General features: G+C 38.5%; 1 protein-coding gene across 2 annotated transcripts; it reads left to right on the top strand.

The window, feature by feature from the left end:
- The first annotated feature begins 26,203 nt into the window (after window positions 1-26,203).
- pudp (pseudouridine 5'-phosphatase) lies at window positions 26,204-54,004 on the top strand. Of its 2 annotated transcripts, none has more exons than XM_028011705.1 (4): window positions 26,204-26,307; window positions 29,857-30,075; window positions 30,444-30,673; window positions 53,485-54,004. In XM_028011705.1, exons 1-4 carry the CDS (start codon window positions 26,238-26,240, stop codon window positions 53,659-53,661), a joined length of 696 nt encoding a protein of 231 aa, XP_027867506.1. In that variant the 5' UTR covers window positions 26,204-26,237; the 3' UTR covers window positions 53,662-54,004. The 2 variants fall into 2 exon arrangements, with proteins under 2 accessions (XP_027867506.1, XP_027867507.1); XM_028011706.1 differs by having other exon boundaries at window positions 26,212-26,307; window positions 29,889-30,075.
- Window positions 54,005-72,089: the final 18,085 nt, after the last annotated feature.

The raw sequence follows: 72,089 nt of genomic DNA, 5'->3' as shown, positions 1-72,089 counted from the left end.
AAGCGCTAATTAATTCAACTAAGCAAAAGGCCTCCTTTATTTAAAGTTTTAGCAGTCAATAGACTTGTATTTGTCATGCTTTTTGAGATTTGATGTAAGGAAACGGATACAGTGCAGGTTTCTTGCAGGAGAAGACAGATGCAGTCTCGTATTCTCCTCTGTGAGGCTGCTATTCCCTCTGCATCACATACATATCAAATGTAAAGAAAAGCTGACAGCAGTATCACAGGATGGGAGGACAGAAAGCCTGTAGGACCTTCTACATATCAATAATGAGGGATGAGCTGCAGTTCTCACATATTTTGTTTGAGTCTCAGGAGGATTTATTTAGAGGTGCCCTCAGCAGGCATCGCATAAAGCCTTAGGTTTCATATAGAGTGCCAGGATTTATAATTCATCTCTTTTACACAGCACAGACTGGTAAAATTAAGAAAATGTAGGTCAAAGGGTTTGCAAGATGTGTATGTGGACGATTAATAAGGATGAAAGGATTCTTCTTGCATATTTTTAGTGTATTTTCCGCAAAATATGTATTCATCATAAGCTGTGTGTCTTTAAGATTTTGTTTTGATTGATGAGCATTTATAGTGTATCTGATGTGATTTTAATGTAGAAAATCCCATCAGAAGATCTTTAGACCACCCTTCATACTAAATTTATCTAGAACTTTTCAATTAAAGGTTTGCATTTCTGAATTTTCTAATACGCTGCAAAAGCAATCTACATTAGTTCATTTTTAAAAACTTCTATGATTGGGTCACCAGTGTAACAAGTACACAAGGGAAACCCTGCCATCCCTATCTCCAGCAACACAGTTCAACTGAATTGAATTGAATTGTATTGAATTCAATTCAGTTCAATTCAATTCAATAAAAAAACAACAACTCTTTTACCCCAAAGGAAAATTAAATGTTATAACTCACACTATCCAAATACCTTCAAGCAACCTGTGAAAAGACCCAGGAGGAACTTGGTTGTTCTTTATGTTTGGTTCTTTGGTTTCTCTTCTTTTTCTGTCTTAAGTAAATTAATTGAATCAATGACCCAACAAGAACTCAGATCCCTGAATATTCTGTGTTACTCACTAATTTCACTGAACCAAAGCCAAAAATACGTTCAGCTAATGTCATAAATATCAAAAACTGCTACTTTATCTACAGAAGCAATAATTTATTGTGGAAGGCCAATTCATTTCCAAGTGTTTTTTCAGAGCCACTTGAGGATTTTCAGAGATCAATCTAAAAGCCATTCAGGTCTCATATATCTGAAGCAGATCTCAACTTCAGCTTTGGCCAGTCGGTGAATCCACAGCTGACTACGATGTTTTGAAGATCAAATAGTTAAATTTCTGACAACACAGTTCAAATATCAACATTTTCTCAGCACATTAGGTGATGTAAGTTTATGTCTCAGACTTTCTGACAGATCAAGCCCGACTGACACACAGTTGCAACTTAAATCATTTAAAAAACTTTCAAATTAGGTTAATTGGTACAAGTAAGAAGTTTAGTTATACAGCAACATTCAAGGATAAAAAGGGTTTTATAAAGAGAATACAAAGATCAAAACTTGATAAGAACACGAATAAAAGACAAGAAGAAAGTAAAAAAAAAACAAATCCTTAAAAAGAAGATCTTAAGGAATAGCATGTTCTAATAATAATGTCTTCAGCAGTTTTTAAAATGTGTCTGAAGACAATGTAAGAAAAGATGAAGGTTGTTCCACAGTCAATGTCAAACAGTCTGCAAGATTTGTTCCTATCCAGTTTTTGGGGACTATGATTAGATCCTGGTTCCAGAACCCGAGGGTTTGAGTTGGAGTTTTTGACCTTAAGTGTTGAGTAGCATAGTTGAAGGTAATTAATGGCTTAAGAAGAAGGCATTAATTACTAATAGAAGTGTAAACAATCATCTCAAGCTTATGGTTTGACACCAACGTCCTTAGCTTGAAGATATTTTTCACATGATAACAGTTTTCTACAGGTTCTCCTGACTTACTTTCTAGAGACATTGATTGGTCTAGAAGAACACTTGTATATGTAAAATCTTGGCTTGATTGGCAAGTTGAAAATTTCAATCTTACAAGATGAAATTGGTTAATTTTCAACAAATGGTGGTTGACGAAAGGGATGGCATCCCAGACAGTAGTTCATTTCCATTACAAATGTCAGTATTCCACTAAAATAAAAAGAAAACAAAAAAACACAATTTCACAGTTTATGTGTTTCCAATAAATAAGAAACACAATTAAGATGAAATGTGAGAAAGTTTGTTCATGTGATAATCATCCTCCTGCTACTTCTTGTCGTTTTCACAGAAAGAGAGAATCATAAAACACAATACACAGTATTTAATGTGATAAACCAATTCTAACTAGTGCACAAATGTTACATGAAGGGAAAATTATATGTTGCTATCAATGGTTTTTACTAAAAATACTTGTACTTAGGCTTTTTATTCCTGAGCTCAGGTAGAAGAACCTGCTGATGGGATAACTACAGGTTGTGAACTCCACATCTTTGGTCTTTATGAGAAAGTAGAAAATAAAAATAAAAAGTTGTTTGCCATGTAGAACGAGGTGCTTTGATCAGATGGGACCAAAACGCAGCTGTCTGGTGTACGAACAAATCACTCCACATGAAAAATTATTAATACTGAGCAGCAATAACAAAACATGGTGGCAACTTCAGTTTGTTTGAAAAATGATCAAATCTAAACCTTGTTTTCCTTCCACTTCACAATTATATGTTATTTTGTGAGTTATGTTGTAGTTAGAATGTGGTAGTTTTTGAAAAGTATTCATTCAGATTATTTGCTTCTGCTGTTAAATTGATGACAGAAAAGAACCCGATTCAAAGAAAGGTGAATTTAATTCCTGCTGCCATAAAAAAAAGTAACACAGAATTTTTATAGTTTCCATATTTTTAGGGCTTCTTGGTTAAACAATAAAATGATCAACTTTGAGTCTAAAATCATAAATATTAGCTTACATTTTTAAAGTTTCTGATATTTTTTTCCACTCATTTCTCAAACAGTAAGCACATTTTGGATGACCTGTTTTCCAGTTTTAATGTTGAAAAGCAACAGAATGTCCCATTACCATGGAAACCAAAAGCTTCCCCACATTTCAAAGCCATTATCTTTTATGCACAAAATTGTTTTGGATGGAGCTCATTTGTCTCTCAGACCAGTCGGAATTTCACCCTCAATTAGAAACTCTGTCACTTTGCTGACACTGAAAGCAAGTCCTGACACTTGACATGATGTTCTGAAATATTAAAGAAAAAACAACAACACTATTGTTTGTTTAGATTTGGCAGCAGAACATAAATGGAATGCAGCCAGTGGACTAAACCTGTCATGGAGATTATATGCCTGAACAGACAGGAAAATGCCATATTGATAGGAAAACAATTAGAACATGCTGAGTTAGTGTTTATGACTGATGTTTAAGAGGCTTTAAATAAAAGTGACAAAAAAATTGTTTTTTTACTATGAGTCCTCATTTAATCCCAGGAGAAGGACAATGTAAAGATGACTTTCACAAAATTTGAAAATGTTTACTTCTCACAATAAGTTTATGAAAACATAACACATTCCAGTCAGAAGAGGCTTCCCCATTTTGTAAAACCACAATGCCAAGAATGAAGGTTATGAGAAGGCATTGTTGCTCATAATCATTTTATTTCCAGTCGGCAGCCGACATGTGGAAAAGTATTTAACTCAGTGTATTCTCTGCAAGATCAGAGATGCAATGTTCAAAAGACTGAAAAAAACAAACAACAAAAAAACAACAAGAGCTCCGTAAGGTTCAGCTGGAATGTTAAATGTTAAAGTTAATGACATGCCAGTTGGATCCAGACTAGACGTCTGGTTTAGATGAAACGGGTGTCAGGAGAAATAAAAATTGCATCCCTGGGAAATTCAAGACTCATAAATTATGTCTTGTGAAAGGATGAGACCAAAGAAAATATGTTTGGTCATAATTAACAAAACAAAAATCATACAGGCACCAACACATCAACACTATTTTTTAATACCTTTCCATCTTGACCCCATCAAACATTTTGGCTCCTAACAATGAAACAATAAAATTGTGTTTGAATTCTCACCTCTACATGAGAAGAGTACAAAGCTAATGCAAGTTATGTTTCTTAATGACTTATCATGTGAACAAACTTATTCACATGTGACTCTAGTTGTGTTTCTTATTCAATAGAAACATGGCAATTGTGAAATTGTGTTTTTTGACATTAGCAAAATATAAAGAAAGTTTTGCATGAATATGTAAGTTGACAGCTTGTGATATCTACGGCATGACAGTTCAGGAAATATACCTGCACAACCTTAAATAACCATTAAATAACCAATAACCTCATAGTCTCTCTAAAAAAAATGTTATTTTTCATAATGCCCCGTTTAAATTGTCTCTGAACATAACTGTCATGTGGACACAGTGTCCTCATGGACTCATTGGATAACATGCAAGAGTTTTGAAGTTAAAAAGTTCAACTGTAAAACAGTTTGAGGAGGTTATAAAATTCAGGGGACTTTTGACAATATTTTCCTGATCTAATAAGGAAATAAATGCAAGTTTCTCACTAATTTTATTGAGCTACTCCTCAAGAAAAGTTTTTTTTCTGGCTTTCATTAGCTTTATATTAGAGTATTTTTCTTGACACATTTAGAAACGTTAAGGGTTAGTTTTGTTATTTTTCACTGAACATAGCCCAAGGTACTGCAAAAATTTTAATGTATATATATATATATATATATATATATATATATATTCCCCCCAACTTTAAAAGATAAAACCCCCAGTGAGTCCAGTAATGAATGGTCTCTCAGCTCTTTTTGACTTTAGGTAATGGCAGTGGCTGTTTTTCCACGATGTCTTTAATGGCGGTGGCTGTCTAATTCCTCGTGAAACACACAGCAGACTATGGCTAAATGCTGAAAATGGATAATGAGGGCTGAATTGTCTTCTGGCTGCTTCTTTACAAACAAGCCAACTGGTCTTCTGCAGCACCGCAGCATCTCTGCAGGTATTTTCAACTTTCTGCTCTCTCTCTTGGGAAGATTTTTTGAAACTTTCATCAGACATACTGTACATTGTCTATCGTCAAGCAGAAACATGTTAAGTGTTGAAGTCTTGAAACGAATGTCACTTATGATTGCAAGTGAAGGAAAATGCTAATAGTAAAGTATTCTCAAAAAGTTATAGTTATTGTTTACAACGATTTTATAATAACTCCCTGTGATTTCAGGCATATTGTAATTCTGAATATGTCCTCTCAGTCTAACCTCTCTGAAACCTTTATGCTTGGAGAGATTCATTAGCTCATTTTTTAATTACAGCATGTAAAATAAATTCCTCTGATCTCTACCACATCAGTCCTGGACATTTCCAGAAACTAGAGTCCAAATAGATTTGTCCAACATTTACTAAATAAAACCCATCTTCAGTTTGCAAGATTCAGTAGAAAGACCTGGAAAATCTTGATTTACTATTCAGCACAAGTTTGACCAATAATGTTACCATTCATAGAAATATTAGTTAGTTGTTGTTGTCATTTCTCAGTTTGACTCGCTGGACTAAACACAAAGTTCTAGTTCCGTGTCTCTAACACAGGTATTTTTGTGGACCACATTTACATATTTCAGGCATTGAGCACTCCTTCATCTACTGAATCTCATCCAGTTTATACGCCAGTGGTTTTTGTTCCACTCATGTAACAGGAAAGTTTTATAAAACCTTCTTTCCCCTACCCTCCACTCTGAGTGATTCTCCTCTGTGGTTTTCCAGGCGTTCAATTTATCTTTCATTTAAGAGAAAGTGCTCCTTGCTTTGGAAGTGCTGAATGTCACAGCCCTTTATTACCTGGATAGGTCGATCTTCTGGGAGCTTCTCCTTCTGCCTACTGGTAAGTGACATCCCAGCATGTGCTGCCTGTGGAAGCAGTGTGCTGGATCTACCCTAAGCGTCCAGCAGGCAGCCGTAAAGCTGACATTTCATTTAGTCTGGCTTTTCTAAAGAGTCTCCAAGTCTGCTCCAGAACACTTCAGGTTTTTAAAGGAGTGAACATGGAATAAGCTGCTTCTGTTGCAGCAATTTATTCATCAAAAAAGTCAACCAGGAACATAAACCCAACATATCAAATTCTGTAAGACACAATACTTTGAAATTGCTTTTTTCTTCAAGTTTTTTTTTTTTTCCAAATTGGCCCAGAAGTGGTGAATGTACAGAAATGTGAAATGAAGATGGTGAAGTGGATATCTGAGGAGATATTGCACAACTGAACACTAAATAATCCATTTAAAAGGCATTTCTTAATTTATTTGTCTATCCTGACATTTTACATGCTTTCTATTTCATTTGGTACAAATTGTTGTGAATTTTGCTGCACACTGACAGGGTTGGTTAATTTAGTTACATTTACTTTACAAATATGAGCAAAACTTTGTCAATGCTCCACTAGTGTCTAAAAAGCACAATTTTGCTGTTGCGGTGTAACAACTTCGATGCGACCAAAAACCCCCACCTCATCCTAGCTCAAAACCTTTATCAAACAATTGACTCAATTTTCAAGATTTCAAATTGCACAATTAGAAGGTCATTGGAAATGCAGCTACTGTTGCCCTGCAGCAAAAAAGTCACAAATTCAAATCCCACCTGTGGGTGGGTACGCTTTGGGTACTGCAGCTTCCGCCTACAGGTCAATATATAAATGTGCAGCTCTAGATGGAAACTAGGATTTTTTTGTTTTAACTAAACCTCTTACCATTTCCATCATCATCCCACATTTGGACCTTGAACAGTTCTAATACCTGGAATTCACAACATGTGAGCTGAAGGGCAAAACCTTACTGGAAACCACTTTAACCTTGAAGCTCTTTCAAAGCTCAACACAACATATGGTAACAGTTAAATCCCCACAAACCACAACCTGTGGTATCCATGGCAATAAAAAGCAAATAATAAAAAGCATTACTTACTCTGGTGAACAGTTCAGTCTTGTATTAATACACAAAAGGTTCAAAAATGATAAAACCTTGAAAAGAAGTTATCTAAACAACAGATGTTTTTATCAAAGCTGTCCTGTGTTTTTATCATATGCTCCTGCATACGGCTCTGATACAAACTACCTGATATCCTTCACTAATTTACTAATTAAGACAGCCTTGTCCTGCTAAAATCCCTGATTATAGATGTACAACTACTGCAGGCATGACCAATTATAACCTCAAACTGATAAGTAATTTTTGTAACTGGTGATGTCGAGACAAATAGGTGTCCAGGAAATTCCACTGGTTCAAGCTCTTGTTCGCAAGCTCCTCAACCAAACCAGTGTTAGAAATATTAAGGTAAGTTGATCCTCTAACAGTTGGTGGTTAAAAAATGTCGGTGAGGAAAGGAAGATGAGAGTGTGTGTGCTGCAGTATTTGATTTAGAAATGTTAAGCTGACAATAGGTCTTTATTCAGCATCTCACAGTGAAACTTGCTGGTTGGATCAGAGGAGAATGGACAGCTAGCTGAGCATCGGATAAGCAGAGTGAGGTCATCAAGAGAAAAAAGGCTGTTAATGATGATGACCCTGTTAATGACCCTGAGATGATGAGTTGAGAGACACAAGATAAGAAAAAGTGTGGTTGAAATTTCACCATGGTTACCACTACAATCTGGCAATGAAGAGAGATCCAGAGTGGTAGAAGAAGGAACATAAGTATTGAATCTAGTGTGAAAGTTGGAATGAGAGAATACACAGGAGAGAACAGAAGAGGAAGGATATAAAGATGGATAAAGGGGATTGTAGGATAGAAACAAGGAAGGAAGAAAACAAAGTTAAATTAAAGTAATGACAGTAGAATGGGAATTATTTTATTTTTCCATAATTATTCAGACCTCACATACAAGGAATCCAAGGCTCAAGGATTTCTAAACTTTTCCAGGATGTTGGAATCCTGTTCTAAAAGTGTAGAACCACATAAACCAGGTAACATCAGCCAGAACATTCTCTGAGAATTACTCTCATTTCTGCAGGTTCTGGCACACAGTCTCAGTACTCTAAATGTTGATTGATTGTAGAGGAAAAAACTGTGACTTTTGGTAAATATGATTCATCAGAGCTAAAAACAGAACAGAGAGCTTCTATTGTGTTGAATTATTCGTGGGGGGAAAGGCATTACAATTAAAGTGCTTGTGGCTCCTGCTCTTGTCGGCATTTCATGCATTCTAATTCCTCTGGAATACATTAAAATTGTCCTCTAGTTCTCCCAAAGTGACAGCTGAAATGATACATTTTTATGAGGAGATCAGAGGAGAGGCAGAACGCAGAACACGCGGCACTCCGCCGCGACGACTTTCCACTCCACTCCAGATTAAAAGTTAATGGATTGAGCTGAAGATGGGATGTGACGAGGCCGTGTTTGCCTGCAGTTCCCCTTTGCCGCGGACGAACCTCAGACGTTGGCCCTGCAGCCTGTGATTCACAGATTATGACAGCTCCCACAAAAACTTCTTTGATCAGAGTGCAGCAAAATCAGACCCTGACAGGGATAATCAGAGGTATTTTCTCAGGAACAATCGGTTGAGAGCAGCTACATGAAGAACAACTGTACACGTCCGTCTCACACTGTATGTTTCATCAGCCAGCTCTGCTGCTTAAAGAGGCTAACTTGTTCCATGTTACTCTGACTCTTCTGATAACCTCCACTATTTTATACTTGAAGATGTTTTTTTTTGTTTAACCTTAAAGTGGTTTTTGAAATACACTTCTGAGGAAAATGTTTCCTTTTCTCAAGATGGCTTAGAAATTACAGTTGCCATGTGGTTTCCAACTTCAAATGGAGTTGTCATGGTGATGGCTCCTATATCAGCATGGTAACGTGGTATAATCAATCCATCACAAAGTGGAATACTTGAAATGATGTCATAGAGTTATAAATTTTAATTTTCATTGTCATGAGGTGCGGGTGTAAAGGTGGCGAGGCAGACGCTGTAGAGCCAGGTAAGAGGAATAGTGATGGTTTAATGAAGAATGATGGTACAAAAACAGATCCAAATAGTCCAAAATCCTGGCAGCACAGCAGAGCAGAGCAGAGCGGAATGCGACGGCTCAGCACTGGTAGCAACAGGGTAACGAAGGACAGAGTAGGCAGCACACGACAACAAATGACTGATGACTGAATCGACAGCAAGACAAGGACACAACAAGGAACAAGGAAGACAGGTGGAGTTAAATACACAGAAGGTAATCAAGGAAACGAGACACACCTGGGAACAATCAAGGGGAGACAGGACAGCAGAGAACTCAAAATAAACACAAAAAACTCAAATCCTGACATTCATATTGAATCTTGTTATGTTTGTAGTTGGTTTACTATTTTAATCACATTCAGCTGTTTCTACAAGATCTGTTATCATGTCTAACTTAAACTTATAAATATTTTACTACAAAAACACAACAAACTGTATCATCACTATCAGTGGGCTAAGGACTAACCCATCCCCCCGTTGCCCTTGGTGATATCTAAACATTGGACTAGTGTGTGTAAACCTGGACTTTCTACACAATGTAACATCCTTCCTGGTTTCAGTGTACAGTTATTTCCTCTGTGCGGTCCTGTGGTGAATCAATTCCCAGGAAAGGAACCCAAACTTTTCCTCCGTTTTTTCTAAGAAGATCCAATTTGTTTAAAAGGGCAGTATTATGTGTTTTCTAGTCACATAGTGACATTTTATGGTACAGTCAAGTAACTATGCTACCTTCAGTTGCTAGAAAAATGCAGTATGCTTAAAATAAATTTTACTTTGTAATTTAACGTTTTAAAATTGGACCTCTGTCTCTTTAAAAACTCCTGCTCTTTCTGAAACTCCGCCTTCAAGAAATCATCATAACATGGCTGATCTATTAACCCTTTAACAATATATTTTTATCAGAGTTGCACTGAGAAGTAGCTCATATAATAAGCTCAGCAGTTCCACCAAGTGTTTGCTAATTGCTGCTGGCTAGTCTGAAGGAGTTGAGTGGGAGAGACTCTGGGAGGGCTGCTCAGGGAAAAACCCCAAGTGTTTTACAAAGCTGAATGGTTAATGGATTTCTCAAATATGCATGGAAGAATAAAGGCAACATTGTAAGATATAAAACTAATTATTTTATTTTTATTTTTTGCAAAATACTGCCCCTTGAAGGTCTGGGTCTCCAAAGAGGATTTCGGGGGAAACCACCTCTCTTCCAGAAATTCTACATTTCCTGGTTTTGCCATGCTTCCTGTTTCTGCTGCCTCTCTCTCTCTCTTTCTATCTCCCTCTCAATGTCTGAGAAGAAAAAAAAAATGACGCGTCTTCCAACCAGTTTGTATGTTCTTTTGTTTCTAAATAAAAATAGTTTAAACTAGGTTGTGATTGTCATTCAAGATCCAAATCATATAAAACACATTGCCTACCTTGCAGTTTTGGATATTTCTTTTGTTTTTGTTGCACTTTTAGCTAAGTTTCAGTTAGGTAGATGGTTTTATATCCGACATGAGGATATTTGGTACAGCAGTAGCTCGTGGTCTAATCCATAACTGCAAGCTGCTCAGGTCCTTTGGCTACAAAACCCTTTCTTGGGAAGTGACAAATCCTGTTATTCAGGAGGAGGTCAGATAGCAAGTAAACTCAGTAATCCTTGAGGACTTGAAGGATGAAGGAGGCATGGTTCCTGCACAACTACTTTCAGTGACTGCTTTCTGTCTGTGGAAACTGTTGGTTTGACTTCTCTCAGAGATTCATGCGATGATTTACCTATTACCTCTCCGCCCCATCGGCAGCTTCGCTTGTTTGCTTTCCAGCCAATGGAAAGCAAACAAGCAAATTGCTAAAAATGGGAAAGTTGTTTCCATTTTAGGAGACAAGCTTTCCATGGTTCTGCCACCTGGAAGAACCTGGAGTCCTGGAGGACACTTCAGGTATGGTCTGCAGCGTGGAGCAAAGCAAACAAATATGAAGATGTATTCACACAGAGTGTACAAATTGCAATGCCAGTCTCTTCCCTCACATTCTATTTGTATTCATTTGTTCTCTATTGGGGATTTTATTGACAAATTGATTCAATTCCACCTTAAGGATGCTGAGCATATTGTATAAGCCAGAGGAACCAGACTGTTAAAAATGTCTCTTTGTGCAGCAGTTCAATCTTTATAATCTCTGTCAGGAAGTGATCAGCAGAAGCTTTTCTTAACCTGCTGGTTTTGGACAAGATTTGAACTTGTAAAATCATCTCTCAAGTTTGATTTCTTCTTGTTGCATTTACAAAGAACCTGAAGTGACCTGAGTGCCATTCAGAGACGTATAAGAATCACGAAGCTTTGAGTGTTTTCCTTTGATGGTTGACAGTTTTGTCAGGTTTCTGTTGTATTGATGTTAAATATATCTTTGCTTTGGGCTCACTCCATCTGTCAGACTATGTGTTTTTTTCTGTTGATGTCCCTATTTTAAGAGGTAACATTTGCCTTTCAAATGTTGCAGTTTAGCTGTGTTGTCTGTGATTTTCACCTCATCAAACCGATGTTAAATATTAAGTTATTTTGTAATATCTTGAATATCACTATTTTTTGAAGCTGTCATGTTGAGGAACATTATTCAGATCTATTCACACACAGCTCCTTAGCTCAAAGTCAATACATAGAAAATTTTAATATTTCTGATTTGGCAGAAAGATAAATATGCTTCTCTTATCTTGCTGCTGGTTTTCTTCTAAGAAAGAAAAACATTGTGGACCTTCACAACCATAACATTTTGAACGTTCCTACCATCACAATGCACACTTTTGTAATCAGTGGAAGATTTATTATTTATGTCATACTAACATAGACACGTTGCAACATGATGTCGTGCAGAAGATCCTGCCCCAGAGTTCCCTGACTGCCATTGGTTTTACCTGTCTGCTTGTCAACATATCACACTCAATCTTAAATGTATGCATAATATATAAAAGAAAAAGGGACAAAGTGCTTTGGTACTAATTGTAACACTACCACAACTGTAACAAAGTCCAAGGAAATCACATTTCACTGGCCAACAAGTTTTAAATAAAAAAATGGGAGGGAGAGACAGAGAAGTAGGTCAACTATGCTAAGAGACGAGGAATTAATGGAGAAGTGACGAGAGGAACCAGCGAGGAGTAACTTAAAGAGAGGTTCTAAAATACTGGGGGGGTTGAATGCTGAGACAAAAGACACCGGCTGGTGGCCAACAGGTTGCAGGTGTGAGTGGAGGGAGCAGGAGTCAGACTGAGGAGAGGGAGAGAGAAAGTGGCACAGGGGCAAGGGGGAGTACACAGGGGAACAGGAAATAAGAATAACTAGACTAAAGAAACACAAAAAGAGTAAACTAGAGAAAAAGAATAACTAGAACAAGAAATAATCATAATAAACTAGAATCACTAAGGAAAACCTGCAGTAAAAATGGAAACCAGGCAGCTCTAATAGAAAAAACTAAAGAACACAAAAAAATTACAAAGCCCAAAATCAAATTCAAACACGCCCAGATCAAAAACACGAGTGGTTTTGATTTGTTCTTCAGCAACTTTTCTGCGTTATTTTTCCCTTTGCTGTGGCGCTCTGCACTAAATTAATAATACCTACACCTCCAGGTTTCATTTTGTTAATGGATTGATTTCAGTCCCAGAAAACATTAGCTGTCAGAACTGAAAAGTGTGTATATGAGCTACACACTATTATACCAGTTGTATCAGGAAGAACAGGCCAAAATGGAATAGAGGGATGAGACACTTTTATACACTGATACCATCTAAGGTGGTAGATGACAGAAATGTTTAATTTCTGCTATTTTTCATAGACCTATGTGAATTTATCAGATGTATTTTTATTCTCAGATAGAGCTGCTGCATTAAGTCTGCTCTGCCTCTGAAACACTGTCCTGCTTGATCTTCCTCCTGATTTATGTCGCTGTCTCTGAAGACGCGCAGTGACCCTTGAGCAACCCTTTAAAATATTCATACTGTATGTGTGTGGGGCATGTTACAGCTCCTCACACTCTTCTTTCTATTTACAGCAAACACTTCTATTTTCCAAAGTGAACTTTGAGTCCCTTACCGATTGAATCTTTGAATGAACAATAAGCATTTGTGAAACTTGAACTGTGTTTCAATTGAGGGTAGTATAACTGGATCTGACAAGCCACCAAGAGCAATGCATAATGAATACAGCAAGAAAAATTAGAGACCTTTGTTAAGAAAAAATAAAAAAGATCTATAACTGAAACGCTTGTATGTTAAAGCTCATTGAGCAAACAAAACTCTTTTTGCATGACTGGTAAAAACAACTAATACAGGGCAAATTCAAAAGTAAAAATTGAACTTGACAGTTTGGCACAATTTGCCTAGCAGTTTATTGAATCTGAATTTGAGAACTACAAGAGAGAAAAATCAGCTGAAACCTCATGTTTATGAAGCACCAGGGTGGTAACAATGAAAAAAAAAAAAATTAAGCACCTTTAGTGCTGTGTGTTTCATTAAAATAGTATCACTCATACTAGTTAGAGAGTTAATGTTAAATTATACAGCATGTTGTATAAATTAATTATACTAAAGCGTTTCACAGACACATCTTTGAAGTACACAAAATAACTTATGTTTTCCTTCTGTCAGGTAATAGATGCTTATTTAAAGTAGAGGTTAGTAAGGCAACATTACATACAATCTTTGCTTAATAGTCCCAAATGATTTTTTTAATAAAGACCAGAGAGTTAGGCTTTCGTTTTTCAATTTATTGTATTGTTATATTATCATTTAGAGAAAAAAGTTAAACATTTGGTAACATAAGATAACATAAGGAAAATTGTTGTTGTCATTGTGCCAACTTACAAAGTGCAGCAGTACAAGGAAATTGGTCAACTGAGTCATGTAAGAAAAGCTATGACAAAGAACAAAAACCCATTGTAGAGAACACCTGTTCTATTATATTTCCTTAAATGCTATTCTAGATTTTTCATAAGGCTTGGAAGAAAGAGCCACTTTATGACCACTCAATCTTAATGAAAAAAATTAGTTTTGATAAATTATTTCTCCCAAGTATCTTCCATCATGTCAAACAATGAGCCTATAATAATATTCTTTGCTCAAAAATCGCCAAGGGAAAACTTACACCCATATCAGAGCCTACTTCCAGTCATAAACTATCCTGCTAAAATTAAACCATAGATACCCTTATTAAATGAGTTAAAATGGGATTATTGGTCCCAGGCAATATCATGATCTGGATCTGCTCCAACTGCAAACTTATTTCTCGCCTTGACTTATCACATTCAACTGAATGTTCTTTTCCTATAGTGACAGAAATCCCTCTGGATGCAGACATTGCCAGCTCAGTCCTCAGCAGTGAACATGCTCCAGAAACTTGTTGTTTGTGGCTGTGCTCAGTCTTGGCACTATTGATTTATTTCCTAAGAGGAGACCTGTTGATGTGCAAATTCTGTTTGAGTCATAGAGGAGTGTTATGTAAAGCCATCTAGCTGCTAGACAAAGACAACATTTAGGGCTGACTGCTCTCTCTGTACCAGTTAGAAAAGGATGGCGATTATTAGCAGCCAGTCAATGAGTTTGATTCCAATAGCTGACTGTCACACTGTAAGGCTGTTGACAGTCAACGTTTCCCTAATAAACTTCTCCTTCATTAAATTTGTAAAAGGGAAGAGTACGAGTCATATAGCATCATTTCACATTCTTACACTTCAGTAATTAGGAAATAAATCAAAACTGAATTGGGAAGCTTCTGAAGATCCTGTTTGAGTCTGTGGTGGGATCAGTCATCTTCTCAGCTGGATGAGCTGAGAAACTCCTTTACCTGGTAACAGAAGAAAGCTAGCAAAAATAACAGCACTGTTGGATAATGTCTCCCCTCATAAGGTGTTGCGGAACTGGAGATCTCCTTCAATAGCTGCGGTTAAATTGACCATATAAGTACATACTTTTACATTGCAAAAATAAAATTGCTTAATGGAAACACACCCAGTTTGCAAAAACTCTTGTTTTTCAAGAGAAGTTTTAGTGCTAAGATAAGGTGTTTTTTTTTGGCCATCATATGAGCCATGTAATCAACAACTGGATGTTGCCACTGGCGCAAACCACAAGCAAGAACAATACAGGAAGTATTTGGAGGATGATGGGGCGGCATGCTTTATAAGGACTTATCATTTGAACAAACATATTCACATATGATTTTAATTGCGTTTCTTATTTAATGGAAACAACCCAATTGTGAAATTGTATTTTTTCGACATTAACAGAATGCTTACAATGTTTTGAATACATCTGTAATGTAACAACTGCTGCATCCTAAGTGCACAAAGGAGCGTTATCACAGGTCCTTCATCCCTGCAGCTGTTAGACTTTATAACCATCACTGCTCCCAATAAACATAAGAGTTTTCATCCTGCTCTCATTCACAGTTTTATAATTTCCTGTAAATTGTTTTTTATTTAAATATACATGCACATTTTTAAACAGTTTTTTTAAAATTACAGATTACTGTGTAATTTGTTTTTGATAACTGTGCAGTATTATTTTCTTAAGTAATAAATTTGCCCTTACTGTGCAGTCTCTTGGTCTTAGGGGTTTATTATATTTCTACCTTTGTGTGAATCTGGAAGCTCCCATTTTCCTGTCACTTTGCTGCTTGTACACCTGAATTTCCCCACTGAGGGATAGTAGAAATCCTTGAGCTGGGAAGTGTCAAAAAAGCAAAAAATAGAAAGAATTTGCTTTGGAAGAAAAACTTTTTTTTTTTTTTTTACAAAACTCTACAAGACTGACAACAGTCCTACAGTTGGGTTGGTTTTCACTCTGGGTTTCTTATGATGGTTTATTAAGGAGTAAGTTTGAAAATTCTGTAATACATGCAAGTCTGTTACTGTTAGAATCACCACATACATCTCAGATGTTTTGAACTAGCTTTGCTCAATGTCATTCATTAGTTCATACAGAATAACATTTTCTCTACTGGATATGTCCAAATCACAAAGAGATAAATATGGCGGCAGCCTTGGTAATTTGAGAGATGTAAACAATGTCATTCTAACTAAACCAGAAACTAAACTAAACCAGATGGATGAAAATCATTTGAGAAAAACCTTAAAATGTCCCCGTTTCCACGGAGATGAACTAAAACAAAAAGCTGAAGAGCTTGCAGCCCTGGATTTTTAGAAAAGCTTGTTAACATTTAAATACTGTGATGTATTATGGCTATGTTAATGTATTCAGTCTAAAGGTATGCTGTACTTTTTAAATTCCTAAACTAGAAAAAAATCAACAGGACAAAAATGAGAAACATTTGCTTGATTTGTTTGAAAATACTTTTTTTCCTTATCTGGCTGACCAGTCTGCTCTCCTCTTGTCACGTTCTGGTGGCTATAATTCAGATTTTTCCTCTCTTACTGTATGCAGACAACGTATCGCACTAAATGATTATAATTGAGATATTGTACAGCAATAGGAGAAGTATTTCTCCTGCTTTAGCTTCGCATCAGTGTGAAGTTGCTGAAGGATGAAAGTGGTTCAAACATGAGTAAAACAATCAGTTCTACGATTATTTCTGCTCGTGATTTTGAATCATGATTTGAAAGATTAAGGTAGACAGTTTTACACGATGATTTTTAAGGATTAATGCAGGTCAGAAATGTGTTTTATGTAAGCTAAGTATTCAGAAAGGACAAGTCTGAGAGCTGACAGCTGAGAAAAAGAGAAGATCTCAGAGAGTGATATCCTGGGAAATACTTGAGAAAAAAAGAAAGGTGAAACAACCAACAAGCACATTTCCCTGCTGGAAAGAGTTTGATGCTCAGTTAAGGATAAAAAGGCCATGACAGAGAGTCAGTTTAAACATTGTGTCGACATTATTGTAAATGGATTAGCATAAGAAAACTAATTTTACAGAGTAGTAAACTTAAACAAAAACCCGATTCAAGGTTGAGGAAAAAACTCATTTTAGCCCTGCAAGTGTTGAGGATTATAAACTTATGGATTTACTGTTCTATCCATCTGAACACAGAATTCCCAACCAGGATGGATCGACATTTCTTCCTGCTGTTGAGCAAACATGAGTTATAGGAAAATATTTCAGCAGAATTAGTGACTTTTACATTTATTTGCTATTTTTCCTAAATTCTTCAGCACTGTATGCAGCCATTGCTTTGCACTAAAGTTCCACGATACCTAGAGAAGTTGTGGCTGTGAGATTGTGAGGATTTGAGTTTTCTTTGCGTTTATTTTAGGTTTCTGTGTCTATTGAGTCTCTGTGTTGTCCTGTCTACCCCTTGATTAGTTACACCTGTTTCTTGTTTCCCCTGATTGTCTCCCTGTGTATTTAAACCCACCTGTGTTCCTTGGTCCTTGTCTTAACTGTCTCCGTGTCAAGCTGTCTTGTCCAGTCTGTTGACAGATGTCTTTTGGTTGCTAGTTGCTACCAGTTTTGAGCTTTAGCCTTCTGCTGATTCTGTGCTGCCTGGATTTTTGGACTTTGTATTTCTGACATCCAGTGTTGTAGTCAAGACCACCTAACCCAGGGGTGGGCAAGTCCAGGCCTGGAGGGCTGGACTCCTGCAACTTTTAGATGTATCTCTACTTCAACACACCTGAGTCAAATAATGAGGTCATTAGCAGGACTCTGGAGAACTTGACTGCACTGAGGAGGTGATTCAGCTGTTGGATTCTAGCGTGTTGGAACAGGGAGGCATCTAAGAGTTTCAGGACATCGGCCCTCCAGGACCAGGATTGCCCACCCCTGACCTAGACCAAGACCAGAGGATATCGAGACTGAGACAAGACCAAGACCAGCACCCTGTGCTACATGACACAATAAAATGTGAAATATAATTAAAATTGCTAATCAAATTGATCTAAAAGATGCACATTCCCATAAAAACACCTAGATATTAAATACTTAAAGCTGAAATAAATTTAACCAATATTAAAAGCAGGACAAACTCTTTGTCCTGCTTATATAAAAAGATAATGCCCTGGACATTTGCCCATATCATTCATGTCAGAAATCAGCATCCGTCAGTGAGGCTCCAGTTCAGGGCCGGCCCAAGCCTCCATGGGGCCCTAAGCGAAATGTGGTTTTGGGGCCCTTTAGATCTTCTAACAATGTATACAATCAATTCCTGAAGAAGTTGCTGGATAATCTTCAGCTTCATTCAGTTTTGCATAAATGAACCAGTGGGAAAACAGGAGGTGATGGAACTTCAGTACTCAAACATGTTCCCATCATATGAATCACTGGCTCATGTAAGACAAATAAAAGTTACGGAGATCAAGTTTTATTGTTTCCCAGAGCAAAATGATCAGACATTTTGAAATAGTTGGGGATTTCCATCATGGTTTCTGTCTGACATTCCAGCAAGTTATCCTGTTAAACAAACTGAAATAAAGTTAGTTTGACCAACTTAATTCAATTACATATAACACAATTCAGATTTATACTAAATTCTCACTAATTCAAAATAGGCCCAAGCTGTGGTATAATGAAAGCCATTTTCAGTCACAAAGGAATTATATTTAAAAAGAAAATTTTCTTGAACAGGACATTGATGTTTGATTCAGGAGAATAATTAATGCAGGATTAACTTTAGGGCCTTTGGAATTAGCCAGTCAGAAAAGCTTTGTTTAGTCAGAAGCTGTGATCGTTCGTGCTTTGCACAGAAATGTTTTTCACTGAGTGCTCAAGGACAACAGTTTGTAGCAGGTACTGCTTTACTTTATTCCCCAGGGTGAATTGTATTGATCTTAGTTGCTGAATTAGCATTTCATATCACCTTTGCTCATTTAAAATGGTGATTGCTGATATCTCACCGAGGACAAATGGCTGGCTTGGGAATTACAGCTGAGGGCGATACGGATCAGCCGCAGAGAGTTAACGAGTTCTCATCCCAATGTAAATAGATGTGTGTGTGTGTGTGTGTGTGTGTGTGTGTGTGTGTGTGTGTTGATTGCTCTAGGGCACTCCCTTGAATGAAAGTGTCATTCTTAGTAATCAAAGAACAAACTGGGGGAGAATTACAAATGATGGTATTGTTGGAGCATCTGTCAGCGTTTGCTTTAAAGGAAGATTATTCTCTGCTTCTGTCGGTTCTTCTGAGACCATTTTTATTTTACATGAAGAACGGTTGAACAAGAAAAAGGTCAATATCAAGCATGACATGATTACTTGATTTGTTTAAATATTTCTAATGTACATTTTGTTAGTTGTACAGAAAATTGGATTTGTGAAATAGAAAAAGAATTTGCTTCTTGTGGTGCATGCTAGCTCTTCAATTTGACCTTTTCACCAAGAAGAGCTTATGTTGTTTTTTCAAATCACTTCAAAATGTCTTATCTGAACTTTAGATATAGTCAAACAAAGTTCTCACACATGCAGATGGTTTCCCACTTTTTCAAAATAACTCAACATGACTGGTTGGCATTCCTAGTAGAGAGGCAAATCTTTTAGTGTCTAGCAGTCTGATTCTGATTATTAAGGTCACGATTAGGTTCACAAACAAAATTTGATCCAGAAACTAATCTTTCTACTGAAACTGTCTAGAAATGAGAGATTCTGCTTAAGTTATGTGACTGACAAGAGGAAAACACAATGCAAATAAATAGAACATTTATTTAAAACTATTTTTTAAGGTTCTTTGCTGTATCAAATTCCAAGTTTTGTGTCTTGAATGGCCAGCATTAGGTTATCTTAGCCAAATGTTTTTTTCTTAAATACAAATTATCAAAGAATTATTCAAAAATAAATACAGAGGGAGAGTGGAGGCATAATGTTATATACTGTACAATATAATAGAAGCGGAATGAAGACGCACACTTTAAACATATTTCAACAAGCATTTTGAATCGATTCAGAATTCCCAGGACTAGGAATTTTGATTCTTTACAGAATAAATTTTTTCTGCACCTCTAACCTTCACATCATGTTTTCATTGTTTAATAGAGCAGAGCTGCTCTATTAATCTCATAGTACTGCTAGAAGTTCTGTGCAGTGACAATAAACCTAATCTAATCTAAATGATCAGAATTAGATGAATATTGTAGATTCTTTGTCAGATGATGCTCTAGTCTTTTTGTACTGTTAGACACTGTGGTCTTATTGTTGTCCTCACATTTACTAGGCCAAGACTGGAAAGGCAGCTTATCATCAGGTGTGGACTTTGACTGGGTCATCTGCACAGCATGGTGCCACCACCATGTTTCATAATGGGGAAAGTGTAGAGCTGTTTGTGTCCATGTCAAAAAATCTATTGTGATCCACTAATACTTGTTAGCGTAGCAGCTAATAAGAGGGATAAACTGAGGTAGAACTTTTCTTTTCCACAGTCAGGTTTAGGCTCACTGACTCCTATTCTCTGTTGGTTGCTCTGTTCCAGACATGCAGACGCTGACACAACAGAAGCAGTAGCAGGTTAATGTAGCTCATGTCATTTGGGATTGTTTTTATCTCTTCTTGAGATTTTCTGCAGAGATTTTTTCTGCCAAATCTCAGATTTTATGGGTTTTTCTTCTGTTTTCCATATTGAACAATGTGGATGTTATGTTCTACTTCTTGTGGAATTGGTGGATATGAATATCAGTGGGAAAGTTTTTCATAATAAGCTTCCTCAAGCTCAGTTAACTTCTCTATGACAGCTGAATCACAAATAAATTGAAAACGAAGCCATATGGATGTTCTGCAGCAGCAAAAGGAGAAGAAAGTAGGATGTAGATCGTCTTGGTGAATGCAGTAAATAAAATCAATCAGCCTGGAGCAATGGTGAGGAAGCAAAAGTGGTGAGGCATTTAGCTAATTGGGAGTTTTGTCAAGACTTGACAGCAGGAACATATTTTAGTCGTCAACAAGATCACTGTACCCTTTATAGACTGTACAGGCAGGCGAACCCAGCAGGAAATGGAAAACAGGAGAGAAAGTAGAGCTTGTTTGCTGTCAGGATTATCAAGCAATACAACATGTGGTATTCTAACATGGTGGCAGCATCTTGCAGTGTGTTTTATTCAGCTGGAACATGGAATCTGGTCAGAACCACACTTCAGATTTGTACTTCTGAATATTTTGAAGGACATATTTTTCTTTTGTTTCTCAAGAAACTGCGCTGCGCTGTCTCTTAAAGAGGCAGCATCATGCAAAATCAACATTTTGAGCTTTACATCTTGCTATAATGTAATTTCCTCATCAAAAACATGCCTGCAGTGTTGCTTTGATCGAAGACACATCCCGTGGTTGTGGAAAGCTGTGGTGATTTTAAGAAGGATCAAAGCAAAGAAATCATCCAAGGAGATTGCAGAACCTACTAAAAATGGTTTCAGAACTACCTGACACATTACCAAAAACTGGAAGAAAAATTGGGAACCATCATCTTTGAGGAAAAAATGTTGTATGAAATAAATCCCAAATGATTTCAAACATTTTGCAAAATCATGTGGAAAAAACTAGTTGTAGAACTCAGGTCTATTTCAATAAACATCAGTGCATGAGCATACCGAGAAATACAATTGACGTGATGATCCCATTTTTCTCTACTGTTCAAGCTGTGCTGGTATCTGAGGTTACTGCAGTTGGTCAAGTCAAAGTTCAGCAACATTATGGGCCCAAAGAATGAAGTCAGCTGAAGATACTGAATGACCAGGTTATCCCATCAACAGGTTTTCTCCTCCTGGAAGTCACAGGCATATTCCAGTATGATAATACCAGGATTCATTGGCTCTGATTGGGATTGGATGGACCACCTCAGACTCTGAACCTTATCCCCAATAAGGATCACATCATAGTATCTACTGTTCAAATCTTCTTCTATAAATTCAGAGAAGACTGAGCAGTGGTCTGATTCTCCCATCAGAGAAACAAGATCTTGGTGAAAAGTTAATGCAACTCTGGATGGAAGTGAATCATGTGACATTGCATGACAATGCCACAGCGAATGGAAGATGTAATCAAAGATAAAGGAGGACCAACAAGGCAGTGTACATGCAGGTTCAGGGTTATGCTTAGACAAAATGTGGCCATGAAAACATTTGCTTGCATGAAAAGAGTCACACAAGCAATAATTAGCATAATAACCCAACAAGACAAATTATGTTCCACCCAATAAATGTGAATTTATTTATTAAAGAGCAGGGTTTAAAAACAGGACAGCAGTCCTAATATAAACAGCAGCGTTTGTGCAGTAGTTCCACTCCACAGAAAGAAGTGGAAACTAACCGTATGTTTGGCTGCAGGTTTACCACTTCACTATTTATATCTACAGACGCCCTGTTTGACTCAGACAGCAACGTGTCGCTCCGGGCTAGCTTCATAGCGGGCTCCGGCTTCTTCTCCCAGGCTGTCATCTCTCTGTTGTGTTGATTTGTGCGACTGGAGGCACCATCAGGCTGATCCTCTTTTCCTCTGCAGGTTGTTCTGCGCTCCAGATCTAAGCAAGAAGCGAATTCAGTTCTCAGTAATGCCAGAGTCGGCTCACCGCAAATAATGTTCCATCATGATTTTCTTCAGCTCACCTGCATACAGCCACATTGCTCTTGCTCCTGCTTAGGAGTCTGAGCTGACAATGAACCTAATCAATCCCCTTAACTAAGCAATTTGGCTCAGATCACTTTAAATATCAGTCAAAGTCTCTATTCCACCCTCATCATAGCTCAAGCAGACCTCAAAATCCATAGCCTCATTAGATCGTCCAGCTGACAGCATTCTTTCATTACACTGACATTCCTTTCATCCTAAGAAGATAGTCTGCTAAAGTAGGACATTCATTTTTTCTGGAAGATGTGTCAGTGTTGGCACCAGGGTAAGGAGAATCTCAGGTGGATTATCACCCTAACAACTTCCTAGGTCTTTGGGGAAGTGAATAATATGACAAAAATATTATTCTAGCAGCAAGGTGCCACATGTTGAGGCGTCTATATGAGGCAATTCTTGCGGCTGGTGTCTGAAATTGGCTTTTTGTGATTTTTGTCATTTACAGAATGTCAGGTTCTTTCATGTTTTATGTCCCTCTGTTGTTACCATACCTTGCACATCTAACATTTATGAAAGAGTAATAAAGAAAACATTGTAGCTGCATGTTAACTAACCTTAAAATTGCAGAATTTAACTTTCCAAAAATAAATTTGCATAATGTTTCATTAAGGCAATTTTTTGAGGCTTTAGGAAAAAGTGAGGTTTATAATTTTTTTTTCTACTTCAAAAAAAAAAAAAAACAAACACTGAAAATAAATGTTCCTCTGGTCCTCACAGGTCAGAGACTCCTTTATGAGGATTTCATTTTTGCAACATTTTGCTCTTTCATTCAACCTTCCATAAATAAACTTGGATACTACAGCCGTCTGTGAACAACCAGCTTCTTCATCAGCTGGAGATTCATCCTGCCTGTCAAGTCTGCAGGCTTCCCCACGATCGCACAGCCAGTAGCAGAACAGTAAAGACAATCAACCGTAATAAAACTCTTTATCCGTCCATCTGTCCAACTAACCAGGTTGTAGGTTTAACAGACATATTTTCCTTTTCACATCGATCACATCGATTTCTAAGAAATTTGAAGCCAATAAAAAGATATTTTATCAATGAGATTGATAAACAAAATCAATACAAAACCATAACTGCTTCAAGTTCTACATTTAACTGTCAGTCATTTGAGTATTTATCATTCTGACTCAAAATATACAAAATAGAACAGCTTGCATGTTTGTTTTTTCACACTCACTTTTCTTTTTATTATAAAAGTTTCATTTATGTTATATCTACAGTTTGTAGAGGATACTTTCTTTTTACTATAACTATTTGGCACACATTTAGATTTGACTCTGTTAAAATTTCATATAATTCAGTTGCTATTAGTTTTTACTTAAGGGAAAATTAACAAAATTAATTTTACTATGATTGGATGTTGAAGTGATTTCAACCTGTATGTCCTTTAATAGCGGACGATCTAAGAGTTAATAGCACATCTTGAGCTAAAGGTCACTGATTCTCTCGGCTTTCCCATCAGAAGTACATGTCTCGTAGTTGAATACTTGTAATAACTGATTAATTTACATGATCAACACATTTCTGCCTGACTTCCTCTCTTGCCTCATTTGTTGCAACACTGACACTTTTTGTCATAATCAGTTTTTAAATTATTCACACCTCAGAATTGCACCAACCTTCTTCTCAGAATTAATTGTGTCGCCCCTAGCTAGCTAAGGGCCACTGATTCATTTAGCGAATGTGGCGTGTCAGGTAGCTGGAGGAGGAAAACCTGTAAACCAATCAAATTATTATCAACGTTCATTGTGCTTATTACTTTTGACAGGGACTTTACCTTCGGAGCAGCTAGTTAACTCAAACAGAGATAGGCTGTGAATGAAGGGTGAGTGAAAGGTGAATGTGGGTGAAGTGTTGCAGAGAAAACTCCTTCTACTGCAGCGTTACTGATGAAGCCACGGCCTCATTCAGAAGGTGCTGCTTCTCACTCTCATTCTGCTCAGCACTTCCATCTGACCTTGGAGGATAACTTGGTAAACATCAAGTGTTTTCAGATGTTGTTCTACTCTTATGAAAAAATGTTGATGATGCTTTCATTTCTAAGATGAACTGATGGTGGGGGCACAGGAACCTCATGGGTTTACAAAAAGATGTACATGTCCCAATCCTTCTCCATCATTTGTAACATATCAAAATTTAAAAAATGGATTTCATATAATAGACCAACACTAAACAGTACATTGCAGTGACATGGAAAGAAAAATTCAACAGTTTTGAAATAAAAGTCAGTCATTTGTGAAACTCTATTTTGGTGTCTTGCTGCAGAATCTCAGTCTGGACTTTGACTGAATCCATTTTGATCTGAACCGTTCCTCTGTATCTCTGGCTGTTTGTTTAGGTTTGTTGTCCTGCTGGAAAGTGAACCTTCAGCAAAATCTCAAGTCTTCTGCCGCTTCTAACTGGTTTCCTTTCGGGATTGTCCTGGATTTAGCTCCATCCATCTTTCCATCAACTCTGTCCAGCTCATCGGTCCCTGCTGTTATTCAGCTATCTGTTATTGTGTCGATCCAATGCAAATCTATAATACACTTCACTACTTCACATACTTTTAGAGATACAGCTACAGTAAATAAGACTTTATTTATATATCTATTTAGGTCAAAGTGGGAATTACCTCCCAAGGTGGTGGAGAACGACTGAGATAAGATCCTGTGGGACTTCCTGACACAAACAGACAAAATAATTATGGCCAACCATCCAGACATTGTGATCATTAATAAGCAGCAGAGGACAGGCATTATGATAATTAGTTCAGCTGATAATGATTTTACCACCTAGGGACACTTAAGGGTGATTGAAATTTAATTCATCATCATCAACCTTTATTAAACCAGGATAGAAACTCATTAAAATTAAAAATATCTTTTACAAAAATGTCCTGGCAAATGGCAGCAGCACTGACTTACAGATAGATTCACTTTCACTCAACAACAACAATATCATCATTCAAAATGTGAAAACATAGATGCTTCAGTTAAAAAAGAATGACAGGCTGCATTTCTGCTAGATGCTAATTTCCACATGGAAACAAAGAGACTGTCATGGTAAAGAATTATGTGTGTCGGCCATAATTTATGGATGTGATATGACTTTATGATCCACAATAACTCCTTCCTTTTCTCAACTTTCACTCATTGTACATGTTTTTTTTCAAACAGCTTTAGGGAATGTGTCTGAACTTCTGAATTTGAAGAAAACTAAAAAACAAACAAACAAAAAAAAACACCAATCATTATTCTGGCTTTTAGAAAATAGACGTTAACAGAGTCTAATTTACATTACTTAATTACATAATGTATGTCCATATTGTTACTTATTTTAATTATTATTATTTCTAATATAGTACATTTCTTTTTCATAAATATTTAAGTAAGCATTTGTTAAACGTTTTAGACTTAAATACTAAAACAGACTGCATTTCCCAGTGTTCATTGAGTTGGATCGACTAAAATTATCCCTGTAGTGCCCAAGCTGTATTTAAGCCAAACCGGTAAACTCTGGTTAGTTTAACACTGATACTAGTTTAACGTGCAAGTGTTTGTCAGTTTAACTGGTTAATATCAAGAGATTAACAATGTCACGCGCCATCCATGCGGTACATCGTGGGTCCGTGTAAAGTTTTTGCTTTCCTCTTTCCAGTGTGTAGTACGCATGCGCGAAGCTACGCCGGGTGAAACATGTCAACTTCCGTCAGCAGCTACAAACCTGTGAGCCATGTCATTTTCGACATGGATGGATTATTGCTCGGTAATTCATCTGTTCATCTGTTGTTTTACTTTAAGCAGCTTCATCTGAGCCGAACTTCAGCTCGTGCTCTCTGTCTGCAGCCGTGAAAACCATAACTAACGAACTCCATAGGAAAATATACCCAGTCGTGGCGTTTGCGCGCATAATTAACGTAACACATCATATTAAACACGAAGACAAGAATATTTTTGTCTTTTGAGAACGACAATTAATTCGGCTTATTTTTCATAAATCATTTGGCGCTATAAAGTATAAAAATCTCTGTTTGATGTTTAGGGAAGCTGGCCAACCTTTGAACAGCTCAACCTGAACTACACCTTAATAAATGAAAATCTAATTGAGCAATAATTTTAGTCCAGTCAATAAATTAATTCTTTGAAACTCGCTTATATTTAGTGATATGGTTAGTTTATTATGTCTTACAAACACTTGCGGAGGTGTACTGTACTAAGTTAGTGAGTGTTTGTCTACGACTCTATTGTAAGTATCTGGCATCAACACTTGGTCTGATTTCTTTTAGCATGAAAAATGCATCAGTGCAGCATGACATGGAGCTGATGATTGTTGGTTCCGGTGTCTATCATCTTACTCTTTACAACGAGCTCATAGATCCTCTTTGCGCGTGTTCTCACTAAAACCAGGAAGATAGAGCACATAACACCAGTTCTAAAGTCCTACACTGGCTCCCTGTAGCTCGAAGAATAGACTTTAAAATACTGTTGTTAGTTTATAAATCAGTGAACGACTCAGCACCACAAGGCATTCAGGATCTGTTGTTGTATCAACCTTTCAGACCTCTCAGGTCTTCTGGTTCTGGTTTTGCTTTGCATCCCCAGAACCAGAACCAAACAAGGAGAAACAGCATAAAGCTTCTATGCACCACAAATCTGGAACAAACCTTCCTCCACTCAACTTTCCATTGCATATTACATCACTTTGCAAGCAACCGGCTTCTCTATCAATGACCTTTTTTGGCTTATTTTGTTTGTGGAAGTAAACAATTTATTTTATTTTAGGAGAAATGCACTTTTGGGTTTTCATGAATTGCAAACTGAAATCATCAAAATGACCTGAACTGAAATGCTTAAAAGATATCACAGTGATCATAGTGAGTCTATATATAAAATCTGTTTTACTTTCTAAACCAAGTTACTGAAATTTAATGAGGTGCAGCTCTTTGAACTGCCTTGTTGCTGAAAAAGTGCTATAGAAATAAAACTTCTTCTTCTTCTCCTCCTATTTCTACGGTGGTCCAGAGGTCAAAAAATACACAAGTTTATCTATTACTATAAATGTTTGAAAAACCTCCTTCAGCTTGACTGGTCTGTTCCAATCAAACAACAGTAAGCCAAATTCTGGAGGCAAAATTCTCTGTTGAAATAGTTTTGTTTCATACTTTGCATCATGTGCCTTGTAGCTTTATCACAGCATGACAGCCTGATTCCTAAGGAGCACTACAACATGGACTAAATTAATGCAGCTAGTTTCTCCAAAAGAAAGAAAAGGGGTCAGAAGAAGCAGTAAACTTTTTATGACACACATTTATGACATAGGAACAATTATTTAAGGCTAGGTATGGACTTTAATGCCTCAAGTTGAGGTTATGAAAAAATTAGCCATTTTTACTGATAAGACTCTGTGTGGTGAAATCTCGTCAGACTCCTGTAATCTGTTGACCATTTCAGTCCAGGTTTGACCTGCTCTAAATCTTAAGGCGCCACAGATCTGATTTAGTCCTTGTACTACAAAAGCAGTGAAATAGCCCTTTACTGATGTACCAAATTGGAAGCTGACAGTCAGATGCTAATCTTCACCCTGTGTGAAGCTTTCCCCTGCTAGCTACCAACAAAGACTAACTGAGTGGTTTTAATCAGGTGCCAGATAAAGCTCTGAAGTGATCCGGTTTCAGTCTGGCCGTATGGAGCTGATACCGAATTAGATCCGTCTTTGAAGATGGAGCTCAGAGCTGGGATGACATCACTCCCCAGCTGTTAAAACGTAGTGGGGTGTTCATTTTGTTTCTCTGCAACTACAGGCTAGCACCAATTTTTCTATAACAAAAACTTGTTAAAAAAGACTTATTTTACAGCATAATATGCTTTGAATTTAATGAAACAAAATTTTAAGAAGAGCAAATAAAAAGCTGATACCTCCACTACATTCAAACTGGTCAGCAGCCAGTTTGGTTAAAAAACTTAGAATTCCTTAGCAAACTTTCCCAGTCTGAATTCAGACCTTAAAGGGCATTCTTGGTGTTTTTGCTATATAAAGATGACAATGCATGTTAATCAACATGAATACATAATAGTTAAGTCAGAGAGGCTGATTTTTATCTGTAGACTGCATAAAAACAGACATGACTTAAGCTTTAAGACAGATTTATAGATAAAAAAATAGTGTAATTTACAGTGAACATTTTAATAAAAATAAAACAAGTCACAACCATAAGAAAGAAAGAAAATATAAGAGCAGTTAATTTAAAAATTAATTGGTAAAGACCCCCCAAATATTAAGTAGTAGATATTGTGGATAAAATATTTAAAAATGTACATTTGTTGTGATCATCTGACTTCAGATTTTTTCTTAAAATTTAATTTTAAATGTTTAATTTAAACAGTTTTCTTACAATGTTTATATAGTAATATAAACATTACAAAATATAATATAAACAATATTTAAACATTAAAACTAGGATATAAGTAATATTCTAGTTTTAATGTAGTAAATGTATGCTAGTTTAAATCATGAAAAATAATTTTTTTCTATTCTATTTTTCAGATTTGCCCATGTTTTAATTTTTTTTTTTTTAGTTTATCTCAAAATTTCTGCAATTTTTAGAATGTTTATTTTATTTTATTTTTTTCGGCTAAAATTTACTCCCCCGCAGCAAATAATTTTTTTCTTTTACCTTCAATAGCACTAATATGCTGTTGCAGTGTTGGACAGTCATGGCGTGGAAACTAAAATAACTCCATTAAGCTAGCGCTTTTTGTCTTGAAGCGTTAGCATGTCTTCAGAGCAGCTGATTTTCAGACCACATGACAGAGATTTTTCACGATGAGCAGAACTATTACATTATTGGGCATAATGAACATTTTAAAAGTGCAGCTAAATATCACAGAATGTTCTTATTTATTTTTACTATCAAAATCCAGTTTACAGCTAAATGCTGCTTTTCAGTACCATGTTTTTTTTAACAATGTCATTGTTTTAGTTGCAGCAGAAATAATTGTTGCCTTAAATCATATTGTCAATGTTATTGTTGATTTTTATGTGAATATTATGTTACATAGGGTTATGAGAATCTCCCACTGTCTTCAAATCATATATAGGTCTAACTGTAAGAAAATATTTGGTTTAATATCCATTTTATTTCCCAAGTTAAAGTTTCTGGTTTGTTTCTTGTATATGACCACCTTTAGATCTGTTTGTATTATAGCCATTTCCCTGAAGCTAGTCTGTGGCATCAAACCAAATGTCTGTTTTATAGCAAACCCTAAGCAGCACTTTAGATGAGATCTTTTGTCTCTTTTTGTCTTCTTATTTTAGACACAGAACGACTTTACACAGTGTCTTTCCAGGAAATATGCGACCGCTTCGGGAAGCAGTACACCTGGGATGTGAAGTCGTCTGTGATGGGGAAAAAGGCTCTGAATGCTGCCCAGATTATCCGGGATTCCTTGGATCTTCCCATGACAGCTGAGGAGCTGCTGAAGGAAAGCAGGCAAATACAGGAGAGGATCTTTTCGTCGGCCAAACTTCTGCCAGGTTTGTCTTATTTACCACTCCCATTCTCCATGTTTTAAACATTTCAATAGATAATTGTAGGATCAACACACTTTTCCACCTATACGTCTACACAAAGCCTTTGCATGCTTACATTTTGGTACATTGGCATGTTTCCGTTAAACAAATTTATTTTCAAAATGTCAAATTGGGTAATTATATGGTCAATGGAAATGTATCTAAAGTTATTCTCTATTGGAAGCAAATTATGAAATGTATACTGCACTTACTCCCATGAAGAGTGGACAGAAACACCTGACCAGAACTGAAAACATTTAGAGAAGGTTTGTGTGGTTTTCTGTAACCAGCCCTGTTTGACCTGATCTGTCATTTTGCTGCTCATGAACCAGGCGTGGAGAAACTTGTAAACCATCTGAAGAAGCACCACATCCCCATCGCTGTGGCAACCAGCTCAGCTGATGTGACCTTCAAGCTGAAGACCAGTGCACACACAAACTTTTTTGCTCTGTTTGATCACATTGTTCTGGGCGACGATCCCGACGTAAAGAACGGCAAACCTGAGCCCGACTCCTTCCTGGTGTGTGCCAGCAGATTCAGCCCTCCAGCCTCCCCAGAGAAGGTAGGAACTCCAGATTACAGATACAATCGGTGTCAGAGTTTCTTTTCATGAGAAACAAACACAATTATTTCAGAGTGAAACAGATATCTGTGTGCCTTAAAAAGGTTGTTGAGAGCAGTGGGAAAAGTTTTAAAGCTACAGTCAGTCAGGGAATGTAAGCTGCTGATTCTGTGTGTTGAAGATAACTACTAATGTAGGCCAACCTTCTTCCTGTGTTGGTGTGGTGTGATATGCATTTCCATCAAATGCATTTTCTTTAGAAGACTTCAGGTGTTTTATGAGTTTGTTTTTAAGAAACGCCTCATGTAAAGCTTTCCACAAAAAGCTTTTTATTACTTTTGTGAACCGAGGTTACCAAATTCATAAGGGCTTTTTGCAAAGGGAGAATAACATTTTTTGTGTAGGTGATGAACTTTGAAATTGCTGTTGGGCTTTTGTTTCCTGTTCTGTTATTAAAAGCAACAACCTGAGGGACGTCTGGGGTTCTGGTGTCGACACATCAGTGACATTTCTCTATGAGCCTTTCACCAAATTCAAGACGGGATTTTTTTTTTTTTTACATCTATCTTTACTGCTTCAGTTCCAGACATTCTCTGATTCCTGACTCACAATTTTTAAAAAAATCCTAATATCTTCAGAATTTTTTCATTTTGTTAAAATTTTTTAGCCAATCTTTGCATTTGATGATGACTTAAAATTAGTGGTTCCTTAAAACAAGTGAGAAAATTGGAGGACAAAACAAATATCAGGGCTAAAAACCTGAAATCTTAAAAATGACTTTATTGGTGCAGGAATGTTATTTTATGCATGTCAAATAGTTCCCCCGCCCTCCAAAGATCACATTTAAATTCAGCAAACTACAAACTACAGTGGACCCTGTTTCTATTCATGGTTTAGTATTTGCAGATTTTTCTGTGGAACGCAAATCCAAATTATTTGACAATTTTTCTTACAGCATATCTAAAATATATAAAAAAACACCTTGTAAAGCTGGAGTACCTCAGCGCAATGCTACTTCATATGCTATCGACTGGCCAATCCAGTAGTGCCATGCATTTTTCTTGCTGTTGTTTCTTCCTTTAAACATGCCAGAAAACTGAACATGATGAAAAATGATTCGATAACCAGCAGTAGCGCTACATCTATTTTTAGTGCATAGAAGATTTCTGAGGTAAGTATCATCATTCTCTGCTTTGTGGACCTTCTGCGCACTCAGGTGGGAAACATAGATTAAAAATACATATAAACAGATATACCTTCACCTAACCTGACTATCAGTGAATCGAATAGATCTGGAACTACATGTCAGTATGTGTCCAAAAATATCTGGTCTGTTTTAATTGAGTTTAGCAGCCCGTGCGTCACCCTGCACCTTTTTAGATTTGCATCTAATTTGTTCCATTTGCAGCGTTGCAGGCAGGACGTTATGTCACTGACACACATCCACTTAACATCCAGCACTTTGATCAAAACTGTGAAGCTTTCTGGGTTCGGATGCTTTTTGAGACGCGTGTTCAGACTGTCGGCAACCTTTTGCTCTGTTGAGTCAGGCTAAAATAGCTGCCAAATATTTTCCTAGGAGAACCAAATAACTGTGAGGACGACCTAGTTTAGGGGGAAATGCTCACTGTAGACAGCAGGCAGAAATGACAATCTGATGTTAATTTGAACAAATCGCCTTATTAAAAACCCAGAATATTGATAAAATATTCAATAAAAAGGCTGCTGGATTAGTGGTGGTGTCACTGGCGTTCAGTTCTAAAAGAAGAGCAGCAATTGTTGAATAGATAACAATATGAGAGTTTGCATATATAAATCCATGAGATATTCATTAAACAGTCCTGTCTTTGAACTTTTTTCTTCATTTAAATATTTCACATTATCAAACAACTTTAATAATCAGACAAAGCCTAACCTAAGGAAACACAAATCATTGTTTTTAAAAGATTATTATATACATATATTGAGGAAAAATTTAGCTGACCCTAATTTCATTAAATCTTAATTACCAGTCATTAATCATAAAACAAGTGATCAACAAACCAGAAACACCTGGCCTGATTACTGCCAGACCATTAAAGTCAAGAAACTAAAATAGAACCAGCATCTTGAAGGATATTACCCGAGGTTCTTCATAGAGTTATTGTAGATGCTGATGGTTGTGGGCAGAAAGGATCTCCTATAGAGGTCTGAAGAAGCCTCTGACTGAAGATATTCTTATGTAGAGGATGCTCAGTCCATAATTTTCTTGTATTTTATAAAGAATCATTCTTTGTACTATAATCAAATGTTCCACAGTAGCTCCCAGAACAAGTTGATTGATCCCATCATCTGTCTAAGCGTCTCAGATACACCCGACCACTGCAGTCATCAGAGTGAGTCTGGAGTCACTCTGTGTGACTTGTGCTGTAAATCTCAGTGTTATAGAATGAAAAGGAATAGTGAGAGTACAGTTCCCTGTGGTGCTCCTGTGCTTCTGGTTAGTCTCACAAACTGTGGCATGTTTATCATTTAGTTATTAATCCAGGAGATTGTTGAGGCCTCCATCTGTGTGTTCTGGAGTTTTTGAGAAAGCAGATCAGGCTGAGTTGTGTTAAATGCACTGGAGCAATCAAAGAATATGACCCTCAGAGTCCAAATGGCAATGGGTTTGTTGAGCCATCAACTCCAACTCCATGTCAATAAGCAACAGTTCATAGTCGTTGATGATTGAAGGATGAGTTTTCTTTGGTACTGGACCAAAGCAGGATGTCTTCCACAACTGAGCCTTCTCTTGGGTCAAGCTAAGTTTGATGAGGTGCCAAAGAATTTCACTTAGCTGCTCTGCAGAGGGCTTCAGGACTCTAGGGATAACACCAGCCTGCTCCAGTTCAGCCTCTCTAACTTCTTTTGAGAAGAGCAGCAGCATTTTCTGATTTGGTTGGTGACAAACTTGTTGAACAGAGGAACCCAGAGCAATACATAAAGCTCTGCAGGTCTGTGCCTCGGTTAAGGTTAGAGTTCATGATTCAACACAGAGAAAGAGAGACCAGGCAAAAGTGACCTCCATGGGAGAGTTCTGAGGCCAGAACCACTGCTGACTCAAAGGAAAACAAAGACCCACTTCATATTTTATGGTGGTCAAGACCTCCATCACTTTTTGAACTTAACCTCAAGGTTTCCTGAGGTGAAGAAGAGTTTAAAGAGGCAAACCCCCCAAAACTTGTGAAAGCCTGGAAAGGCATCACAAAAAAAGCAAAAGTTTGGAAGTGTCATTGTTTCAGAGATTTGATGTAGTTGTTGCAGCTACATAATAATCAGTGTTCACTTGAATCTGTGAGTCTATATGTTCCAACTCTTTATCCAACCTAAAAGTTTGTCTGAGTTGCATTTTAGATTTACGTGTCTCTGGTCTGAGAACACCTTGGGTTTCTCTGAAGGAGCTGGTCCAGGTGGCTGACTATAATATTTACATTTTGGAAAAAAAACCCACAGTTTTCATTAGATCAGTCCAACTATGGAACCAAATATCTCGTATGAAATGAACATGTATAAACATTAGATGAGAAAACAATTAAACAAGTCAAGTTGAACTAAAGGTTTAGTAATGTAATGTAATGATGATCGCTGCAGAACACATCCATTTATCACCAAACACGGACAGTAAACCTGGGGGACCTACGGTATGCATCTGTTTTAGAAAAACAGATCAAAGCTGATAACAGCTTTCGATAACTGAGAATAAATACACATAGGAAGGCAGCAATGATTTAAACAGACTGGTTGTACTTTAAAACCTTGGGATGGTGTGTGAAGGGAGAAAAAGATGATTAGTTTATCCTTTTATCCTAAGCAGGAAAAGCTACAAGCTACAGGGTATATTAAAAATTTTCTTTACGGACTGCCGACATCATTAAGGCGTCTTTTAAGTTTTTCTCAGATCTACACTGACACTCTGATTTTGTTGTAATTTCTTACTTTTTTACACTGTATCGTCAATGGTTGAGTGAATATGTTAAGATTCCTTCAAATGTAGAGTTGAATGCAGGTATTTACTTGCTCTACATAAAAAGACTCAACCTTTGCTTCTTGTTTTATGATATTAAAGGCGTCTGACTTTTTACTGTTTTAGGACAGTTAGGATGATCAGCTCTGATTATATATGCTGAATATGAGAATAAGAAGAGATTTCTGCTAGAGGATTTCCAGATGTCTGAAGGTTTTTTCATCCATCTGTTCAGTTACAATCAAATATAACAAGCATAGGAACGTCTAACCATCCTGACATTAACAAAGAAGATTGATTCTGTGACCCGGAAGTGAATGGGTTTTGTTGTAAAATGTGAACATTTACATCAGAACAAAAGTTAAAGACTGTATTAAGCTACTGGTGAAACTGCGAGAGAGGAGAGAAATGTCATAAGTCCTGTAGCAACATGGACTCAGAGATGAAGAAGCCATTAATTACTCCAACAGAAATAGAAAAGGGAAATTTGCACTTGGACCTCACTTTTAGAGACGTTCTCTGGTTAGATGTAACTGAAATGAAGTGCTTGGTCATAATGACCATCAGTACATTATGATCAGCATTTGAACACCATCCTGAACACCATGCAAAGTAAGTCATGTTGTGGGGTTGTTTTACTGACAGAGTGACTAAAGAGATCACATGGAAAGAATGTGTAAATATTGAAGCAAGATTTCAGACATTAGACATTCAGTCATTTTTAATGTAGCTTTTCAACATATTTTTGTTATTTTTCATCTTATCTCAGTCCCAGAGAACATTAGAGGGAAGAAATGCAAAAGTGTGAGCAAAGAGGCCTACAAAGTTCTACCAGGTCTGTCTGGAAGAATTGACCAAATTACCAGCATTTAACTCTAAATCAAACCATTTAAATGTAACTCTACCAAACAGAAAAAAAAGATGCATGAAAATGTCTGACTTTAAAGAAAATGAAAAGTTCTGTCCCTCTTTATTTTGTCATGTAACAAATGCAAATGATGTTGATAATCCTGAGTTTTAACAAGATAACTTTAGTCTGATTTTATGTCAGTGAAATTTCCCTCGATGATGATATAAAGGCCTATATTTGTGACTTACAAACATAGTCATGTTGCAGTTATTTAATCTTTCAGGTTTTGAGCATTTATGCAAACAGACCCTTGGCTTCTGGCTGATATATTCATGCTAAGTCCTCTTGCATGAAGCGCTTTTGCTGCAAACGGGTCCAGCCTGTGGCATGATGCACCTGATTTTTTTTCTTCAATCTGCAGCCAACCATAGTAAGAACTGGCATTTTTCTTGATGAGATATGAAACTGCAGCTCAGAGGAGGGATTGACGCAGCGTTTAGTGGAATAACAGATGAAGCGTCACCCTCTGACTTCCACTTTGTGGCAAAGGAGAGAATAAAGCATGAGCGACAAGAGATGGGGAGGAGGTGGAGGGAAAGAAAAGGAGAGCAAGCAGTGGAAAAACTGCTAGCAGAAGAATGGATAGAAGGATATTAAAAGAAAAAGCAGTCATGAAGTGGTAACATACAGCATAAAGAATAATCAGGTTCTCTGATTCAACTCTGATGAAAAGTCAATTATCACTGGAAGCCACAGGAGATATGATGAGGTAGCGAAAACTGAACAACAGTCATGTTTACAAATGGAGACATTCTGGAAAATTCATTTCATTTTAGGTAAACACAAAATACTAACCTTGTTTTAGTGATTAAAATCGATGTTAGGAAACCCTACTACGTCCTTCCTTCTTTGGAAGATGTTTCTTGTCTCCATCTACCGGCTCTAATAGTTTGCCCCACTCCTCTCTTAACTTGGAGATGTTTGAAGGGTATCTTGTATGTTCAGATCATTTCAACTTCACACAGCATTTCAGTGAGAACATGTGGGCTTTGACTAGGACTACAGCTTTCCATTTCTTAATTCTTGGCCAGTGTTTAGTGAATTTACTGGTGTACTTTAGTTTGTTGCCATGTTGAAAGGTCCAGTTCGGATTTAGTTCAGCTGTTTTTACAATTGGCCTCATAATTTCCTGAACCACCTTATGATACACAGTAGAATTAATGTTGGATTCAGTAACAGTGAGCTGATCAGGTCTTGCTGCAGCAAAACATTCCCAAATCATAATACGTCCACTTCTATACTTCACAGATGGCATGGGCTACTTTTGCTGGAAAGCTTTACTTGGTCTAGGCCCTCTGGTGTCCTAATAATTTAGTTTTAGACTCATCTGTACAGTCACGTGTTGAAATGGTCCAGTCAAAGGACAGTCCTAAGTCCAATTCACAGTCTGTGGCAATAGGTGAAAGTTGCTTTTCTTCTGTATGCATTTATCTTGTCAGTTTCAACTAAAAGGAAAGGTGATGAATAATGATTGTAATTATACATCATAATGTAGTTATATTGCCAAGCATATTAATGAAAGTCCAGGTCCTTTAGCTTCTGATGTCTAGGTTGATTGAAAAGTAAATGTCTTTCAAATTGTTCCAAAGCCGTTAGTGAGACAAATTATTTTTCTATAGCTTTGCTCTGAGGCTGGACTAAGATTAATGAAAAATGAAAGCGAACTAGTTTGTGCTCAGACTGATGAAGAGAGCGAAAAGGAACCAGTTGGTTGTCTGTCATTAATCACACAGAGCATTGCACCTGGGGAAGTCTTGATGATCCAGATATTTAAATCAGGTGTAATTAGGAAATGGGTTTTACAGTTTCAACACTGAATTGACTATTTCTTGTTTTGATAAACCTTCTCAGTAGTCATCCCTAGCAGGCTGCGGACATTCGATGAATTCCTTTCACAATGCTCACAATAGTAATCACTCATTCTGACAACACATGATTACAAATTCTAGGCTCAATTATTAAATTACTGAGCAAAAAAAGAATGACTTAGTTGTTTAGGTAACATCTACCATGCATTAGTTGCTGTATTAGCTTTGACTCATCATTACCAGTGTAAGTTTAAATGTCTAAAGGAAGTTAGATGTTGCTGTCTATCAACTTCAGTTCTTTAGCACACATTTTACTAGCTAGCTAAAACAGCTGGCAGCACGTACATCTTTTTCTCTGATCCTTGCAGTTAAGGATCGATTCTGAGATGGTTGTTTCTGACTGCACTAGAAATGTTTCTAAACTTTTTCAATATTGTGTAGTATTTTTTATTAAATCCAGATTTGGGCATAGCTTTTTGCTGAACAACAACACGTCTCCACCACTGTTGGCTCATTTGCTAGCGTTATAAGATGTGGGGTCACAGGTCATTACTGCTCCAGGCCAAGTCAAGTCTAAAGTTCTGATTTGAGTCCAGAACTTTTAGTGGCTAATCCATTGTTGGGTTAAGTTCTAGTTTTTTGTTGAAATTCTTTTCCCTTTTTTTCCAAAAGCACTAGATAATATAAGCTAGTTTCAGGGAAGCTAATACATGGAGTCGTTTTACTGAGACACTTAACTGAGAACCAAAAAGTGTCAAACTAATGTTTTTTTGATGCTTTATTTTATGTGAATGTTCAGCATAAAAAAATTATTTGCCTGAAATGTATGGAATATATTTGTTGTGTTAGGCAACTTTTTGAATTTGTTGTTCAATCTTCATCGTATAAAGTCTGAAGCATCAACTGAATGCTCTTAATAGAGCAACTCTTTTTCACTATACTTTGAAATTCCACATCCTCTACTCTGCCATAACGTTTCTTAGGCCTAATTATGATTTATGATTTAATTATGATATGTTTTGTAGTTCTGGAATTTGCCTTGTTAACCCTTTCACAGGTGAGTTCTAAGGAGGTTGGTATTTCCTCCTATTGAGGAAGAATTGGCCTGCTAATTTAAAGCCTTTCAAGAGAATAGTGTTTTGTGGCTGCTCTAAGTTACAGCCCTGCCAGGAGAATGTTTATCTCTGCTTAACATTTGTCCAAATAGGAATGTTTATCTCTTAAACGCACATGGCATGAGATTAGCCATATTAAACACTCACCAATATCCATATTTCCTTAACACTCCCCAAATTTCTCTCTTGTGCTTTCAGACACTAGCTCTTCCAAGCACTCAGAACTTCAGATATTCATACTGATTTCTACTTAGATTTAAGTACAATTGACCTCTCTGAAACTAATTAAGTGTTCCTGGGGCTGTGTGTTATAATCATATTATGATTCTTTAACAGAGTGTCGTACAATTTTTCTGGTTATTCTTTTGACTCTACAACTTATTTAGTCAAAGTATCATAAGATACAATACAGTATGAAAAGTTATTCCACATGAGAGTAAAAATGTGACCAATATCTCCAAAAAGTGGTCCATGTGGTTTCAAGTTCACCTTAATAGAAAGAGTCACAGCTGTAGGTGATCAGACTCTTGTCATCAAGGAGTTTAAATTAATATTGATTATTATTTACTGTCTATAGTGATGGATGTATTTACATCTCAAACCTTATCTGTTCATATAGTTTCCAAATGTAAAAATATTTAATGAATTTCCAGGCAAGCAGTTCACCTCTGACTGTAAATGACAGGTAAGAAAGTCATAATTATCACACTGGCTCTTAATCACAACATAATGATTTTCAAATTAACCTACATCTTACCGGTCTGTGTGAAAGTAATGTCATACAACTTCCATTAAAAGGCAATTTCCCCAGGCGCGACCTCATGAAGGAGAAGTGATTTACAAATCGCTTACACTGAATGATAGTAAAGCAGGAGAAGGTTTTCACACAGAGTGGAAAGAGACGGAGAATTCCCATCTGGCCATAAGAGCTTGAGATGTGCAGATAGTGATGCTGCAACAATGCAGCAACTATTATTCTGGGCCCGCCCTAACCTTGTGCGTATGTATGCTTTCATCGTCCTTTAACCATCAGGGGCTGAGAAGGTTTCATGTAATAAAGGATTGACACTGTAATCTGCAGAGAAGGAAGAAACAGTTATGATTTTCAGGAGACTCTCTGGATCCCAGACACTCGCTTATGACTGCATTTGTTTTATTGAAATTCGTCAAAATAAAATGGGAAAGGTGTTGTCGTAAAGTTTTAATTGTATGGAATCACAGTTCCTAGATTAATGTTTGCTAATTTTCTCCATTCCAGGCAGCAGTCTGTACATTATCACCAGATGGAGGAGATATCTGTATATCAATTTTATTTAAAATCAATTAAAATACTACTACTAAATACTGACTTGAGGTTGGATTTACTAAAATAAAATGTATTAAGAATCAGTGATTTTCTATTCCCTACCAAGTAACTACACTAAAAGAAGCCGAACAAACATAAGCACTAATTCTAATCCATTCACTCTGTGAAGTAGAAATGTCACCTGGACAGAAACTAGAAACAGCTTATTGAATTCTCAGAGGCTACAAAGGATTTTTGTGGCATTTTGTAAATGCTAACAACAAAATGTAATTTAAAGGGGCATTATTATCTATTTTCCAGTTGGCATTATATAGCACAACCAGTTAACTATGAAACTTTTGTTTGTTATAAAAATGCTGTATCTATCAAATATGACTTAAAAGATATTTTGCTTTGTAATTTAATGCCTTGAAATTGGACCCCGCCTCTTTAAAATGTCCTGCTCTTTTTGAAAATCCACCTTCAGGAAGTCATCACAACATGGCTCCATTAACCCTTTAACAACGTTTTTGCCACTTTTTCACTGAGAAGTAGCTTGTGAAACGAGCTCAGCAGATCCACAGTACCACCAGGTGTTTGCTAATAGCCGCTGGCTAGTCTGAAGGAGCTGAGTGGGGGAGTCATCAGTTTTTTTTAAACTGCAAGAGGAGCTGCTTCTCAAAGGCGGCGTTAGGTCCACACAGATGTTTTGCAGAGCTGAATGGTTGCCATTCAGCTACCATGATTTCTCAAATATGCATGAAATAATCAAAGTACAGTAACACTCCGGCATGTTTTTGATGGAATAACATACAACATGATGTAAAGCTCAAAAACGTTGATTTCACATAATACTGCCCCTTTAAGAGATGTAAACCAGACAGCAGCGGAAAGAAAAAAGCACCTTACCTGAAGGTCCAGATCATGTTTGACCATCTCAGCTGATCACTGATTTATCACAAGCACTTTTCCATATGTTGGAAGGCAGTGCGGTTATTTCTGGCTTCAGTTGTTGTTGGACATGTTGATGGTCACAATTATAATGATGGAACCAGAGTCTTCAATGAACAAACATCAGATTAGTAATTCTAAACACATACGTTCTCCTTTAGTTGCATATTTCTTTCCTCATAAACAGTTTGACAATAGCAATTATTTTTGTCTGTGGTTGTACAAAGCTGACTGAATAATACTAACGAATGAATTACAGTACATACCAGACAGATAATAATTATTAAGAAGTTGTGAAACTCAAGGTCAGGCTCCCCATAACACTAAAACTGATTAGGATGGAAGTTTTCAGTAATGACATTTAGTGAGTCGTTAATAACTTCCATGCCTTTGACTTTACTTATTTTTACTTGAAAAAAACCGTCACCCTGTCCTTGCATTTTGTGTATCACTCAGACTTTAAATGAGTGGGTAAATCCGGCTGCAGGGTCAGACACGATCATGAGCCCAGCAGAGGAAGCTGGGTGGCGCTGAGATTTCCCAGACACTCATTTTAGCTCAATTATGATATTTGATGAATACCCAGGGCTGTCTGAGGGATTTACTCCCAACCATATGCTTTCTGTTTAAACTCAGCTCACTGGCACATTATCTTCTAATTAAAATATGTTTGCTGTTTATTGCAGTTACTTAGTGAATTCAGATGAAGCTCAAACTGGGGCTGAAATTTAAATATCCAGCAATTTTCCATAATGAATTCAATGTTGCTTTACTTTGCATGGAAACCTTAGAACCAAATCCCATTTCCTAGAGTTACAACTATATTATCCCACCTGATATGGACTGTGATTTTTATCGTGATATTTTTTCATACTGTTGTAATAACAATAAAAAGATAAAAAATATTTATTACTTTTTTAGTAGCAGCAATCATAGTCCCACAAACACAAATACTGTTCTTGAAAAACATTCCCATTTGAAACTGCCTTAAACAAGTGTGATTTATATAAACTACACATAGTTACTGTATTTAATCATATTTTTGATTTTACTGATATTTATTGATACACTCATAGAACAAATAATGGGGAAAATAATAACAATAAAATAAAAATATATATTTTAATAGAACCAATAAAGACTCTATTTTTATCACAGTTATGCAATGCATCAAAATTGTCTGAACGTAAAAGAGTAATAACAAAAACCCTCCCAGCTGCACATCATTCAAAACCAGAGGCAATACTAATATGGTTAACATTAACGAAGCACTACTACATTAGCAAAACGGAAAGGGTATGTCCCCGTTGGAGACCTGAGAAATCGCTGATTGGACAATAGGCATGAATAGGACCACATAATGTGGCCAATAGGACCATATTATCCGCAAAAAGCAGAGACGTGATCCTAAGGCTACCAAAATGGATCCCCTCAACACCTTGGCTGCGCCTAGAAATTCTGTCCATGAAAGTAATGAACAGAATTGGTGACAAAGGGCAACTCTGGTGGAGTCCAACTCTCACCGGAAACGAGCCCGACTTACTGCCGGCAATGCAGACCAGACTCTGACACCAGTCATACAGGGACCTGACAGCTCATATCAAAGGGCCCGGTACCCCATACTCCTGGAGAACCCCCCACAGGGCTACCCAAGGGACACGGTCGAACGCCTTCTCCAAGTCCACAAAACACATGTAGACCGGTTGGGTGAACTCCCATGGACCCTCCAGGACCCTGCCGAGGGTGTAGAGCTGGTCCAGTGTTCCACGACCAGGACGAAAACCACACTGCTCTTCCTGAATCCAAGGTTCGACTGTCGGACGGACCCTCCTCTCCAGGACCTCTGAATAGACCTTGCCAGGGAGGCTTAAGAGTGTGACCCCTCTACAATTGGAGCACACCCTCTGGTCCCCCTTTTTGAACAGGTGGACCACCACCCAGTCTGCCAATTCAGGGGAACTGCCCCCGATGTTCATGCGATATTGCAGAGTCGTGTCAGCCAACACAACCCTACAACATCCAGAGCTTTAAAGAACTCTGGGCGAATCTCATCTACCCCCGGGGCCCTGCCAACGAGGAGCTTTTTAACTACCTTGGCGACCTCGTCCCTAGAGATTCGAGAGCCCAACCCAGAATCCCCTGGCTCAGCTTTCTCAATGGTTGGCATGTTGGTGGGATTGAGGAGGTCTTCGAAGTATTCTGCCCACCGGCCCTCAACGTCCCGAGTTGAGGTCAGCAGCACACCATCCCCACTATAAACAGTGTTGGTGCTGTACTACTTCCCCCTCCTGAGATGCCGGATGGTGGACCAGAATCGCCTCAAAGCAGTGTGGAAGTCTTTCTCCATGGCCTCTCCAAACCCCTCCCACACCCGAATTTTTGCCTCAGCAACCACCTGAGCCGAATGTTGCTTCGCCCACCGGTACCTATCAGCTGCTTCCTGAGTCCCACAGGCCAAAAAGGCCTGATAGGACTCCTTCTTCAGCCTGACAGCATTCCTCACCGAAGGTGTCCACCAACAGGTTCGAGGGTTGCTGCCTCGAGAGGCACCGACAACCTTGCGGCCACAGCTCCGATAAGCCGCCTCGACAATGTAGGCACGGAACATGGTCCACTCAGACTTAATGTCCCCCACCTCCCCCGGAACATGTTCAAAGTTCTGCCGGAGATGGGAGTTAAACTTAGACTTAGACTTAGACTTACTTTATTGTCAAAGCTCCGTCTCACAGGGTATTCTGCCAGACATTCCCAGCAGACCCTCACAACACGTTTGGGCCTGCCAGGTCTGACCGGCATCCTTCCCCACCACCGGAGCCAACTCACCACCAGGTAGTGGTCAGTGGACAGCTCTGCACTTCTCTTCACCCGAATGTCCAAGACATACAGCTGCAGATCCGATGAAACGATGACAAAGTCGATCATCGAGCTGCGGCCTAGGGTCTCCTGATGCCAAATGCACATATGGACACCCTTATGCCTGAACATGGTGTTCGTTATGGACAATTACGTTATGACGAGCACAGAAGTCCAACAACAGAACACCACTCGAGTTCAGATCGACCACACGTTCCTCCTAACCATGCCCCTCCAGGTCTCACTGTCATTGCCCACGTGAGTGTTGAAGTCCCCCAGCAGAACAAGGGAGTCCCCAGGAGGGGCACTCTCCACTACCCCCTCTAAGGACTCCAAGAAGGGTGGGTAATCTGAACTGTCGTTTGGCCCGTAATCACAAACAGTGATATGCTCCACTCATGGTTCTGTGATGCTGTATTGATTCTTTTAAAGCTCACGGTGTGGAATGTTACTGGTTCAATTTGTGGTTCAGGGATGATCAGAGGAATCTCGGAAAATTGATCATCTTTATGGTTTTATGATGGAAATGTTATTTTGAAAGAACAGAAAAAGCTCTAACACTTAATGTAATGGATTTAACCATAACGATAGAAAATTGCTACATCTTAGTGTTTTTCCAATGTAAAAAAATTACTTCATGAAATATTATCAACTTGTAATAGTCTTTTGACTTTTAACCCTCTAAAAGCCTGTATGTTTGCTTAACTTCTAAAATAATTTCCATCAAAAACTATGAGTATTTGATTTTATAAATTTTAATCCTTAGGCCAACATTATTTATCCATCCATCCATCCATCCATCTTCTTCCGCTTATCCGAGGTCGGGTCGCGGGGGTAGCAGCTTCAGAAGGGAGGCCCAGACTTCCCTCTCCCCGGCCACTTCTTCCAGCTCTTCCGGGGGAATCCCGAGGCGTTCCCAGGCCAGCCGAGAGACATAGTCTCTCCAGCGTGTCCTGGGTCTTCCCCGGGGCCTCCTCCTGGTGGGACGTGCCCGGAACACCTCACCAGGGAGGCGTCCAGGAGGCATCCTGACCAGATGCCCAAGCCACCTCAACTGGCTCCTCTCGATGTGAAGGAGCAGCGGCTCTACTCTGAGTCCCTCCCGGATGACTGAGCTTCTCACCCTATCTCTAAGGGAGAGCCCAGCCACCCTACGGAGAAAACCCATTTCGGCCGCTTGTATCCGCGATCTCGTTCTTTCGGTCATGACCCAAAGCTCATGACCATAGATGAGGGTGGGAACGTAGATCGACCGGTAAATCGAGAGCTTCGCTTTTTGGCTCAGCTCTTTCTTCACCACGACGGACCGGTACAACGCCCGCTTAACGGCAGACGCTGCACCAATCCGCCTGTCGACCTCCCGCTCCCTTTGTAACATAACCACTATGTTTGTTTTTTCCTAAATAAATACATTAAAAAGTAAATGTATCAACCTGTCATGTAGAACAGTTGCTGTGATTTCATTGTTAAAAAGTATTCCAATTTCCACTGTTTATAACTGATTTCGGGTAAATCCTGATGTTTTCAGGTGTGAGTGAGACAAATTAGTAATTAAAAAGGGGCGTGTGCGTGGGCGCAAAGAGGCGCAAGGAAGACGCTCACCGTGGGATCTGTGCAGCGGGAGTTTTGACTTGTCTGAACGTTTAAAACTAGTAAAAATCAAAGGAAAGACATAAAAAATAGCGATCAAAGTTCACCCCGTGCCACAGATAGTATTTTAGGAACTGGATCGGAGTTTGCACCCAGGAAACGGCGCCCGGTGCAAGTGGACGCCGCCAGTGCGAGAGGACGCCACCGAGGGGAAAGAGAAACGCTCCCGGTGAGATCTGGACGGTACTTTTCTTTTTGGGGATTTTTGGTGGTACCACTCTTTTCGTATCTTTTTGGGGAGGGGTTTGGACGTTAGGATTTTTCATTTTGGATCGGGACTTGGGGAAATACTTCCAGGACTTTGTTTATTTTTCGAGGATATGGAACTGCTTTGTGGACAATAATCTCTTTGAAAATGGATGGGGAAATTTTGGACATTTAATTAATCAGGTCTTTTGCTGGTTCAAACCGAGTAACCATAATTATTTATTTTGAGGAAATAGAGTTATCGATCTATCTATCAAGATAACTATTATTATTTTGTAGTATTGTAATTCTTTTTGAATAAATCATTGTTGCTAAGGATCAACTTATTTCTTATTGAGTGATTGGGTATTTATTTATTTATTTTTCCAAATTAATGGTGTAGCATACCTTACCTGATTTCCTGGGACAGATCTCCCTTGTGTGTATTTGTAAGTTCTGCTTTAGGCCGAATGTAACACCTTCTTCCCCCATTCGTGAACAAGATCCCGAGATACTTAAACTCCTCCACTTGGGGCAGGACACCCCCCCTGACCTGGAGAAGGCACTCTACCCTTTTCCGGCTCAAGACCATGGCCTCGGATTTGGAGGCACTGATCCCCATCCCAGCCGCTTCACACTCGGCTGCGAACCGCTCCAGCGAGAGCTGCAGATCACGATCTGATGAAGCCAAAAGGACCACATCGTCTGCGAAAAGCAGAGATGAGATCCTAAGGCCACCAAATCGGATCCCCTCAACACCTTGGCTGCGCCTAGAAATTCTGTCCATGAAAGTGATGAACAGAATCGGTGACAAAGGGCAGCCCTGGCGGAGTCCAACTCTCACCGGAAACGAGCCCGACTTACTGCCGGCAATGCGGACCAGACTCTGACACCGGTCATACAGGGACCTGACAGCCCGTATCAAAGGGCCCGGTACCCCATACTCCCGGAGAACCCCCCACAGGGCTCCCCGAGGGACACGGTCGAACGCCTTCTCCAAGTCCACAAAACACATGTAGACTGGTTGGGCGAACTCCCACGCACCCTCCAGGACCCTGCTGAGGGTGTAGAGCTGGTCCAGTGTTCCACGACCAGGACGAAAACCACACTGCTCTTCCTGAATCCGAGGTTCGACTATCCGACGGACCCTCCTCTCCAGGACCCCTGAATAGACCTTGCCAGGGAGGCTTAAGAGTGTGACCCCTCTATAATTGGAGCACACCCTCCGGTCCCCCTTTTTGAACAGGGGGACCACCACCCCAGTCTGCCAATCCAGGGGAACTGCCCCCGATGTCCATGCGATATTGCAGAGTCGCGTCAACCAACACAACCCTACAACATCCAGAGCCTTAAGGAACTCCGGGCGGATCTCATCCACCCCCGGGGCCCTGCCACCGAGGAGCTTTTTAACCACCTCGGCGACCTCGCCCCCAGAGATTGGAGAGCCCAACCCAGAGTCCCCAGGCTCCGCTTCCTCAGTGGAAGGCATGTTGGTGGGATTGAGGAGGTCTTCGAAGTACTCTGCCCACCGGCCCACAACGTCCCGAGTAGAGGTCAGCAGCACACCATCCCCACTATAAACAGTGTTGGTGCTGCACCGCTTCCCCCCCCTGAGACGCCGGATGGTGGACCAGAATCGCCTCGAAGCCGTACGGAAGTCTTTCTCCATGGCCTCTCCAAACTCCTCCCACGCCCGAGTTTTTGCCTCAGCAACCGCCCGAGCCGCATGCCGCTTCGCCCGCCGGTACCCATCAGCTGGTTCCGGAGTCCCACAGGCCAAAAAGGCCCGATAGGACTCCTTCTTCAGTCTGACGGCATCCCTCACCGAAGGTGTCCACCAACGGGTTCGAGGGTTGCCGCCGCGACAGGCACCGACAACCTTGCGGCCACAGCTCCGATCGGCCGCCTCGACAATGGGGGCACGGAACATGGTCCACTCAGACTCCATGTCCCCCACCTCCCCCGGGACGTGTTCGAAGTTTTGCCGGAGATGGGAGTTAAAGCTCCGTCTCACAGGGGATTCCGCCAGACGTTCCCAGCAGACCCTCACAACACGTTTGGGCCTGCCAGGTCTGACCGGCTTTCGCCCCCACCACCGGAGCCAACTCACCACCAGGTAGTGGTCAGTGGACAGCTCCGCACCTCTTTTCACCCGAGTGTCCAAGACATACGGCCGCAGATCCGATGAAACGATGACAAAGTCGATCATCGAACTGCGGCCTAGGGTGTCCTGGTGCCAAGTGCACATATGGACACCCTTATGCTCGAACATGGTGTTCGTTATGGACAATCCATGGCGAGCACAGAAGTCCAGCAACAGAACACCGCTCGAGTTCAGGTCGGGCGGGCCGTTCCTCCCAACCACGCCCCTCCAGGTCTCACTGTCGTTGCCCACGTGAGCGTTGAAGTCCCCCAGCAGAACAAGGGAGTCCCCAGGAGGAGCACTCTCCAGTACCCCCTCTAAGGACTCCAAAAAGGGTGGGTAATCTGAGCTGTCGTAAGCACAAACGACAGTCAGAACCCGTCCCCCCACCTGTAGGCGGAGGGATGCTACCCTCTCGTTCACCGGGGTAAACCCCAACGTACAGGCGCCGAGATGGGGAGCAACAAGTATGCCCACTCCTGCCCGACGTCTCTCACCCTGGGCAACTCCAGAATGGAAGTTTGTCCAGCCCCTCTCAAGGAGACTGGTTCCAGAACCAGAGCCATGCGCCGAGGTGAGACCGACTATTTCTAGCCGGAACCTCTCAACCTCACACTCTAGCTCCGGCTCCTTCCCCACCAGAGAGGTGACATTCCACGTCCCAAGAGCCAGTTTCTGCAACCGAGGATCGGACCGCCAGGGTCCCCTCCCTTGGCTGCCACCCATCACACAGTGCACCCGACCCCTTTGGCCCTTCCCACGGGTGGTGGGCCCATGGGAGGTGGGGCCCATGTTTCCTCTTCGGGCTGAGCCCGGCCGGGCTCCATGGGTAAAAGCCCGGCCACCAGACGCTCGCCATCGTGCCCCCCCTCCAGGCCTGGCTCCAGAGTGGGGCCCCGGTGACCCGCGTCCGGGCGAGGGAACACAAAGTCCAAGGTTTTCCTTCATCATTGGGGTCTTCGGGCTGCACTTTGTCTGGTCCCTCACCTAGGACCTGTCTGCCTTGGGTGACCCTACCAGGGGCATGAAGCCCCAGACAGCATAGCTCCTAGGATCATTGGGACACTCAAACCCCTCCACCACGATAAGGTGGCAGCCCAAGGAGGACATTATTTATTTATTCTTTTATTTTTACAGTGCAACATTTTTAAACCTTCCCTTTCTCAAAATCTGCTGTAAAAATGTTATACTTGTTCTGAGGCAGTATTAGATCCAATGTGGTTCAAAGAAAAAAAACACAATGTGGCCACAGAGGAGAACATTTTTGCCAAAAAAGCACAGAAATATCTAATTATTTTCAAATATTGACAATAAAAAAATCTGAGTTTAATCTTTACATTTTTGGTAGAAATTCACTCCTTTTTTCTACAATGTCTTTTAAACCCAGTCATAATATTCTGACATTGTAAAGTCAGAATAGTTTTTCAAGACAGTATAGATGATTGATGTGTGTCATCTAATAATCAGTGAAGTTTGTAAATATCAGTCATGCCATTTCCTGCTTCTATTTGTCTATATTTTCTTTTTTTTCTTGGCTATCTATATTTTTCAACCTAGTTTATGTTGTCAGATTGACTTAGTCTGAATTTACAGCAATCATTGTACTATGTCACATCCATATTTGCTGCAGCAAACATTAAAACTGGCCTGGATGAGGGCAAAACCCTCTGACTCCACCTGGATGCTCCTGTCCATCATCCATACTCAGTTTTTTTGTGTTCTTTACAACATCATTAAAGGAATGTTACACGTTCTTCACTCACTCTACCTCAGGCTCTGGGATCATTTAAAAAATGTAATAAGCAATCTGTCACTGTCATTTATTTACTGCTGCTGCTTGCAGATCATAAACACGTAAACACACCTTGTCATCTATAATTATAGAGTGTTCTGTGTGAGACAAATGTATACGGGTTCGTTTTGCATCATGTATCAGTCATGCATTTCGGCTGTAGTGACAATGGTGATTATGGCTGCTGTCTTTCTTTAGCATCTATCAGTAGAAGCAAGATATTTGATTTGTATTCCATGCATGTGTGTCTTCATGATGCAGCTACTGCACTCCCTGAACTTTATCTTGTTTAGTCACAAATCAAGCACAGACTCCAGTGTATTTAGTTTCTGACAGACGAACACAATGTTGTGGATAATTGGAAACTGGAGGAAAAAGATGGATGGTTTTCATGTCCCCTTTTTTCCAAAAATGTGTTGTTTGTTTGTATCCAACCCCTGAATCAAAACTTTGTAAGATCTACATTGACTGCAGTTCCAGCTGTAGGTCTTTGGGTAATGACTGGAGCAGCTTAGCACAAGTTTCTGCTCTTTCAGATTCAATCATATTGTATGGAAACATCAGTTTTCTAGTGTTGCCACAGATGCTGAACACGGAAAGGATGATTTTATTTTTAATTCAAGAAAAATCCTTTTTGAAGTGTATTTTTTTTTCTCTCAAATTATATTGAGAAAAAAAGACAATTTGATTTGTCTGTTTATGGGTCCCTAGCTGCTATGGGTGGCAGTATCATGGTCAGAGCATGGCTTGACCCATAGGTTTATGGGTTTATGGAGACCTAGGTTATAAGTCCCCATAAACCTATAATATAGGTTTATGGGGACCTGTAAGCTAAATCTAGATGTAACCAACCCAAACCCATTTGAAATGGCCAGAAAATGAGCTGCTGCAATCCACTTTAATCAAAACGTTGCTTTGCATCGTATGCACAAAGTGTGCAGACACGGTAATATTAAGGACATAACCCGTAGAACAAGGATTCTCTGTAGATTTTTCTTGATAGCTAACAGCATGTCAAGTATCACGGCACCAGGTATCTCATCTTCTGACTCCGGATTCTTTTGAACTGAAAAAAATCCATCAGTAGGCACATTTTAAAGTTGGAGTTACATTCCACAGAAACATCTGCTAAAAGTGAACCACAAACAAAAGAGGGTCCACTGTATTACTGTATCAGCCTCATCCATCTTTCCATTAGCTTTGACCATAATACTGCCACCACCATGTTTCACAGTGGGATGGAGCTTTGAGGGTGTTTGTCTTCAATCTCAAGTAATATTTTCCACATTAGACCGAAAAATGTAAATTTCGGTCTCCTCTGGCCAGAGCCCCTTCTTCCATATGTTTGCTGTTTCCCGTACATGACTTGTAGAGCTTTCTTTCTCAATGCTGGTGTAAGGATTTGTTTTTTTTCTGTGTCTATTGAGTCTATTGACAGTGTTGTCTTGTCTACCCCTTGATTGTTCCCAGCTGTGTCTCGTTTCCCTGATTACCCTCTGTGTATTTAATCCCACCTGTGTTCCTTGCTTCCTGTCAGGTTCTTGTCTAGTCATTTTGTCTTGGCCTGTCTCCTGTCAAGTCTGCTTTCAGTTATTTGATTGTGACCAGTTGCTACCAGTTTTGAGCCTTAGCCTTCTGCTCATTCTGTGCTGCCTGGACTTGGATTATTGTTTTTTAAATCATTAAATTCATCACTTCATTCTCAACAATCTGGGTCCACAGCGTCTCCCTTACTACTTCTCACTGCATATCATGACAGATGGTTGATTTTCAGTCGTGAAAATGCTAAACTGATTGTGTGGATCTGGCTATAACACCCCAATAAAATGGGATTTGGGTTAATAAATGTTTGTTGTTTGAGTGTGACAGAATGTGAAAACGTTTTGGTGGTATTAATACTTTTCTAAGGCACTCTGTTGTGTCCAGTATTGTGAGGATTATAAGGTCTTCCCTGTAGAATCAGATCAGTTGCATGTAAATACCTTATAATTGTGCATGGCTCATTAGCAAAGCGCTTGGTGAAGGGGAGGAAGAGTGATTAGTGAGGGGAGGTCATTTCCATGGCATTGTGACATGACCATGACACCTCAGAATGGTTCCTAGTGATGCTATATAGCAGTGGTTCCCAAAGTGTGGGGCTCGCCCCCTAGAGGGGGCACAGTACCATTGCAGAGGTGGCGCGGAAGAGGTATGGATGAATGAAAAAAAAAACTGTGTTTCTCTGTAAAGAGGGTTTGCAGTGTGTTTTGTTGCAACCTGAAGTGTGAAATAAACTTCAGTGAAGTTTGAAAACAAAATATGTGTATAGGTTTATGTCTGGTTGAATGATGTGTGTGTCTAGTTGATCTTCTTTTCTTTTTTGGGGGGCATTTTATTGTAATACATATGGGGGCCAAGAAAATCTTTGGCAACCACTGCTATATAGTGTTCTGATTAATTCATAGGTCTAAATTGAGGAATAATGCATGTATACTGAGATCAGTGAGGGGCTATTTATTGTTCTACTGCATCATGACTGTTTGCATTGTGCTTCAGTAATATCAATGTTAACTGTTTTTATTGCTAGAGATTAAGAAATGTTATTTTTGTATGAAAGTAACAAATTTATATGAACTAAAATTCTGTCATAAAGAGAAATCAGCAGTCACAAAGACAGAACAAAAATTTAAGCAGGAATAAAAAGATGAAAGAACAAATAGTCTGCTATTATAGTAGTATCTTATTTTCTATTAATAGTATGTTAATTAAATTGATGTGATCAATGCTGTCAGAGACTGCTGAAAGGTCCAACTGCACTAACTAGACAAAAACAGGAAATTCTCCACTGCCTGCTGCATTACAGAATAAATACCAACACAGATTGGTATTTATCAAAAGTTTGAATTCAAAGGTCATTTACAAACTGGTCTGTAATTATCCAAGCTGGGTTTGTTGAGATCAGGTTCTGCAACACTTTGTTTAAAAACGGAAGAGGACAGATTAACAGTGCCCACTAAGAAATTTGGGTGAAAAACTTACAGAAATATCTGCAAGATTTAAAGAGTATTTCATGTTTTTTAGTATGATGACGATGTGATTGAGCATGAGACGAAGATTGATCATCTGTAGAACAAGAGTGCTTAGACAACTTATCTTATTTTTTGCGTCAAACTGTGCTTTTCACTCTTCACATTTAAAACTAATGTATAAAAATCATTTGCTAAACAATCACAGTACGGTTTGATTGTTTTCTTTTATGAGTGGAGAAATGTTTTAGAATAATATACAGGAAAGATTCTGCCGCTTTGATTTGGAAAGTGAAGGTAGAATACGGTTTTTTTCAGCCAACACTTTGTGTTGACAGGAGATTAAATATTGTTTGTTTTTGTACTAGTTTTGTCTTATTTTGTTTGCAGCATTGTTTTTTCTTTTTTGTCTAAAAATGACCAGAAAAAGATTAATATGTAGTATGTAAACTAAACATTTGATTGGTTATGTGAATATAATCAATTTCCACAGTTTTTGTATCATCTTTTTTAATGATATTAGAAATTTGTTGTGTGCAACTCATGACCTTTGAGCTTAGCTAAAAGGTCACTGGACCGGGACGTTGATCAAATATAATACAGTAAAATACAATTTACTAATTCCACCAGGATCTGACAGGCGTGGTGTGGAAAACACAGAGCAATTTGGTGGATATATTTTATTAAAATGTACAACATTCCTCTGCTTCTGCCTCGTTTTAGAGTCAAAAACTGTCAAAAAGTTCATTTAAGGTGAAGGTTTAGAAACACAACAGAATCATCATCTTCATCCATCAGTTCCAATACGTCTAAATTGAAACACTGCAGTTTTTCATAAATACATAGACTGTTGTGTGTGTGTGTGTGTCTGCGTGTGTGTGTGAGACATTTTACGAGGCTCTCCAGTCTCTTAACTGTCCTGCAGTCTAAACAAAGACAATATAGTGAGTTAACAGGGAGCAGACCTTAAAATCTCCATTAAATGGATGTTCCACCCAGCAGAGGTAAACATTAAGTCTCAGAGGAATGCCAAGGTAAACTAACTGAGATGGAAATAGTGCTCCCTATTATTGTTTCATCTGCAGGATGGGAAGACTTAATGAGCTCTGTCGCTTCTCTTTCTCTCAGTGCCTGGTGTTTGAAGATGCCCCCAACGGCGTAAAGGCTGCGCTAGCTGCAGGGATGCAGGTGGTGATGATTCCCGACGACAACCTGCCCCCCAACCTCACCCAGGGGGCCACGCTGCGCCTGAGGAGCATGGAGGAGTTTGACCCGCAGCTCTTTGGCCTGCCTACGTACAGCTAAACTCAGCGCTGCTCCTGCCTCTGTGTTTCAGTTCATTGACGTCCTTTCAAAAAACAATTACGTATATTAATATGCTGAGGAAAAATCATACTGATTGTTTTCAGAGTCAGCCTCAGACTTTGGGCAATAAAGGATTACGTGTTTTATTTTACATTTTACTGCCATCTTAATATTAAACTTGGGGCTTTATGGAACCTCTGCAGTTAATGGGACGATGAGTTGACTTCTGAAATGTATATCAAACTGTTTCTGTGGAAATCAAACATTCTTTGGCAGCTTTTGTAAACCTGTCCTACTTATGATTTTTAAAGATGATTAAAGTAAATTTACATTGATTTTACTGTACACCACAGTTTCAGTTTTTTACAATTATCTTATTATAACAATGTTTGTGATTAGCCTATTGTGATTTTGGAGGACAGGTGGCCACGTGGGACAAAAAGGTGGCACCTTGTGCCACATAGAACAGCCGGCTGCTTTAGTGTGAGATTTATTACAGGCCATCATGTATATTTAAATCAATAGCCATATGTAGTCTGATGCAGATGTTTAATTATGTTATCTAACAATCAGATTACCAACAGCAAAACAGAATATGACAATTTTTGGGGGGAGAATTAACAATTTTTAAAAATTTATTTTAGACTTGGGTTTAACAGGTCTAAAACTTGTTAGACCTGTTAACAGGTCTGTTAACAGACCTGTTAAACCTGCGTTTAACAGGTTTAACAGGTCTAAAACCAGTTAAATCCACAAATCCTATCCAGAAATTCAGCCACTGTTAAAAATAAAAGAAAAAGATTTTAGAAGGGCATTTTTTCAATTCAGAAAAAAGTGCAGGCACCTTAGCACCTCCTAGTGTTAATCTGTGGACATCCCAGCCTTCAGAGACACTTAAAGCTCATTTCTTCTCCATCCTGTTACTCAAGTTAAACTTCAAAAAGTTGTCTTAACAACATTTAGATATGTAAATGCATTAATAATAACGTGCCTAATTTGCTGTTTATGTGAAGAACCAATTGATCTGATGCTTGTAAAACAGACCATAATGTATTCATACATTTTAGCATCTGTACATATTTTGACCTTGTGTTGATTATAGAAACTCTCCAATTTAAAGTGGCGTCTCTAATTCTGCTTTGAGGTGATGGGTCCATTAAAGCTTTGTGTTTCATAAAGAACAGCTCAGGTTCCTGAGTAGATGAAAACTCTGATGTATGATGTAGATGAATTCTTGGATTTCACTCCAGGGTTTCATGCTTTTCAGTGCAGCTTCCTGGAAAGTATATATATGTTTTCCAATCCCTTGTGGCCGCTACACATCATCTGTTTGAAGAGATAAACGCCACACTGACCAAAGATGTAAGTGATGGATAACATGAGTCAGATTGTACCATAGATTTCTTCTTGGATAAGTTCTAAGATATGATCAGCTTAATCTGTTGTCAGAAGTCTCAGGTTTAACACACAGGCAGAACCTATTGAGATGTTCGACTAGGCATCGTTTGAAAATCCAAAGTTGGGTCTCTCGGGGGAATTAGATAAATTTAAAGTGGAGGAGGAAGCTGCTGCATGCACAAATGGTTCAGGTAACATCTGGAACAATCTTCAAAGACACCACTCCTCTGCTCGCTGTTTAATCTGCTTTAAGTTGTCCACACACTTTAATCTCTGCTCATATCTGCTCTATCGCTTGCCATAGTTTGTATGCACTGCACTGTTACAGAAACGACGGGGGGGCCGAGCTGACTGAGTGTGATACCATGGCTTCGCAAGGCCTCTCAGATCCAATTCTGATGTACTCTTATCCATTTCCTCGAGGAACCAACAATCTGCAGCAGATTTTTGCTTTTCGTCTTGCGTAAAATGTGCATTTTCCTGCTTTTACTTAGCATTCTTTGGATTGATTGTTTGCCATATCTTACAGAATTAAAGTTTATATTTTTTCTTGTGATTAAAACACAGATATCAGTTTGATTAGCTTGAACATAAAGCAACATCATGAGTGACACACAGAACAGACGACCACGCACAAACACTCATACCTAAAGGTAAATTAGACAAACCAGTTAACATGCATGTTTTGAACTGTGGGTGTGAAGGAGCTGCAGAAACAGCTTATCTCCAAACAAAGACACCTTCAGTTTATTCTTACATGTGAGAAAAGAGACAATTCAAAAATGTCAGCTAACCCACACTACTTCCCACTGAACCCAAAACAGGTGTGATCTGATCTACTAATGTAACTAATTACATTTACTCACGTTACTGTAATTAAGTATAATTTCTATCTATTTTGTACTTTTTTGAGCACTTAAAAAACCTGAAATTTGCTTGAGTTTGTTTTGAGTATTTCATGACTTACAATTAAAATCAAATTCAAACCTTCAGTTGAATTTTACATAAGCATTTTTTCCATACTGTGGCTTGGAATCAGAATAAATGTTTCCCGTTTTAGATCAATTAAGTTTGCCAAAATGTTTTCTATTTGCTAAAATCCAGAAAACTGAGGGAGAATTTTTTACAGCAATGTTTATTACTTTCCTCAGAGTCAAACGTTTAAAGACACTAATATTACTTTTCCTTCATACAATTTGGAAAAGAACTTCCAATTTGATGTCATGTCTTTGGAAGCTTCTGATTGGTTTATTGATAACACGTGTGGATGCAACTGAAGGTACTTTTCATGTAGTGTATGTAAACTTCTGGTTTCAACTGTACTTAGAAACATTTTCCTCCATAGGCTGGAAGCTGGAGAGAACCCAAACATCGGTGTATGAATGTTGTCTCTGTAAAAAAGTCTGCAGCTCGAAGTCAAACCCAACATTACAGACGTTGAGCGATATCCATTAGCATTAGTTCATTTTCTTCTTGACCTTCATTTCAGGTTTGATTAGTTTGTGAATTATTTTCACACATGCTGCATATTGAAAGTGATCTGTGCATGTGTATTGAGTGTGCCTATTCATTTTTAATTTATGTGATCATTTAATATAATTTATACAGCTCAGGTGAACCTGTCACATTCAGTTCACTGCCTGTATAATCAGATGAGGAGGGAATCCAGAAAGTTGTAAAAGCATTCACACTTCAGCGTTTCACCCTCTAACTTTCCAAACAGGTTTAAAGGAAAACAAACATCAATCTGAGCCTATTTTATAAGACGGTTATGTGACAGACCAGCACAAAGTAAAACACAATGTGAAATAATAAAAAAATATATATTTTTGTATAAATAAAATTCAGACAGGTATTGCAAATACATCACTCCCCATCCCTCTAATACTTTTAAACAAAATTTAAGAATAAACATCAACATCAAGAAGAAAAAACTGGCAAGAAGAAATCAATTATTGTTTAAAAGAGCACATTGTTTTTAGCCTGAAATGTCCATTAAATTGGGTCTGAAATTATTTCAGAAACTGAACATTTAACAGATGAGCATCATTAATCCTAAATCATGCAGCCATATGATGGTTGGAATCTTTTTTGTTGTGGCCCCCTGACAAAAACAACATGCAGTAGTTATTAATGAAGTTCTTTTAAAAAGTAATATTTTATCAGGGCATCACCTAGAATGTAATAACTAACTGATACTATCAGTCTCATATGCCTGTTGGGCTGTGTGAACCGACCGTAGATATGACATCTAGCAGATAAATATCTGCTCTGTCTAAATTTTCCATTGAAGCAACAAGACAAAAGTGAAAAATGTAATGAGGAATGAATAGTTTCAAAAGGCTTCTCTTCAGGTTATAAAATGCTCCAGAGTTTTGTAGTCATGTGTTATATTCCACTTTACACCCATTTGCATTCCTTTTCCACTCTGCAGATCACCTTGTCTTTTATCCTTGCCATAAACCGTTTCAGCATTAATTCTGCCTTTGAGTGGGATAGAAAGCAGCAGTGATGATGGCTCACTGACATGTTTCACAAGCCCATGTTCTCCAACTGTGCTCACCACTGATAGAAGAGAGCGGCCGTGGGATACATTCATCTTCCATGTCAGTTTTTTTTATTTCTGGACCTTATCAGAGCTCAGACACGCAGCTCCTTCTACAGGCAAAGTCAGAGTGGAAAAATGTTATGGATGACCTCATTTCATACACTAACCTTTTCTTCTGAAGAGACTAACAAACAAGCTTGTAATTCACTGTAGAAGGAGAGGAACAAGAAGGGCCAATCTCCAATCTCTGCTCCTAAAGTCCACTATGATACTGAAGAACTCCATAAGTCTCATCCTATCAAAGCTTTGGAGAATATCTCCTGATTCCCTGGACATGCGTTTGGTTTAGATAGTCACCTTTTGCACAGTTTGGTTTTGTTCATTTAAATTAAGAGAAATTTGTTTAGCTTCTACATTGTTTTTGTTATATTTTTTCTTCAGGTCTTTAATATCCCCTTTTCAACATTTCTTCCATTCAAAATTCATATTTTGAATACACTTAAGTTGATTTATGTTTTTATTTTTTCCCCTTTCTGTAGAATTAGTATTTAAATATATATATTTAATTTTGTTTCTACAGGTGAAAATATCTTTCATGTATTTTTAAATTTAACAGCTCATTCCTAAAACATGATATTTATCTGGGAAGCATTTTGTCCAGGCAGAACAGAAATAATTTATTTACAAATAATTTTGCACACACACAAAATAAATGAGAAAACACCATTTAAAAATAAGGGAGGAAAAATATATAGACATTGTATAGAAAGGGAATAATTTACTTCCTATAAATTATTCCCTTTATTTAACATTGAACCTGTCACTTACTGGGTTAAAATTCTGAAATATTTTGATTTATTTATTAGCTTGAAGTTCATAAATAAGTTTATTAAAAACAGGTAATATTTCTTTTGCAATCTTTAAAACAATATCAAGGTTGCTGCTGGTTCAACTTTGATATTTTATTATCTCCAAAGTTATTATCCGTCCATCTTGGGGACGGACGAAGAGTTCAAAAATCTAAAAATTCATGAAAATCTGTTACTTGAGATCAAAATGACATTTGAGAAAATATATTTTAAATAAAAAAGATTCTTAATATGGATTCTTTGCACCTTATGAACCCCAGATAGTTCATGAAACACCAGAGTCTAAATCAGAAAACGACCATTTCACTTGTTTCATTTAATTTGTCTGAAAGTTTTCAACAGTTTCCAAACTTCTGGTGTCAACAGACTGAACACAATCCGTCCCCTTCAAGACAAAAACAAATAGCTCCATAGTGCGCAGGGCTTTTGGAGCTTCAGATGGATTTCTCTTTTCTCGACACAAAGCAAATGCATATCTTAAGTCTGTGTATCTCTAAAGTGCAGGCTGCTGCTGAATTGCCAAGAAGGCTTGAGCAAAGAGGAATCCAAAAATCAGATGAAAGTAGTTTGTATTTTGTATTCCTCTGCCAAAGTGTGAAACCTCAACTTGAACCATACAGGGTTTTATTGAGATGAAGATATTAACGGCCTTTGACCATAAGAAGCACTTTGTCTTTTATATGAGATAGGATGTAGGCTGCTCTCCATGCTGCTCAGTGATGCAAATAGAGCTCATGTTTTATTCAGCTCCAAGTAATGAGAGAATAAATTTGATTAAAGAAACAGGTGATGGAAAGGACATTGTTGGGAAATGCTTCCATTGTAAGATCAGGAGGAATCAGATGAAGATATTTTGCTGTCATGCTTTGGGGAATTAAATAGTTGTTTTGTTCTTATGTGTAGAAAAAAAAATTAATGCTCTTTATTCAAGACTTTCACTGAGCAAGAAAAAACACTACTGAGATTAAATCCAATGGAAACAACATGAGAACCTCAATTAATATAGGAGGTTTTAACTGTGGTTTTGATGTGAATGCTTCAGGAATTTTGTCCTTTTTGTCCCGTTTTATGCTGAGTAAACTTGGCAACAGGAATGTATTCATCAGGAGTAGCTGATCCACCCTAACCCTGATCAAGAGAAGACCTTCTGGACCTAAAGGGGGTCAAAGACCTTCGTTTGTTGGGTTAAATTAAGTCCTGGGAAAGAGGCTGCTGAGATAAATCGGATCAAAACTTCTCAGCAAAACTTCTCCATGTAACAGATGGAGCGAAATCCGGGACAATCCTGGGATAAAACCTGCTACATGAGACTGGGTGGAGGTCCTCCACCTTCCAGTAGGACAGTGACCCTAAACATGCAGTCAGAGTAACAATGGAACCAACAATGGAACAGGCTCTCCAGTCTGACTGAGCTTCAGCTACTTTTTAAAGAATGATTGACAGTTGCTGGGAAGCTCAGTATTTTAGTTTAATATTGAACTCCAGTCCAAGAGAAACAGAAATAAGGAAGCATCAGTGCTGGGCCCATTTATAACACACCAAACAGAACTTTCATTGCTCTTTGACGTTCTATCCTCCTCCCTCCTGAGAGTTGATAGACAGGATGTAAAAGACCCCAGGAGGAAGGTTAAGTGATAGATTAATTAATCTGTCATGCTGATCGTGACAAAGTACCAGGTCATGACTCCAGAAGGGCTGCAGCCGTAATTCTGTTAGTGCCAGATCAGAATAAGAAAATATCTGTAAAGATTTATCCACTTAGTTCGATAGTAGAGGATAATATTGAACCCCACTGACGCAACTTGAATTTACAGTTCCAGTCAGATTTTTACAAACATGTCAAAGGTACAAATATATTAATGAAAGCAGTTAACAGCCAGTGAAAGTGACTACAAAGTTCAGGTTCTGTTGATTGGTAATATGAATGACCAGATCATGTCAGTCTTTGAGTTAGAGTGGACCCAAAGTATTCTGAGATTTTTGTCTGTAAAAACCATAAGTTCAAACATTTTCAAATATATATACTGTATATACATCATGATGTACAGTATGTATCCCACCAATATGTGTTAAATTCAAACTATCATTTTATTAATAACAAAGAAATTATTATTTTTTTCTGTATAATTATTTTGAAAAATAATGGTTACCTGCTTTACATCACTGTAAAGCAGCAGTGATGTGATGCAATCATCCCCCAAAAACAGTTTAAATGAATAATAAAAGCCCAAAATGAGTCCAACACCTCAGCTATGATGCAACTGTCGTTCACTTTGTTTGTCCGCTTGTAATATTTATGCTTCTGCTCTGATTAAATGTTTTAAAGATAAGCCCGGATACAAACTTTCATCAGAAATAAAGTCCAGGCATATTTGCCATTTTTTAAAACCTCTTCCAGCTTTTCCATTCATTGTCTTTCACCTCCTATCTTTCTACTAAAGAACAGCTGCTGTGCAGCAGGACCACAACTAATCACACATTTTGACATTTTCATGAGATTCATTGTTGGTAGTTGGTTATGAATATATTATAATATGAGCTTTTGATCTTGGGTTTGGTCTTGCAACAAAATACATATGAGGAAAATGTTTATTTTCTTTGACATTTTCCAGTCCAGGTTAAAAGCTACTCATACAGACTGAAGAATAAACACATGACATAACCTGAAAGGTCAATAAAAGTCATGTAAATGTTCAGGATGCTTTATGTTGAGTAATTGTTGAGTCACAGGTACAAGAGAGGAGTCCAGTTAGACGGCGCAGTGGGTGACAGGTCTGCAGAGCCGTGGCTTATTGATGGTGAAATGATGTTATGAACTGCAGCAGAGCACAGATCATATCCAGCTGCAAGGCTTCCTGTATTATCCTTTCACTTCTAGATACAGAGCAAAGCAGCCCAAGCAGTCAGGTAGGACAGAGAGTTTATTTGTCTTCACGCCTTGACAGTTATTCAGATTTAGGTCTGGACAGTAGCTGAGCTTCCATTTCAGTTTTGTGAAATGAATCAAATTTGATACAGCTGAAAAACCACTTCCTCCTAACATCAAACTTTCTTTTAAGTTAGCATGTTTCCATGAAGTAAATTTGCACAATTTGTCACTGGAAACACAACTACTGACACAGCTACATTGTGCCAGGTGAATTTGTTTTGACGTGTCAACTCTGTAGTAGCTCTGGCTCTGTCCCCTGCAGCCTCTAGCAGGTTTTCTTCCCTGCTGAAGTAAACCACACCCATAGCCTGATGTTCTGTTTCAATAAGTGGATATGCAGTGTCGGTTTTCTACCACACAACATTTTGAATGTTGGCCAAAAAGATTTAGTTTTGCTTTCATTTTATGGTTTTCTTCTTCCCTCTTTTCCACAGATTTGAAACATTCATAATTAAAGGATAATACCAGCAGGAGCCTAAAGATTGTTCTTCTAAATTAATGTATAAATGACACACACTGAGTGTTGTACTGAAGTATACGGACACAGGCAGTTTAGAGAACCCCATCATTGGATCATGTGACTAACATGCAAATCAATGAGCTTCAAATATTTTGGACAAGTTTGTAAATGGTGAGTATCTGCAGAAATGGTGCAAATTGGTGAGATTTAAGTAAAAAGTGTTGTGGAAAAGTAACACTGCACAACATCCAGAACACACACTTCCCACTGTGGAACATGGTGGTGGCAGCCTCATGCTGATGGGATCATAGCATGTCATAGCAGAGAGGGCATCTGGTGAGAAGTGGTGGGAAGATGGATGGAGCTGGAACAGATGTTCTTCTTGCAGGATTTCCTCAATATGCTCAGGCTGTACCATATCTCTGAAGAACAAGCTTCAAAGGTTGTCCTGGCAAAATGGAAAACACAAAGTAAAAATGAGATTGTTGGTATTTCCTGGAGTTCTGTTGTAGAAAAAATGGCGTCAAATGCACATCAGCATTTTTTTTTTTGTGTCTGTTCTTGCATGATTCCAAGGCCTTCCCTTTACCCCATTATATGTTTTCACTCTTCATCTCCTCTTTTAAAGGGCTACACACTGAGTTTCACAGTCACACTGCAGCTGCTGGAATGTGTGAGAAGATCTGTTCTACAAAATGTCTTCTCCATTCCTCTAGAGGACCGCCAGGCTTTGTGCTGCTGCCTTCTACTTTACAAAGCAGTACCACTGTTATAGCGGCAATAAAAGAGAATAAAATATACATGTATACAATTGAGGGAGTAGTGCAGTAAAAAGGAAATCAAATGATGCAGTAAAGAGATAGTTTGAGTTCAATAAAAAGTGCCTGAGGCTTTGCAGTGAACACATTAGGAGAGCTGGTCGCCTGTGATTTCCTAAAATATGCATGTGGACGCTGCTAAGGTGCTGGGAGCAGAGTTCTCTCAACAAACCAAAATACATCATCCTGTTTTCCTCTTCTCTACCCCACTTCAGTTAAGACAGCAGGGATTTGAATTTTAAAGGGGCTTCTTCCTGCAGGGATAGCAATGTCATCTGTGATTTATGTCATCTGATATAAATCAGTTCACATCTGATTGTAAACAATACTGTTATAGTTCCTCTGTGACACACAGATATGGTTCAGTGAGATTGTAATGTAAATATGCATCTTCAAACACAATATTCTTATTAAGACATAACTTTACATCAGAAAATGCAACAAAACTAATTAATAGAGATGTGTGATACTGGTAACAATATGATACCAAGTTAATACAAGGCTCATATGGCTGATACTCCTTATTTAATGAAAGAATGAAGAATGAATAAATATAGTCCAAAGATAAGTGTAATTCATATTGTCTAACTTCTGGCCTTTTGGTATTTTTGTGGCAGGACAAAGTTTAGACCAAGTTCTTAGGTGTCTGCAATAACATATTAACATGATTTGTGTAAATTTTTCCAAAGTAAATAAAATGCAAAAAACTATAATGTGAGATCAAACAAAACAGGTGTCAGTTAAACTTATGTTGTCTGTTGACTGAGGAGACTGTGGCATCTGTTCCCCTCTGTTTTCACACACGCTGATGTTGTGACCTTATAGCCTGTCACTTGATTAGCCACATGGCTGCCAGGCAGCCAATCACAAAGCTCTGCTGTCAACAGGGCAGAGTCACTGAGACTGAGAGCTGAGCAGTGAAAAGAAATAAACGTGGGGAGCTGATGCTTTTGGGTTTGACTCATCACTAATTCACAGACAACTGTGATCTCCAAACAGTGTGAATACCTGAGGCCACTGCATTGTGAAGTTTCTAAAATCATCTTTTAATACCAAAGGATTCTTAGATTCACTCATCAACCTTTATTTAGCCAGCCTTAAGATTTGCAATCTCTTCTTACAAGATTGTTCTGGGAAGTGGCAACACTTGAGTCTAAATTTAAATTGTTGAAATCAAACCACCAAAGGTCTGTCAATTGGCACATGCTGGTTGTTTTACAAAAATGAGCCCCATTAGAGCCAGCTCTGACAGATTTTGAGTCTTCAGCTCATATGCGATGACAAACAGCATGGGGCCTGGCCTAAAGGAGGAGAAGAAGGGAGGCAGAGCGGGAGGATGGGAAGAATGAGAAGGTGAAGAAAAGAGAAGGCTAAAAATGACTAACTTTCCTTTTTCCTTACCTTGTTTTTCTTCTAGTCTTCATCCACATCACATTCACCTAATTCTTTCCCTCAAATCCTAAATGATTTGAAGTGAAAATCAGAAAACTGACAAAAACACCCACTAAACAGAAAATTAGCTCAATTTTCAGGTGAGAACCTGCAGTTGGGTGGAGGGAGCCTCAGGTTTGTGTTTTTATGTCCAGGATGTACCCATTCTCTCACAGAATGACCCCTGTGACCTTTCAAAGCTAATCAGACTCAAACAACTGATGGACCGTTTACTTTGACTAAAATCCGCTAAAGGAGACGAGTATTTAGTATTTTCCCAGGTCTGTGTCCAACTAAATATCATAGATTACATTTCAATTATATAGTATCTGCAAATAAAAGGGTTGCACATATAATTTTCTTGAATTTGCTTTGCACAGAAGTCTCAGTGATATTGCACTCATGCTCACAGCAGGGAACATGTGTGTACCCAGTGATTAGATCTAATGCTAATAAACCTGTTTGGTACAGAACACATTAAGCCACATGGGCCTAAATCTCTGGCAGCATGAGAACATGAACATATTTATTAATTTATAGACAAGGAGGAGAGAGTTTCAGCAATGATAGTGCATACTCTAAATTATGCAACACTTCATCTGCTTTGTAGAAAACTCAAAGATCTAAATGGAATTACATCCCAAGGTTCCAACTTATTAAAAAAAACAACAAAAAGTTACTTGATTCACCTGACAGAAAATCTAATGATCAAATTAGACAATAATAATAATACATACTTTGATTTCCAACACAGGTTTATACCACAGCATGTAGAGAAACATAAATAATGTTCTAAAGATGAAAATGTTTTGTTTTTCACAACTCCAAGGACAGAGAGGTTTTTACTGAGCCATTATCACTTCCTACTCTCCATTTAACGTTTTTATACATGGTTTTCATTACAGTGGACAGCTATTCAAATACTGTTTTCTTTACATGTGGGTGTTGATGGTGAAAAAAGTGGAGATGAAACAAGAAAAAAGTGTTAATGTCTTTTTATACATTATACATAAATATTGCATTGAACTAATCCCTCTGTAATCTATCATAGAACACTACTGCTTCAAAAAGTCAAAAAGCAGAAACAAGCAGAAAACTAGGCAAACACACTGAGTTCCCCATAACCTTCACAGTACAAATAAAGCCTGTTTGAGTCATGCAGAACAAGACGTGATTCAGAAAACATCAGTGACAAATCCAGGACTGATGACTAAATGTAGGAGCTTTGTTTACATCAGTGTTGCAGCGCTGCTTAAATAACTGAAAGGAAGAATTTTTATGTTCCTCTCAGTGGTACAAAGAAATTCATTATAGGTAGTGAAATGGAGAGATGTCACATCAGTGTTCCCATCTGAACATCTGATGATGACATGAGGTCACACATTTTCAGCAATGAGGATGATCTATTAGAGAGGAAAGTGGGGCAACGTTGCGCTACGTTGCCATAGCGCTAGTATTAGCGCTATGGGAAACAATAGTGCTAATGCTATAGACTTGTTCTGTACTTTTAACATTTCCTTATTTGATCAAATCTGAATGATAGGCAAACACAATTTTAATCTGATAGTTTAACATTTCTTTACTCATGTCACATGACTCAGCTAGCTAAAAGATGACCTTGTATTGCAAACAATTTTATATTTGACCTCCCTTTCCTCTTCTACCTCTAAGTCAATGGTTTCAAACTCTGGTTGTCCTGCAGCTTTTAGATGTCACTCTGACTCAGCACACCTGACTCCAGTATTAGCTCATTACTAAAGCTTAGTAGTGCAACGCCAACGTAGATAGAAGAGAAAAAAGGAAGATTAAAGTTCCACTAAAAAACTAAATTTTAACATTCATCTCAGACATTTTAAAGAAAAAGGCAGAAAGTTATTTGAATTTGAAAACTTGAAAACTTGCTTCAAAAAGAATCTGAGATTTTAAGATTAATCTCAGGATTTTTCAAGAAAAAAATGAACATTTCTGAGTTAGAAAAGCAAACTTTTTCTGGAAATTTTTTTTTTTTGAGATTAAGCTCAAATATTTTCATGGAAAAACAAAAGATTTTCCAGGTTTCAAGGTGTGTTCTTTTTTTTTTTTTTGCTGGTAATTTACTTCATTTTTTACAAATTTTCTGTCTTCACCAGCCCTAATATGGTGTCTTATTGTAGAGCGTGACCACATAGTGAGGGAGTTTCATCATTTAATTCAAGTGCAGGACTCATGTTGCTGCTGGACTCTGGCCCTCGTGGATGGAGTTTGAGGCCACAGCTCCAAATAAAATCCAGAGAAATCACAAGATGAACATCTGATCTCAGTGGATTTCAATGGACAAAACATTTCTGGATGTACAAATTTGTGAAAAGCATGTATCAGTTTCTGTTCAATTCGAAGCAAAACCTTTTGTTTGCAAATCAAAAATATATTAAAGTTTGTGGTTAAAATTTAGAAAGTTTCAAGGCTGTGAAAACTTTTTCAGTGTAGAATGTTGATGCTATATTTTTAGATATTTCCTCTTCAAAAGACGCAGTCATCTTTTTCTCTGCTGCAGACCTTTCTTCACCTCCGAATTTTGTCTTTGAAGGTTTCTCTTGTTTTCCGTGTTGACTTTCTCCAAATTTGAGGCAGATTTCCTGAGTGATTTGGGCATGAAGGCTGCAGCAGCTCTCTTGCTCTGCTCTCCAGCTCCTCTTTCATCTTGTTTATGCTGTCCTCTTTATGAAGACGTTTCTCTCAGGTTTCCCCACGAGGGTGAGTCTGGCTTCTTTATCCATCTGTTTTTTTAGCCCATCTTTTTTTCTTTGCAAGATTCAAACTTCTGTTTGCCTCAAAATCTTTCTCTTGCTATCTGCTGCTTCTAACGAGTCTGTGGAACTTAGAACTTCCCAGAATTGGAAATATTAATGATACCATGAGTAATTTCTAAACCTAAACCCTTATTTGTAATTTAATTGAATAATTTAAAGTCACCTTAAATTACTTCTGAACGTCCAAATGCATTTTCTTTGGGAGTCTCAGGAATAATTGGGGCTGGATTTAACTGCCATGAGAGGAGGCTCCAGGGAAGACCCAGGACACGCTGGAGGGACTATGTCTCTCGGCTGGCCTCGGGATTCCCCCGGAAGAGCTGGAAGAAGTGGCTGGGGAGAGGGAAGTCTGGGCCTCCCTTCTGAAGCTGCTAACCCCGCGACCCGACCTTGGATAAGCGGAAGAAGATGGATGGATGGATGGATGGATGGATGGATGGATGGATGGATGGATGGATGGATTTTATTTGGAAAACATTTTGAAAACAATGTCTCCATCATATGGGGTTCCTAAATGAGGCATAAAAGTTTTGGTTGTGAAAACATTGAAAGTTTGTGAAGATTTATGCAAAACATGTCATATTATTTTAGACAATTGCAGCATTCATACGTTAATGTTGGCCAGCAGTTTCTTAACCTACCCAGTTAGGATGTGTGATGGACGTCCACATGAAAAATTGAGTCAGATTCAACTAGACTTGCTGCTTCGTTGGGCGGTTACTCTGCTTCAATGACCATCAACAATCTTCTCAAGCTGAGACAGACTGACCTCAGGAGAGATTTCCATTCTGTCTTTTCCTAACCTGAAGTCCTTCAGATTGGAGGCCAGGAGCTACATAACCTAGAAACCATTCATGAACCTACAAACTAAAGCCATAAGTTGTGCTCTCTAAAATAATTTCCCTGGTGGGATGAATAAAGTAATTCTTCTTCTTCTTCTTCCAAATACAATCAGAAACAGATACTTCCTTTACACAACATAGTGTTATGTTCTGTGTGTTTATTTGGAGTTTTCTGTGTCCTGTGAGTCTCTGTGCTGTCCTGTCTTCCCCTTGATTAGTTCCCCATCGATGAACATCGGGTTCATCGATGAAGAACCCGATGTTCTTCATCGGGTCCTAGTCTGTGGTTGAATGTGTTTCCCAGTCTGTCGTCTACTGTCCTTTGTTTACCCTGTGCTACCAGTGCTGAGCCTTGTTTCTGCTCTGCTGTGCTGACAGGTTTTTTTTTGGACAGTTTGGATTGTTGTACCGTTTTTCATCATTAAATCTTCATCATTTTCACCTCTACCTGGTTCCTCAGCTTTTGCCTCACCATCACTCACTGCACTTCTTGACATGTATGACAATAAATCTGAATAATCTTTCCTGTTTTGGGTTAGTTAAAATCTTATTCCTTGTTACATGACAGAACAACACAAATATTGTTTTTACTGTCTTCAAATTCAGAAGTTGATATAGAACACCATTCAACAATGATGTGGCTTTTTAAGCTTCTTATAGGTTATTTCACAACAGTTGAGTTACTGAGGAGACAATCAAATACTGAGAAAATATGTGAAAACTTCTCATTTTAAAACTCCCAAAATTTTCTTCTTCATTTTTCTGACATCTAGTAAATAGAAATGATTTTGGTATTCTTAAGTGACCAGAATGCAGAAAAGTTTAAACTGATTCAAGGTCAGACAGTGAGGAAACGTGTCATGTTTTTACACAGATTTTTGATTCTTATGATCAAATCTTCTGCAACTGAAGTGGTTAAAATGAACTGAGCCACGCGGCTGGTGTGTGTCTGAGAGGCCGGCTGCTCTGGGAATGCAGATGGGTGAAAAACAAGTGTTTGCTGAGGAAGCAGGAGAAACCTCAGGCTAATGCAGTCTTCTAAAATCATTGGAAGTTTGGGTCAAACGCAGCGCTATCGATTTCCTAATCACTCTGTCCTTCACTGTGTGTCCTCTACAGTACTGAGGCCACACCCTAATGTCTCCAGGGGCAACGTTGGGATTTAACATCTTTGTTTTGCGTGTGTGTGCTCCTGGCTCAGCTGCAGCTACCAGCCTCCTCCTCTTCCATACAAGACCTTTATTTACCCGAGTAGGCATGCTGCATTTTGATAACGGCCTATGTCTGCTCGAATTAATTCAATACCAGGGAGAGGGCTTTCAATTAGGGAGCAGGACAAGTTCAAATAGGATGAATTCAACCAAAAATGCACTGGTACTTCATCCCCATACATGAGACGAATCTACAATTCAGCACACCTCTGAAAGTCCTTTTTAATTTCTGCCAGGGTGTGAACCAGGGGCATTGGCAGCATCATTTTTATGCAGAACATTCTTCCTCTTTAACTCGACGGACTGTCAGCGTGAACTGAATGTTGCTCGTTTGCAAGTATTATCCACTTGGTTTTATGTAAGAGGTTTGGAAGTTTCAAAGTGAAGTTAAATGAAAGAAAAAAAATCCAGTTAGACAAACACACAGATGATGATTCCTTAGAAGTCCGTTCTTTTAGGACTTATTTTGGGTTGACAGATAGTCGGCTTCTCCTTCTTCTGATAAATCTTCCAAAACTTATTCGCCATTTCTAAATCCTCTTTAATGCCTCGAAAGTCACTTTGCAAAACCACATTTTCATCTTCAAGTCTTTCACTGTATATCTCTACCAACTGTGTACATCTTCAGACGAATATTTATGTTCACTCTGTAAAACAACTTGGTCAGTTTGGATGGGGAGCATTCATGAACATTATGCTCCAAATTCTCAATTTTTATTTAGCATTAACTTTGACTAGGCCTCTGTAGCACTTAGTAATACTTTGACGCTGCTTCTGTATCTCTGTCAGTCTGACTCAGCCTAGTGTCATATTTTAATATGCAGTCGCTAATTCTCAGTTTTCTGTTTAGATACATTTTAAGAAACTCCAGCTCAGCTTCAAATGAACAAATGAACTTCAAATAACATTTAAAAATTTGGCAGATTTCAACCTAATTTTATTACTTGACATCAGGTTTGTTATGTATGAAAAAACACATAAATTAAGTTATTCTCCATGAAACAAATGTTTACCTGAGAAATTTCTAAAAATTCTTCCTGAATATGTGAAACTTCAGAATTTTGTTTATTTTTTTCAGGGATTATTATCTTCATCTGACGTCCGATTTAATATTTGCCATTTTCTTTGGTGACTTAATGACAAAAATGACTACTTTAAAAAACTGCTTTTGAAATTGTACACACACGCTCGCGCACAAACACAGGCATACACACCATTCACTTCACACAGTCTGCATCTTGTCTGGTGGGTTTCAAGTCTCTATTGTTCTTATCATTGCCTAGCCCAGTTCCTCTAGCTTGTCCTTCAGCCCCATCATATCAATCACAGCTTCAGTCTGTTGGTGGTGTTTGACCATACAGAGCTGTGGCTTTGCATGATGATTCCTCCAAATCATTTTCTTGCACTTTGCATATTATTTGGATGGAATGGACCATTTTTAGTTCAGTCATTTGGGCGGCTCCAGTCCTACAGCAGCTGCCAGGTGTTTATGGTCAGTTTATTTAGCCAATCAGTATTGGTCATCATATTAGACTCTAGTGCAGTTTTCATACTTGACACTCATCTGATTTGTGCTACTAGGAATAGTCCTGGGTCTTGTTCTGAGGGATTGCTGTGGTCAATCTCTTCTACAGGACAGTGGAGTTCTGCCTCTCTAATATTGTTCAGTTTCAGTTCTGTGTGGTTCTAGTGTCATGTCATCACTCTGCCACTGAAAGGCCATTTGTAGTGATGCGGAGGACACTATTCTCCTGACCGCTGCTTTTAACTGCAGGTCTTCAGGTGGGCAGTCAAAGCTGTAAGCAGTTGTTAGTTGGGTAATCTGTCCTTCTCTGTTGCTCATTCAATTACTTTGGAAGCTCCATCATTTATATGCTGGCTTCCAGCCTCCTCCTCCAGAGGAGCAACATTTCTAGCCAAGCATCTGAGTGATCACTGCTTCTGACACTACCTTGTTGGTCTCTTGGAGATTTTTGAAGTTTTTTGGGGGGGTTCCACAAATTTATTTTATGTTTTTGGGGGATTTTGCCTTTTTTGAGTTTTCATTTTGTATAGCGACATATTTTCAGGAGGATTTTGATTTTTGAGGATATGGGACTCTATTATGGACTTAATTCTGATTCAAATTATTTGAATTTTCAGGCATTTTTTGCTGACAAACTGAATTATTTAAGCTGATATTATTTTGAGAAATTTCTACTACTGCTCAGTTGTTCTTTATTCACCATCATTTATTCTTATGGATCTAATAAATATATTGTTGATAACATCAGCATATATATATATACACAAAGTGCATAGATTATTTGAATATTTTATTTTGTCAACAAATTAAGGGTGCTTATCAAATTTTGCCTGATACTTGGGTCAGCACCCTCTTGTTAATGTTGCATGTTCCTCTTTAAATCGACCTCCAGACTTTTATAGGATTTTGTTTTCTACTCGATGTTGCAAAATGTTAAAACAACCGACTTGTTTATAACACCAACAGCCTCATGGGAAATCTTTAGGCTTTTCAAACTCTTTACAAGATATGGGTCATGTAAAAATAATATTTGTTTTTTGTATCTTTGTATTAAAAGTATCTGCAACAGTTACCTTCATTGACATTTCACTTCCTGTCCTCCATCTATCATGCCACATTCGTGTGTCATTAAAATCATGTGACTGAAATTCTCCCACACCTCTGGAGAATTTAGAGAGACCAATTAACCTGACAGTCATGTTTCTGGACTGTGGGAAGAATGACCCGGAGAAAACCCACCACAGGGAAAACATGCAAACTCCATGCAGAAAGACCCGGGCCAGGAATCAAACCCAGAACCTTCATACTGCAAGGCAACAGTGCTACCAACTGCACCACTGTGCAGCCCTGGATGAGCGTCTTGCCATACAAAAAAAATATCTGAAAGCCAAAAACTACGCATTAGAACTGATCTGTGTCTTTGCTGCACTTACAGTCTCTCAGAACTCACCTCCAGGGAAAATGTTGCAGCTTATGCTGCATTACATTTTCTAAGGTTTCTAAGTTTCTAAGGAAAGGCTTTTGATTGTTCTGATTTAATTATTTTAGCTGTCATGCTTTGTTTTCTGTATGTGAAAATCATCATAATTAACAAAATTAAATGCTTTC

The sequence above is a fragment of the Xiphophorus couchianus genome, chromosome 24, assembly GCF_001444195.1.
Source record: "Xiphophorus couchianus chromosome 24, X_couchianus-1.0, whole genome shotgun sequence".
Taxonomy (NCBI): Eukaryota; Metazoa; Chordata; class Actinopteri; order Cyprinodontiformes; family Poeciliidae; genus Xiphophorus; species Xiphophorus couchianus.
This window is presented reverse-complemented; position numbering and strand designations above follow the sequence as displayed.

Bases quoted from the DNA above. Each gene is read 5' to 3' on its own strand.
- pudp (XM_028011705.1), top strand. From the start codon at position 26,238: ATGTCAACTTCCGTCAGCAGCTACAAACCTGTGAGCCATGTCATTTTC. The intron at 30,076-30,443 runs GTTTGTCTTATT...CTCATGAACCAG, and splicing joins GTCGGCCAAACTTCTGCCAG to GCGTGGAGAAACTTGTAAAC. The intron at 30,674-53,484 runs GTAGGAACTCCA...TCTTTCTCTCAG, and splicing joins CTCCAGCCTCCCCAGAGAAG to TGCCTGGTGTTTGAAGATGC.